Source organism: Euphorbia lathyris, chromosome 5 (genome assembly GCF_963576675.1).
Source record: "Euphorbia lathyris chromosome 5, ddEupLath1.1, whole genome shotgun sequence".
In the NCBI taxonomy this organism is placed as follows: domain Eukaryota; kingdom Viridiplantae; phylum Streptophyta; class Magnoliopsida; order Malpighiales; family Euphorbiaceae; genus Euphorbia; species Euphorbia lathyris.
This window is the reverse complement of record NC_088914.1, coordinates 63,855,786-63,927,874: the sequence shown is the minus strand read 5'-3', so window position 1 is coordinate 63,927,874 and position 72,089 is coordinate 63,855,786. Positions and strand designations below refer to the sequence as shown.

Below are 72,089 nucleotides of genomic sequence, written 5' to 3'. Positions count from 1 at the left end.
TTATAAAGACTAAACTATTAAATATAATAAAAATTAAAGACTAAGGACCTGTTTGGTTCAGCTGTTAGTTGTTTGCAGCTGCAGTAAGCTGTTAGTTGTTTGTTATTAGCTGTTTAATTACTAGTGTTCGGTAAAATTATATTGAACTGTTACTGTTCGGATTTAAAATGTTTAAAATTGACTTGTTTTAAATTAATCAACGATAAAATTATATAAGGGAAAATATGAAAAAATGGCCATAAAATTGTTTTTTGCTGCCAATATTAGATGTATAATTGCACCATTATAGACGTTAATGGTAAAATTGCTCCTAGCTACAAATGTTAGGGTTATTTTTGCACCTTATATATCCTATTATAAAATAAAAAAATATGTTACACAAATTAATAAAAATAATCTAAGAAAAAGTACACAAATAAACCTTGTGGTTACACATGTTTAACAACACCTATGTGGTTTAAAAATAATCAAATATATCATCTTCTCCGTCTCTCTAATTTCTTATTTTTTTGTTCTTCTTTCTCTCTCTTCTCTTTGTTAATTTCTCTCTCTAAAATCAATTGAATTTCTCTCTCTAAAAAAGAAACAATCTCTACAAATCAATATCAAGTCTTCTAAGATTTCAAGCTTGAGTAACATTAACATTTCCTTACAATGGTCCTATGGTGGCAGGTTAATAAGATGGGTGGGGAAATAAAAGTCGTGAAGAAGAATGCTGCAGAACAGCATTGCCAAATAGAATTTGCAAGGCATAATGTGGTGGTGAGTAAAATTAGGAATTTCTGAATCGAATATAGCCCTTCTTAGGAATTAGGAATTAATGCCTCTTTCCAATCTCCAATTTGACAGTTCATCGTAGTAAAAGTAATGCGGATAAACAACAGAAACAGATAGTGGGGGGACAATTGAATGATACCTATTCCGGAAGAGGTGGTGTACAGTGCAGAAACTGGAAAATGGAAATTGAAGAGGAAATCGAAATCGAAATCATTCATCTGCCTTTGAAATAAATAGTCAGTACTGATTTCTTAAGATTCTGACTCCAATTGATTCTGATGTTTGAACAAAACTCCCTTCAGATCAGAGAGTCTAAAATACCAAATGCAGTTACACACTTCATGTTGTCGGAGGATGTAATTGCACTAATTATATTTTCTCCTTAAATGTATACCTACACAGTTTTGATTCAATTGAAATCCTAGCAGACTTGATATTGATTTGTAGAGATTGTTTTTTTAGAGAGAGAAATTCAATTGATTTTAGAGAGAGAAATGTTGGAAAATTTTGAATAAAATTATATATTAATTTATATACCAACAAATATCTCCTTTCATGAACAGTCGTGTCCGTCTAAACAGTCATGTTCGTACGTGAACAGTCGTGTTTGTCCGTGTACAGTCGTGTTAGTTCGTGAAAAGACATATCTTTTAAGTTCTATTTATATAGAATGGATGGTCAAATTCACATACGGTTGGAGAAAATATTCTCTGGAATTCTTCCTGCTCTTTGTCTGTTCACATTGTTTTTGTTTTCCTACTCCGGTAATAACTAGGCTAAACACGGTTTGAGTTCGCTTGCGTAATCTGTTGTATCCTGGGAGATGACCGTCCATAGCGACGACATCTGTCTTAAGGAAACTGCTAATACAGGCCTCAGATTTGTCTAACTATTCTCTTTTAATTTCCAGTTTTACTGTCTGTATATTTTTCTGTATTCGTTTTGTTTTTTGGTTAATCACATCTAACATTTTTAAGACAGACGTAATTGTTTATCTAACAATCTTAAAACAGACATAATCGTTTGTTCAACAATCTTAAGACAGATTATTTTATTTGTTTTGTGATCTCCAAAATTATACAGAAGAAACGGAAGAGAGGAATAAGGTTTGCTCAGGAAATATAACTCTCTGATATATATACGTGATGTTTTAAGGTTGAATACATTTCATGTTGGAAATATATATATTCTCTGCCTTTTAAGTATTGGAATTTGTAATTATTGAATTGCATTCATCGAGTTCTTTCCTGTTTGCACCTTGCTTCCATCACTTTGCTTTGGAATATTTTGGTTTAGGCTAACTGGTTTAATTCAATAGCTTATTATGGAGAATATCTGTTGATACGTGTATTGTCTATTAATGCATGATTATGGTATATTATTGGCCATTTTTCTTTTGTTTATTAATTATGTTGGTTTTGTAAGGCATATTGATAAAAAAATGTTTAGGTTTTTGGTAAGTAGTATATTGAATGGTATATAGAAAAAGCGTACACAGAGTACATGAGGAAATTTTTTGATATTTCTAAAGTTTTTTTTTATTTGTTTCCTTTTGATTTCTGCAACTTTCATAGTTGTTTTGATGAACAGGAATCTTGATGATAGATTATCTTGACAAATATACTATAATTCCAAACGTTTGATTGGAAATTTATATTGGAACAGATTGTAGAACAACTTAATCTATATATATTTATATATAGTTTATATTTTTACGTTAATTATTTGTTATGTATTTGTTTGTTTAAACAGATTATAATTTTCTGATTCTAACTTGGTTTGTTTGGAATTACAGGAAGAAAAGGTTATACTTATTGTCTTGTCTCTGTTTGTTTAAACAGATTAATTGTCTTTCGACATATGTTGGTACATATATTAATCGAAGATGGCTCCGGTTTGAAGAACACGGACACTTCAAAGGTTTTAAATCTACTTGTACCAGTGGCAACGTGTAAGCCACACTAAAAGTCTAGAAAATTCATTGGTATGAATTTTAAAGACTTGGTGATAAAAGAAAATATGTTTTCTTTAGAGATGATGATGATGATATGCGAAATCCATATTTGATATTCTCGCGCATAAGGATTGATTTACATTATAAATGTGAAATATCATAAATTGACAAATCTGAGCAGTGATGTTATCTAGCCGAGTTAGACGTTGGTAGATGAACATTAGTTGACTAGATTTAATTTATGAAAGTTACTAAAAATGTAGAAATCAAATTGCCTTAAAATAAGTACGTCTCAATGATGCAATCGAAGAAAAATATCATATCAGTCGGTGAATATGTGGTATAAAAAGCTTCCGTGTGATTACACCATTAATCAATTGATCTCAACGAGTGTCATCCTTGTTGATTTTGTAGAATCAAAGGATAACACAGCGGATCCGCTAACCTAGAGGTTAAACCAAGATCAAATTGAAAAATCATTAGAGAAGAGGCGTTATGTGAAGGAAAACCCTACCTAGTTGACTGGAGATCCCAAGATCTAGGTTCAAAGGGACAACCTAATTGCATAAACCTTGCGCGTTCACTGTGGGGGTTAAATCCCCATCCATTCCTGGATGTAAACAGTGACACCAACGGAAAAAGGTTAAGCTATATGCTTTTAATGATACATTGTGCGTCAGTATTCTGAGCAAATAAATCACCTATGTTAGAGTGAAGTGGGGTCGCTTCGATGGAGACTAGTGTGGGGCATAGTTATCTTAAACTCTCGCAGAACCAGGTGATGTTCATGACCATAACGAACATAACCATGAGAACCATACCGTGTTATATTGGTATCTGTGTGGGGTATATCATCGTTTACACAAACGGCAGAATAGTTCAAAGACATCGCGTCTACTAGTCAGCCAGTAAAGTAAATATACTTTCACAAGGGAAGGTTCAAGGCACATTAGCTACCTATCCTATGCAGATATCTTCTGTAGAAAGTTATCACCATCTCGTAATCGTCTCGTTTCTAATTTTATTCATGTGGGGGATTGTTGGAAAATTTTGAATAAAATTATATATTAATTTATATACCAACAAATATCTCCTTTCATGAACAGTCGTGTCTGTCTAAACAGTCATGTTCGTACGTGAACAGTCGTGTCTGTCCGTGTACAGTCGTGTTAGTTCGTGAAAAGACATATCCTTTTAAGTTCTATTTATATAGAATGGATTTTCAAATTCACATACGGTTGGAGAAAATATTCTCTGGAATTCTTCCTGCTCTTTGTCTGTTCACATTGTTTTTGTTTTCATACTCCGGTGATAACTAGGCTACACACGGTTTGAGTTCGCTTGCGTAATCTATTGTATCCTGGGAGACGACCGTCCATAGCGACGGCATCTGTCTTAAGGAAACTGCATAATACAGGCCTCAGATTTGTCTAACTCTTCTCTTTTAATTTCCAATTTTACTGTCTGTATATTTTTCTGTATTCGTTTTGTTTTTTGGTTAATCACATCTAACATTTTTAAGACAGACGTAATTGTTTGTCTAACAATCTTAAAACAGAATTACGTTTGTCCAACAAGAAATTAACAAAGAGAAGAGAGAGAGAGAAAGAAAGAAAGAAGAACAAAAAATAAGAAATTAGAGAGACGGAGAAGATGATATATTTGATTTTTAATTTTTATTTTAGGGTTTATGTATGATAATTAGATAATAAGGGGGTTAATTTATAAAATAAATAAATATAAGAACCAAATTAACTATAAGAATCAAATTAACTCTTTTCCATTTGACTTTTAACACCGTTAGTCAATTTGGTATTTGTTTGCTAACGGAATGAAGTACATGATACCATTTTGCAAACTTTTAAAGCACATGAGTGTTGTTCGAAAATAGGTGTAACCACAAGGTCTATTTTTGTACTTTTTCCAATAATCTATATAAAAAATAAAAAATTTATTGAACGAAATAAAATCTTGTTCTTCCGGTAATTATGTTGTAGAAATATAAATAATTTTACGAATAAACATATTTTGTGGAAATAAGAATGATAATTTTGTCAATAACATATAACTACAAACAACGGTTTATGAAAAACTCCAAATATGAGCTTTTTGTGAAATGCTCCAAAATGCTGCAGTTTTCAGAAAAAAATGCTAAACGCTGTGTTTATATAAATCTAACCAAACGCTATATTTTCTGTAGTTTAGAGTGCAACGTTAAATGCTCATCCGAAAAGCTGAAACAAACACCCTTTAAACAATTTATTATTAAACAAAATGTATATGTTAGATAAAAAAAAAATGTATGACTAAATTTTATTATTATCTATATATACTATAAAACAGTAACGATGGAACTGAGGTGTCACTTCCTCCTTTTTTAGTGATAAAAAATTTAATATATTAATTTTAATTTTATTATGTATATTTATCTATAAAAATATTATTTTATCCGTACTATATCTAAGAGTTCTACATAATTTAAATTAATCCCTAAAATCTATATATAATATAAAACAGTAACGATGGAACTGGGGTGTCACTTCCTCCATTTTTAGTGATAAAAAATTTAATATATTAATTTTAATTTTATTATATATATTTATCTATAAAAAGATTATTTTATCCGTACTATATCTAAGAGTTCTACAGAATTTAAATTAATCCCTAAAATCTCTCTAATTCTCTACACATCTATATATATATATAATATAAAACAGTAACGACGGAACTGAGGTGTCACTTCCTCCTTTTTTAGTGATAAAAAATTTAATATATTAATTTTAATTTTATTATGTATATTTATCTATAAAAATATTATTTAAAGTAAATATGAAAATCAAATAATAATATTTAATTTATATAACACATTTATGTCAGTAATTGTAATTATTAGATTGTATTTTTATTAATATTTATATATTAAGATGAATCCGTTCATCGCACGGGCCAAAAACTAGTTATTATTTAAAGTCAGCCAAAGATAAAAACGATGAGTAGGATCCATTATGCCCCTCACCCGTCATCGCCATTTATTTTTATTTTTATTTTGTTAATGGTGGAAAGAAAGATTTAATTGATACGGTAAAATAATTGATTGGCTATAAATTTATTAAGTTAATTTTTTTTTTTAACTTATTTAAAATATCTTATTAGTTTTTCAAATCTATGTTGACAGTACAAGAAAAGATTTATATAAGTTAAAATGCATGCTACTTTAAGCAAAACAGACGAATATATCAATTTAAGCAAATTTATGAGAACAATAACTCATTATAAGTAAATTCAATAGAATGGATTTTCAAATTCACATACGGTTGGAGAAAATATTCTCTGGAATTCTTCCTGCTCTTTGTCTGTTCACATTGTTTTTGTTTTCATACTCCGGTGATAACTAGGCTACACACGGTTTGAGTTCGCTTGCGTAATCTATTGTATCCTGGGAGACGACCGTCCATAGCGACGGCATCTGTCTTAAGGAAACTGCATAATACAGGCCTCAGATTTGTCTAACTCTTCTCTTTTAATTTCCAATTTTACTGTCTGTATATTTTTCTGTATTCGTTTTGTTTTTTGGTTAATCACATCTAACATTTTTAAGACAGACGTAATTGTTTGTCTAACAATCTTAAAACAGAATTACGTTTGTCCAACAAGAAATTAACAAAGAGAAGAGAGAGAGAGAAAGAAAGAAAGAAGAACAAAAAATAAGAAATTAGAGAGACGGAGAAGATGATATATTTGATTTTTAATTTTTATTTTAGGGTTTATGTATGATAATTAGATAATAAGGGGGTTAATTTATAAAATAAATAAATATAAGAACCAAATTAACTATAAGAATCAAATTAACTCTTTTCCATTTGACTTTTAACACCGTTAGTCAATTTGGTATTTGTTTGCTAACGGAATGAAGTACATGATACCATTTTGCAAACTTTTAAAGCACATGAGTGTTGTTCGAAAATAGGTGTAACCACAAGGTCTATTTTTGTACTTTTTCCAATAATCTATATAAAAAATAAAAAATTTATTGAACGAAATAAAATCTTGTTCTTCCGGTAATTATGTTGTAGAAATATAAATAATTTTACGAATAAACATATTTTGTGGAAATAAGAATGATAATTTTGTCAATAACATATAACTACAAACAACGGTTTATGAAAAACTCCAAATATGAGCTTTTTGTGAAATGCTCCAAAATGCTGCAGTTTTCAGAAAAAAATGCTAAACGCTGTGTTTATATAAATCTAACCAAACGCTATATTTTCTGTAGTTTAGAGTGCAACGTTAAATGCTCATCCGAAAAGCTGAAACAAACACCCTTTAAACAATTTATTATTAAACAAAATGTATATGTTAGATAAAAAAAAAATGTATGACTAAATTTTATTATTATCTATATATACTATAAAACAGTAACGATGGAACTGAGGTGTCACTTCCTCCTTTTTTAGTGATAAAAAATTTAATATATTAATTTTAATTTTATTATGTATATTTATCTATAAAAATATTATTTTATCCGTACTATATCTAAGAGTTCTACATAATTTAAATTAATCCCTAAAATCTATATATAATATAAAACAGTAACGATGGAACTGAGGTGTCACTTCCTCCATTTTTAGTGATAAAAAATTTAATATATTAATTTTAATTTTATTATATATATTTATCTATAAAAAGATTATTTTATCCGTACTATATCTAAGAGTTCTACAGAATTTAAATTAATCCCTAAAATCTCTCTAATTCTCTACACATCTATATATATATATAATATAAAACAGTAACGACGGAACTGAGGTGTCACTTCCTCCTTTTTTAGTGATAAAAAATTTAATATATTAATTTTAATTTTATTATGTATATTTATCTATAAAAATATTATTTTATCCGTACTATATCTAAGAGTTCTACATAATTTAAATTAATCCCTAAAATCTATATATAATATAAAACAGTAACGATGGAACTGAGGTGTCACTTCCTCCATTTTTAGTGATAAAAAATTTAATATATTAATTTTAATTTTATTATATATATTTATCTATAAAAAGATTATTTTATCCGTACTATATCTAAGAGTTCTACAGAATTTAAATTAATCCCTAAAATCTCTCTAATTCTCTACACATCTATATATATATATAATATAAAACAGTAACGACGGAACTGAGGTGTCACTTCCTCCTTTTTTAGTGATAAAAAATTTAATATATTAATTTTAATTTTATTATGTATATTTATCTATAAAAATATTATTTTATCCGTACTATATCTAAGAGTTCTACATAATTTAAATTAATCCCTAAAATCTATATATAATATAAAACAGTAACGATGGAACTGAGGTGTCACTTCCTCCATTTTTAGTGATAAAAAATTTAATATATTAATTTTAATTTTATTATATATATTTATCTATAAAAAGATTATTTTATCCGTACTATATCTAAGAGTTCTACAGAATTTAAATTAATCCCTAAAATCTCTCTAATTCTCTACACATCTATATCTATATATAATATAAAACAGTAACGATGGAATTGAGGTGTCACTTCCTCCTTTTTTAGTGATAAAAAATTTAATATATTAATTTTAATTTTATTATGTATATTTATCTATAAAAATATTATTTTATCCGTACTATATCTAAGAGTTCTACATAATTTAAATTAATCCCTAAAATCTATATATAATATAAAACAGTAACGATGGAACTGAGGTGTCACTTCCTCCATTTTTAGTGATAAAAAATTTAATATATTAATTTTAATTTTATTATATATATTTATCTATAAAAAGATTATTTTATCCGTACTATATCTAAGAGTTCTACAGAATTTAAATTAATCCCTAAAATCTCTCTAATTCTCTACACATCTATATCTATATATAATATAAAACAGTAACGATGGAACTGAGGTGTCACTTCCTCCATTTTTAGTGATAAAAAATTTAATATATTAATTTTAATTTTATTATATATATTTATCTATAAAAAGATTATTTTATCCGTACTATATCTAAGAGTTCTACAGAATTTAAATTAATCCCTAAAATCTCTCTAATTCTCTACACATATATATCTATATATACTATAAAACAGTAACGATGGAACTGAGGTGTCACTTCCTCCTTTTTTAGTGATAAAAAATTTAATATATTAATTTTAATTTTATTATATATATTTATCTATAAAAAGATTATTTTATCCATACTATATCTAAGAGTTCTACAGAATTTAAATTAATCCCTAAAATCTCTCTAATTCTCTACACATATATATCTATATATACTATAAAACAGTAACGATGGAACTGATGTGTCACTTCCTCATTTTTTAGTGATAAAAAATTTAATATAATAATTTTAATTTTATTATATATATTTATCTATAAAAAGATTATTTTATCCGTACTATATCTAAGAGTTCTACAGAATTTAAATTAATCCCTAAAATCTCTCTAATTCTCTACACATCTATATATAATATAAAATAGTAACGATGGAACTGAGGTGTCACTTCATCCTTTTTTAGTGATAAAAAATTTAATATATTAATTTTAATTTTATTATGTATATTTATCTATAAAAAGATTATTTTATCCCATATATCTAAGAGTACTACAGAATTTAAATTAATCCCTAAAATCTCTGTAATTCTCTACACATCTATATATAATATAAAACAGTAACGATGGAACTGAGGTGTCACTTCCTCCTTTTTTAGTGATAAAAAATTTAACATATTAATTTTAATTTTATTATATATATTTATCTATAAAAAGATTATTGTATCCGTACTATATCTAAGAGTTCTACAGAATTTAAATTAATCCCTAAAATCTCTCTAATTCTCTACACATCTATATATAATATAAAACAGTAACGATGGAACTGAGGTGTCACTTCCTCCTTTTTTAGTGATAAAAAATTTAATATATTAATTTTAATTTTATTATATATATTTATTTATAAAAAGATTATTGTATCCGTACTATATCTAAGAGTTCTACAGAATTTAAATTAATCCCTAAAATCTCTCTAATTCTCTACACATCTATATATAATATAAAACAGTAACGATGGAACTGAAGTGTCACTTCCTCCTTTTTTAGTGATAAAAAATTTAATATATTAATTTTAATTTTATTATTATATTTATCTATAAAAATATTATTTAAAGTAAATATGAAAATCAAATAATAATATTTAATTTATATAACACATTTATGTCAGTAATTGTAATTATTAGATTGTATTTTTATTAATATTTATATATTAAGATGAATCCGTTCATCGCACGGGCCAAAAACTAGTTATTATTTAAAGTCAGCCAAAGATAAAAACGATGAGTAGGATCCATTATGCCCCTCACCCGTCATCGCCATTTATTTTTATTTTTATTTTGTTAATGGTGGAAAGAAAGATTTAATTGATACGGTAAAATAATTGATTGGCTATAAATTTATTAAGTTAATTTTTTTTTTTAACTTATTTAAAATATCTTATTAGTTTTTCAAATCTATGTTGACAGTACAAGAAAAGATTTATATAAGTTAAAATGCATGCTACTTTAAGCAAAACAGACGAATATATCAATTTAAGCAAATTTATGAGAACAATAACTCATTATAAGTAAATTCAACGAGTTAATAACTTTTAGAGTTTAGAAAACTAATTGATTCTTCTGATCAAATTCCGAGATATGTGATGTATATCAACTTAGAAAGATAGGTAATTGGTTTGATTAATTAAGGACTTTATGAGTTCAAGTCTTAGTATATGTAATTTACTTGTGAAAAAATTAATTTAAAAAATATATAACGAGCCTCAATATTTCGATAAAATTAAGGCTTAATATATCTCAACCCTCTCAAGTTGTTCAAACACTGCTACTGACTTTCTAAACTTCAAAACATTACAACTAACCTCCCAAATTGAAGATCATATACTAAAGGGTAAATAATTTATTAGTCCTCTAGTTTTTACCTAACGCACTGTTTAGTCCCTTTATTTTGAAAAACACATTTTACGGTCCCTATCTTTTGCAAATATTAACCTTGTGGTCCTTTTATTTATTTTTTTAGATTTTTAACTGAACATATTTTAGCTTTTACGACATCCAAAGTACAATACAAGTTGATCATATTACTCTGTTATTTTATATATATCTATTTATTAAGTGTTAATATTGGCAAAAGCTAGAGATCTTATAATGTGTTTTTCAAAATAGAAGGACTAAACAGTATGTTAGGTAAAAAGTAAGGGACTAATAAATTATTTATTATATACTAAATCAATCGTATATAATTTCTGAAAAAGGTAAAGTATTTGTAGAAGAGTCCATATATTCAAATTGTACATCAATACTAGTAGTATCTAGTTGGGAATTGTGGTTAAATTTGGTTGGAGCTCTCGAATTTAACTGTTTTTTTCTTTAATACCTTGTCTGTAATATATGAGAGAAAAAGAGTTAACTATGATTAAATAGTTATCACTACCAAATTTTATCTCGTTAAATTCGAAGATGTTTTAAAAAAAATTGGCTTTCATCTTGCAAAATAGAGAGGAGGGTCTAGAGTCCAATGACGAATTCTTTAACCATAATTTCACATGGTCAGTAATAACTCCATTTGGTTTGTTATTGACCCGTTGAACATTACCGAGATAGCTAAAATAAAAGAACTCTAACATTATATGAAGTGTATGTTGAGTGTCTCAACCTTTATGTAACGAATAAAGAATCATTGATACAGATTAAAATCGATAAAGTGAAGGTTTTAATCGTAAACCAACAAAGATGTTCTTATCTAGCTAAACTAGAAGGAGTAAATCCCAAGATAAAGGTATAAACCTTGAATTCTAAAAAAGAAAGTTTAGAATGGTCAAAAGTTGTTCTTCCTTACAAAGACGAGATTTAAATACTTCTCCTAAAGAAAACTAAAATACATAGTTACCCTTACTAGAGGTGCAAATAAAGAAAGAAAATAAAGGGTAAATTAGGCTAAATTAGGCAGAAGTATATCCTTCCTTGTGAAGGAAAGAAATCTTGTAAAATATGCAGATTATATATCATTCCTTATAAAGGAAGGAAGACTTGTAGAATAGGTAAGATGTATATCATTCCTTGAGGAGAGCTCATTCCTTGGAAAGGAAGTAATCTCTAGGATCCGTCTTGCCCACTTCAGAAGATGATCCGTCGGGATTCAGGGTAGAGTGAGATCCGTCAAACTGGGTCGAAGTAGATACAATGGGTAGATCCGTCGAAGTAGATACAATGACGGAGGTACAACGAATAGACATGCCAAGGTAGATCCACCTAGGTAGATACTGGAAGTAGATACGTCAAGGTATGTAAGTCGAAGTAGATCCGCCCAACTAGATACCTGAAAGAGATGCATCAAAGTAGATATGTCGAGTAGATTCGCCCAGAAGAAAAGATAGACTGCAACTTTTAGGTGTGTCTTTCTCCTCTTCTGATCCACTTCCCCCATATATCTAACAGAATTTGTTACATTACTACTTCCCTAATATCGAATTTGAACTTGCTGAAAAGATGTCATCATCATTCATATTTAAAAAATGACTAGTTTTTTTTTGTCTTCTAACTAGGAAAGAGTCCTAAAGATGAAATGATTCCTCAATATAGAAACTAATCTCACTCATCTAATACTTATAATTAGAACATGACTGAACTATCCTGATTAATGCTCAATGAAGAAATTGTAGAAACTCCTTCAAAACATCAAGTCAGACTCATTGCCTAGATCACACCAAAATATTTTCAAATGTTATAAAAGCTATCATGAACTTCTACACTTCTCGAGAAAAAATTGGAAATTTTTGAGAATGTTTTATCCTATTAACATACAACATGTGTCATGTCACTTATACAGGAATTACGAACTGTTTCCTTTATATATATTTAAGGTATTCGAAAAGAATATACAACTTTAATGAATCGTCTTCTTCCTCTTAGTATTTTTTAAAAATTGAACTTTGTTTGGTTTCTGTAGAAGTCTTGCTCCCCAAAGAAACAGTAAATTTTAACTTTCTTCTTTTTATTTGCTTCGCCTTATTCCTTTTTTTCTAAGTTCAACCAAGCCATTATCCACAAATGCCAAAAAATACCCGCGTTTTTTAGAAATCTGTTGCATTAAAACATCACCCTTTATTCACCAACTTCCAAGGAGTATTAGATGAAATAATGAAAAACTTAACTCAGCCCTCTTCATCTTATGGTTAAAAAGTTCCCGAAAAAGGAAGCCTATGAAGCTTCTACTGAACACCTTCCCACCACTTCTAAAGCTTCCAAGAAAATGGCATATAGGATCGATTATATGTTCTCAACTATCATTGAGGATGATTTACATGCTAAGATTGAAGATTCCCCTTGACTAATAGAATGTAAGTATACAATCTCGCTTCTTGAGGATAGGGTGCAACACCTATGTTTAGGCTACTTCTCTATCTCTATCTTAAAGTTGTATGTCGCATTCATCTATCCATTACCAGATTCTATACTTATAATCTTAAACTACTTTGATGTATGCCCTACCAAAATCCATCCTAATGCTTGGACTGAGTTAGCTTCTCTTTGTTGGATCTTTCAGAATATAGGGATTCTCTTGTAAAAACCGAATTTCATGTAAAACAATTGAACTTTAGATAAATCATTTATTGTTAGACATAATTTACGTAAAATAAGCATTTAGAGTTTCGTTTATGACATTTTCTTTGCCAAACCCAGTACAAATAGTTGTTGTTGCATAAGTCGGTGAAGTCATTGTAATTTCTCAGCTCCATACTTAACGCACCATGATAAATCGTGAAGATTTTTCTATGGCCGAATGTTTTACTCTTTCTCCATGTCTAATTGGTTCTTGCAAAATAAGGGAGATGTTATGTCAACGGAATACTCTTCGATGCCTTAGTCCATATTTTTTCTCAAGAATATATAAACAAAATAAACTGATAAGAATGTGTGTAATATACATTGGATTTCATGAACTCTGAGTTATATAGTCCCTTGTAATCCTAATTAAGGTAGAACTTCACTTGGCATATTTCTATTGAGGAATAATGTCCTTGCCAGGGCCAGCTCTAGTGGGAGTTGCCTTAGACTGACGTTTAGCCCTCACAAATTTGGGAGGCCCCAAATTTCAATCCTGCCATGAAATATATGTACAGGCTTTTGTATATTTTTGTAATAAAAAACCATTTTCAACAAACAAGCTATCTAAACAAAATAAATTTATTGGAGCCTTTCAATAGTATGACTACTAAACTTCACCCATTTAGGATAAATTACATGAATGACCACTCAACTTCACCTATTTTAACATTATGGCTACTGAACTTCAATTCTTAATAGTATGACTACTAAACTTTACACTTTTTTTAACACCGATGACCACTCAATTTTAACTAGGGTAAATTCCAAAAAAAACCCCAGTGGTTTCATGTTATTCCAAAAAAACTCTTGTGGTTTGTTAATACAAAAAAAAAAGGACTGTGGTTTGCGCCGTTACCCGAAAAACGGAAAATGGGTTAACACCGTTAATTTGATGACGTGGCAGAGAGGTAAAATTGGAAAAATCAAATTTTTTTATTTTTTATTTATTTTTTCATTTTTCTTTCTCTCTCTCCCTCCCTCCATTCTTCTTCTTCTTCTTCTCATCAAAAGCAAAGCCTTGTATCAGAGCCAAACAACTCTATCACGCCAAGAAAAGAAAAATCCCAGATCTCCGAACAAATGAAGTTTTACAGTTTAAAATTAGACGAAAATAGGAGGCAGAGCAGTTCAGAAGAAGAACGAATTTATACCTCTGTATCCCCTAGGAGAGCAAAAGCACGAACAAAGAATTCCAAAATTACAAGCTTCTGCTCATCAATTTTTCCAGTTATTTCACGCATAACAGATACTAATTCAGATCTGGTGAACTCTGTCAGGCTCGATTACACTTCCATCAATGACTCCACATCTTTGCATACCAAAATCGATTCAAGAAGTAGTAGAGTTTCATTGCCGAATCTGTAAGAAATTACTAATTGTAATGATTTTGATGATCAGATCGACAGATTTTGAGTGACAAATTGAAGTGAATAAACATAAATTGAAGAATAAGAGAATGAACCTTCGGTTTCTGATTTGAGAGCAAAAGAGGGAAATTGGCTGAGCAGCTTTCGAAATTGACATCTTTAGAAATCATTGGCGGGTAAGCATTTGGGCTGGATGAATTTCCAGAATCTGGAAATTTCCAGTTTTCTGAAGTATTCATTTGGGCTGGATCTTCGGAAATCTGGAAATTTCCAGATTTCTGGGAATTTTCAGAATCTGGAAATTTCCAGTTTTCTGAAGTATCTGAATTTTAAGAAGAAGAAGAAGAAGAAGAAGAAGAGGAGGAGGAGGAGGTGGTGGAGGAGGAGGAGGAGGGAGAAGAAGGAGGAAAGAGAGGGAAAAAAAATAAAAAAATAAAAAAAAAATAGAATTTCCAACCTTACCCCTGTGCCATGTCAGCACTTTAACGGTGTTAAGTCATTTTCCGTTTTTCGGGTAACGACGCAAACCACAGTCCTTTTTTTTTTGTATTAACAAACCACAAGGGTTTTTTTGAAATAACATGAAACCACATGGGGTTTTTTTTGGAATTTACCCTTTTAACTAATTCCTCAAAAAGACTGTTAACGATCTCAAAATGAAAATATTCAAGAAAAGTTGTTCAGAACGACATTTACCATGAAACCACATTTTTTATTTTCCAAAATCATCTTTATTGGAGCTTTCACTCTCTCTCTCCTAACCATACAACACCTAAATGACCTCAAAACGAAAATTTTCAAGAATTAATAAAGTTCCTTAAAATATCATTAACTCTTCGAATTTTTTATTTTGAGGTCGTCAACCGTCGTTTTGAGGCGTTTAGTGCGCACTAGTGTTAAAAAGTGTAAAGTTCAGTGGTCATACCGTTAAGAATTAAAGTTTAGTGGCTACAATGTTGAAATGAGTAAAATTCAGTGGCCATGGATGTAATTTACCCTAAATTTAATACTAAAGTTTTTAAGTAAAATCAATTTTAATCGTACGTTACCAAAAAATTGAAAGCCATAACGTGTGAAATTGTATACATTTAATCCTAACGTTTCTAAGAAAGGTCAATTTTAAACCTATGTTACTAAAAATTTGAAAATGAAACTGTTATTTGATATTCTAAATAAGTTTGTCGATAAATTGCAGGAGGTTAATTTTTCTTGGTTATTTATAAGTATATAAGCAAGACAGTGAACATTGTAGACACTAAAAAATTTATGATTACTTTATATATGACTGAATTAGTTGTTAGTACATGTTTTTTTTTTTTAATTGTATTAGTAATATCTTAAATATTTTAGACATAATTGATGTTTAGAATATCCGATATGATAATTAAATAACAGTCAAACTAGTCTTTTCAAATTTTCAATTGTATTTGGTTAAAATTGATCTTGTTTGGAAACATTAAAATTAAATTTGGACTATTTTATACATTAGATCCAAATTTACACTTCACAAAAAATGTTAGGATCAAATTTGACCTTTATTCCAAAAATAAAAAAAAAAAACAATTGCCTATTTTTTTTTTTTACATTGACAATCATCTATCCAAATCCCATAAAACTTAATAATTTTAATGATTACTATGATTTAATTAGAGATTTTACATATATAAAAGTGAAAATAATAATAATTTTTTTTTAAAATTAGATTATTATTATTTGACTTCATTATTATATCAAGATATAATATTCATGACTAATATATGATTTGATTTGTAGTTAATATCTATTCATTTTGCTATTCATATTTATTATTTTTAAAATAATATTACATTTAAATTTGGAGAGAAAATATAAAAATTATTTAGGACAACTGTATAGTAAGATTTGTTCCATCTAGTGATGAATCGAGATACTTTAATATTCAGATTGAGGCTATTCAATCCAATCTTCAGTCACATCGCGAGCGGATAATATCAATATGTAGAGTTGTAATCGAGCCGAGCCGAGTTGAGCTTTGGTCTGTTTAAGCTCGGCTCGTTATAAAATTAACGAGCTCGAGGTCGAGCCGAGCTTTGGCTTGCTCAACGCTTGAGCTGAGCTTCGAGCTTGTTTCGAGTCCAAAATCATTTTTTGGACTTGGTTCATTAAGAAAATTATCTGATCATAAATTATTTGTGAGTAAATTGTTAATTATATTTGTGAAGTTTGCTCGCAAAAAACTCTTTAATTATGTACATAAACAAGTTCACAAGCAAAATTCGTGAATAAATAAACAAGATGCTTATAAATAATTCGTCTATTACTCATTTATTATGTTTGTGAACGAACTCACTAATAACAAATGAAATAATATTAAGTTTAGATATTTGTGAACTAACACAAAACTATATAATTTTCTACAAAACTAAAATTTGTTTATAAATGTTCTAATTGAGCCTGCTCGCGAGCTTTCGAGCCGAGTTTTGGCCTGCTCAAGCTTGGCTCGTTTACAAACCGAGTGAGTAAATCGTGTTTACGAGCGGCTCGTTTATAAAGTGAACCGAATCGAGACGAGCTTTTATCGAGCCGGTCACCGAACCGCTCTGTTCATTTACAGCCCAATTCATATGTTAGGCATACATAATATTATGTGTATGATTAAAAATTTCTTACATACATCTAATTTCATGAAAAAAGCTTTTCGCGAAAAGCTCCAAAATACTGCAGTGTCTAGAGAAAATGTGAAATGCTGTAGTTATATAAACCTAACCAAACATGCCCTTAGTAAACCTATATATTAATTGATTTATGGAAGAGCCTAATACACTCATATATGATAGATCAAGGGTTCAATGTGTCTAAATGAAAGATCGAAAGCTTAATGCATCAAATGATGAAAGATTATAGGTTCAATGTGTCTAAGTAAAAAATCGTGAGTTTAATGCACCAAACAATGAAAGATCAGGGCCTCGCGTTTCGCATTTTCTTACATAATATTGAGATTTGACTTCAATTTATTTCTATGGTGTAGCGGGCACCTTATTTCTATTGTTGTACATCATAATATGTCATGCTCTAACTATTCCTGTATACATATTACTGTACACAACAAGTGGTCACGTCTGACACAATAACATACTAGGTCCCACTTTTATCAATCAAACTAACTAAAACTAAATCAAAAAAGAAAAAAAAAACGTTTCTTTACAAAATGACTTCAGCTTATCAAGGCACCGATATTGTAACAAATCATATAGCCGAACGTGTGTGAATTGAATTTATTATATAGTTGCCAAACTATATATTATATAGTTCAAAGTTATAATATATAGTCATGACATGTAAAAGAGTCCTAATCCAAAGCTCCCTTGCCTTCTTGCTCATCAAAATTATGCTTATCTAGTCCAATCATTTTTTTCACATGGTATGGATGGGGTTCTTCATTTATTTAAAGGCTCATCACATTTTTATTTATTTATTAATATAATAATCTATTCCCAATTTGGATAAAATCATTCCAATTCAATCATGCTTATGGAATTTTTGAATAGTTATCTTGTAACCTAGCTAACTACCCTTTTTTCCTATCCTCTTTAATAAAATAAAATTATAAGAGAATATTGATTTTATTACTATATTTACATATACAAAAATATCAACTAATATAATAATTTTTTAATATTTTTATTTAAATCATATGAATATTATTATAATAATAACATTATATATTTAAAATACGTAATTGAGCATATTATTTAGGTAAAAGCTATGCTTACTTTGTTTTTTACAAAGTAACCCTTATTTTGTATGTTTTCACCATTGGATTAATTTTATGTTCCATCATTTAATGGTGAAAACACACCAAGTAATGGTACTTTGTCAAAAACAAAGTAACCATTGAAGAACCCTTAAAAATAATTTCACTTTTTGTTTGTTATGTATAAAAATGACAATGACTAAACATGACAACTTAATAAAAAATATAAATATTTATTAGTAACTAAAAAATAACACACTTTAGCTATTTTAGAAAAATTGATACATGCATTGTAATATAATGTTGATTATATTTATGATATTACCATATAGTAATTTATGTAATCCTCATTATTTAAAAATAATAATAAAAGTTGTAACTTAAAAAATAATAATTTTAATAGAATAATCCCAGTACACAAATGTCTATTGAGTTTGCAATGTGTACAATATAAGCTCATCACTCAATGTGTTTTTAATTCCACGGATTAATAAAGTTGTCAAGACTCGAATCCTCAACCGTTGGTCCAAAATATTATGATACCATCATGAAATTGTTTAAACTAAAACTTCAAATGGATAATTAAGGCTGAATCATAAATCATATATCAATATCTAACATATAGACCAAAATACATATGCATGCATAAAAAGCCTTGCATCCAAATTCTACACATCTATGTCCAACTTCTAAGGCTAATCCAAAGCCTTTTTAAGTTAAAAGCTTCATTTTGTGACACAATATAAAAATCTATAATACAACTATATATATTAATATTTTGATGATGTTGATTAAAAACTAGAAAATTTTAATTTATTTTTATCAGTCAAACTATTACTTGAGAGCAGTTTTTATTTTACTTTTCTAAAAGCCTTTACACAAAATCGGATTCATATTCTTTTGGTCAACATTTCAAATAAGCTTGCTTTCATTTAACCTGTGGTGTGAAGACAAACAACATTAGGAGAAAATATGTTCGCAGCCTTACTTACATGAATCTTGGTTGAAAGCCAATTGGTAAAAAAAAAAACATCTAAACAAAAGGAATAAACAAAAGTAAGGGCTTGTTTATCTACTATACGAGCTGTCCAAGTACAATTTCTTCAAACTAAAACAAATGCAATTAGGAATAACAGCAGATAAACATGTAACATCCTCTACAAGGATTAAAATAGAGTTTGGTTTGTCATTGATGCTATTGTTGAGCGAATTGATTACCTGGGCCGAATACCCTTCAAAAATAATCTCTATAAGTCCATAATCAACGTAGAACATGTCTGCTTCTCTCACAACAACATCTTCAATCGTTAGCGGACGCATATTATCTCTACGCTTGATAAGCAAGAATCGTACCAGTATGATCCCCAGACACTATGCATGCACTTCCACTCTTAGATTGAACATTACATCCTCCATCCACGTTAACTTTCACATAACTCAAATAAGGTGAGGACCAAGATTTTTTTTTTTTGTTGATTTTTGATATTCGGTATGATAAGGTTCAATGAGGATACCAAATCAACCCATTCTTGGGCTTGAACTCAAGCTCTCTCAATAAATTATGTATTGCTCCACATTTTCTCGTTGAAAACAAACTCATTCCTTCCCACAGTTGCCATAAGAGAAAACAAACAAAAGGAAGATAATTGTGAGGTATATGTTGTTGACCCTACAAATTTTGCAACAACTTCCAGATTTCCATAATGTTACAATTAACAAGGCATTCTGATCTTAATGAAAATGGATGAGATAACCAAATATTTTGCACTCGATCACAACCAAAAAACAGATGTACAACATCTTCAATACCAGGACACATGGGAGATAGGGCTGATTGAGACTCCTCTTCTTGCCAGGTTTGCATTAGTAGGCAACCTATTCGAAAGTAAACACCAAATGAAATTCTTGATTTTATTTGGAACATTCAGTTTCCAAACTTGCTGCCAAATCTTTACCTCAACCTGAGGCGACCGTATGTTCACTGGAGCACGAATCATAGTGGATGCAGTTTTATATCCAGATTTAGGGTAAATTTCATCCATGGTGTACAACCTTCAATTTGTCTCACTAATATATACGAACTTATAAATGACCTCCCATTTTAGTGTACAACAGGTAAAAATGACCAGTCAACACGCCACATCAGCGGTTTGACTATGGATAAGCGGTCCCATGTTGGTTCCACTCAATTTGACCTAGCTGATATACAAGAGAGAATAACTCTAATTAGACATAGCTGGTATACAAGAGAGAATAACTCTAATTTGAAATTTAAACTTCGCCTTCATAAGCGGTCCCATGTTGGTTCCACTCAATTCTCTAAAGCTTATTCTCATCGTGGTAAACTCCAACATCTCCATCATAATCATTTTCATTCATATGATGATAAAATTCACCATCCTCACATATTTCATCCCCAGAAGCGTTCTCTCTATCTTCCACCCATCCTCGAACTCACTATCATAATAGCCAAGTTCACCGGTTCTCTCTTCCTCCACAATCCATCCTTTCCCATGACCTCTCTTTCCTCCACTTCTCCTTATAGTTCAAGCCGGCTAATCCATTTGTATAGTTTCCCAACTCGAATGACATGTTACATTCCACCATGGTTGAACCACCAACATCTCTCCAATCACCATAGCCATCAATTTCCACATAACAAGTGATTTTGTCATTCTCCTCAAAGAGATTTTCAATCCCAAAGTCACTCTTCCATTCTTCAAGAATAATACCTTCACTTTCCTCAAGCATACAAATGAAGTTATTCCTAAGGGGTATTTTATCAAACACATGGGGAGCACCCTTTTCAATATGAGTTTTCCCAATATCCTCACCTACAAACACTCATTCCTCCTCATCCATACATGAACTCACATTCTCATCCACAATTTCATTATCAATAAACTCATAATGAGAATCTAATTCATAAACAACATCACAAACATCTAACTACTCCCTAGTAATTGGATTACCCATTACTTCATTATGAGAAATTGAAAGTTTAGGATTTACCTCTTCAATATGTAATATAGAAAAGATTGGTGATGATTCTTTAGGAGGAACTTCCATGGTCGGTTGGGAGGCATTTCGGGTTTCTAGCTTGAGACTCTCACAAGATGCTCTCAACTTCCTCATTTGTTCGTGTAGAGCCCGATATTGCTCCCTAAGAGTCTTTCTAAGCCTTCTCATGCTAGTTTCCGTAGCTCTGAGATGCTTATCTATAGGTTCCTTTGCTTCTTGGGGTGAAGCCTTCCTTTGTCTTCTTAATCCGGTTAGGAAATCTTCTCATCTCTTGTTGGCGGATTCTTTGGATTCTTGAGATAAACTTGGTTGAACCATTTTCGAAGAAGTCTCCGTTAGGAAAACAACCGGCTCTAATACCATCTGATACGGATCAATGTTGAACGAGTTGATTTTATTCTTAAACCAACAAAGAGCGTTTTTCTCTAGGTAAACAAGGAGTTAATCTAGGGTTTCACGGACTAAATTCGTAAGAAATGGAAATTTCCCATTATTTAAGGTTAGAAACTTTAACAAAACTTCAAAGAAGAAGACTATATTTCTTATTGATTAAAAGTTCCTCATCCTTAAAAGTAAGGAGGCTTATATACCTTTCCCAAATAAAATGTAAAAGATTATAAGCCATTGATAGGGTTACAACATAATAGAGGGTGATATGGGTAGAATGGGGGAGGGAATGCTCAAATGCTGAAACAGTAAATTTTAGGAAGTGACAGAAACTGACTGCATTGTTTCAGGTTTGTTTGTGTAGGAATTCACCCCACGCGACGTGTGAGTCAATCCACACGGCGTGTGGCTGGTGTTTTGCTTTCGGTGCGCGATCTCGTTCTTCTCAGTTTCCCGTGCCACCTCCATTAGAACCAGAATCCACTCCACACGATGTGTGGGAGGGGGAGAACTCATTTAATTTTTATGTAAAAACAATTAAATTTTAAGCATAATGTTTATCGTCTGTTGCAATTTCTAGTTTTATTAATGAAAGTTGAGTTCTTTTTTTTTTATCAACGGAAGATGATTTTTTTTTTTAATAGAAGAATTTCAAACCTTACCAGGTGATCAAAAGGCTAAAAGTTGGAAGATAATCATAATATGAAATTGCAAGTGAAAAAAAAAACTAATTTTCTGTTAATGAGATTTGAAATTGCACAGTCTAATAAGCATCAAGTTTAAAAATTTTAAACCCTATGCTAAATGTTAAGTTTAATGATTATGTTTAGGAGAGATGAGAAGTCTATTTACATTTTTAGGCCTATTTCTTTCAACTATTATACCAAAAATACACTTACATTTTCAACTTCCTATCTCCCCAACTTCTCAAATCGTTGAGTTCTGCGAGAATGGAGTCGAGTGAAAAGCAAAATACGGCCGACCACGCGAGGAAAAAGGAGAGATATTTGTAAAATCAGTTCTCCCCTTTAATTTTAATGATCATGTAATTTTTTTTTTTCCCGAAATGGTTTAGTACTGTAATTTAATTGAAGTAGGATAAGTAATAGTATCATTTTTCTATCCATATATATTACCAGGTACAAAATTCAAAATTGAGAACAAATAAAAAGAAAAAGGAATACTAAATTTTGATTTCTTTGGGTTCATTCGTTTAAGGTGGGCTGTCATCTAGTAAATCCAGAAAGAGAGGCCCAAGTATGACCCAAATCTCTGCGCTTTAAATAATGAAAATAATTGGCCTAAATAATGAAAAGATGGAGGTGCGGGGAATCGAACCCCGTGCCTCTCGCATGCGAAGCGAGCGCTCTACCATATGAGCTACACCCCCGATGATCACTATGGTTCAATTAAACTATTCAATACCAAAACAACAGCAATTGTAATTTATTTTCAATGGGTACTAGTTTGAATTTCTTTCTGAGTCGTTTCTATACGAACGCTGTTCCGTTTTCTATTATTGCATGAATTTGTATCAAACAATCAAATTTGGTAATTAGTCAAAGTATTTAATTATGTAAAGAATAAATCTTCAAAAGTAAGAGTTTTTGTAGGGGTGTTAATTATTAGGTAGTATCGTGTCCGTCTTATATCAATTATCGAATTAGTATTAAAAGAGTCAACCTAACTTAATTTAAATGGTTTTGGATTATAGTTGTGTTAATTTAATCAGGTTAGTAGCTTTATGTTACTTTTATATTAATAACGACATTTAAAAATATAATAGAATATAGTAATACTTTTAAATATTTTATGTCGTTTTTTTTATTAACAAGTAACCCACGACCATCCAAAAACCTGCTAAAATATCCTGTTTGGTTCGCATAATGGATTTACAAGTCATAATAAAAAATATGGAAAGTTCGAGTTGTGTTTGCAATTCATAATTATGAAGTTGGATTTTATTTACTTAAAGTTGTTATTTTATAAAAAAAATCCATCAACTTTGAGAAAAATCCAACTTCATACAAAACTTTTAAACTTTAAATAAATACTTTACTTTTAGGCATAATTTATGTAAAATTATATTCTTACAAAAAAATTATTAACTTTGGAAAAAAAATAAGTTCTAAGTAAACCTTTGAATTTTATATAAATTTTTTTATTTTAGACATAATAAATGTAAAGCTTTTAATTTACGCTGAAGTTATATTTCTATATTAACCTTTACAAAAGAAAAAGTTTTACATACTTTGAAATTTATATAAATTTTTTATTTTTAAAAATAATTTATGTAAACTTTAAATTAATTTATATTTCAACAAAAAATAACATTAACTTTGAAAGAAAAAAAAATTTAATGCTTGTAATTCTTAACCTTAGAAATGAAGGGATGAAGCGTTATTCCTTTGGAAACTGGTTGAACATAAATATATTCCTATTGAATTAAACCGTTACCCATTACTTTTTTGTCTATTTAAAACAACACTTTTCTATGTTGATTCATCTCCTTTTATTCTCTGCCCGGTTTATATTCTGCTCTTGTTTTTATTTGATTCATCTCCTCTAAAGCAGCTGGGCTCTTTTATTTGAAGATGAATGCTTCACAAGACAAAATTCCTGGCTATGTTGAAGACAATGGAAAAGAAGTTGGCGCTTTTTGGACTCTTTGTCCTTTCTGTTACTACTTGTTTGAGTATGAACTGATTTATATAGACTGTTGTTTGAGGTGTCAAAACTGTAGGAAAGCCTTTCACGGCGTGGCTGTGGCGCCTCCGCCTCCGGATTGTATGGTTGAAGGGAAGGATTCCTATTATTTAGGGTTTGGGTATTTCTCCATGACTTACCATTTCGGCAATGACAAGAAAGGGGGAAATGTGGAGACTAAGACAGGCGCTGATGATGAGATTAGAATGAAGAGAAAGAGGAAGATGAATGTTAAGGTAGTGGTAAGGAACATCAAGAAGAAGATGGGGAGAGGGATTAGCTATACAACCGTAGATGCTGAATTCAAACAAGTTAGAGAAGAATCTCAAGCAGGCAGAATTGAAAGTTAGAGAATCCTTTTATCTACATAATTCTATGATAACATTATTTGTTTCTGCTGTCCATTTAATATAAGCAGAAAAATGCACAGGAATAATTAAGATTTCATAATGTTCATGCAACTGGAATATGATTTATTAAATTTGATATGCAAAGCTTCCTTCCTCATTACATTTTGCATCTTATGAGTCTGATTTGGAAGGCAACATAATGGGATTAATTTCAAGTAATTAACATTTACCTCTCTTGATAGGAGCCAAGTTTATGTTCTTGCAAAACTCCTGAACATTTTTGTAATATTTGTTTACTGTTATTCAATGATTTTACTTTCTTTACAGGTTCATGATACCTATATCAAGTTAAAGAGTCTTGAGGATTTTATGTTAGTGATGGTGTTGTGCAGATGTTATTCTTATTTAGAGCAAGTCTAATGGCTCAAACATCATTCTTACAATCAACTAGATTTTTTTAACATTTTAAGTGTGTTAGCAATTTTGGTCACAAGCATTTCACTCTTTTGCTTGAGAAACAAAATTAAGAATTGACTCAGTGGTATGGCTCACTGTCTGTATCTAGCGCATATAATACACGCATTAGATGTAACATGCCTACAATGATCCAATTAATCGTAGTATTTTGTAACCCTAATTCGTATAGGATATTGTTTAGAAGTTATAATCCAATTAGAAATGTTGACCTATTTAGAACATACATAAGAATAAAATTTCTATTTAACTCTGGATTTCGGTAATGAAAAGTTAAGCAGACGGAATAAAACTTCCTTCTTGAAGTATGACCGAATGTTTGGTCTACTATGACATTTGATCCAATAAAAACCATTGAATCAAAATGAAAAAAAAAAAAATTTCTCAATCCTAGATATAATGGAAAAATTGTATATTTAGCTTTTTTTTTTTTTTTGTTCATTTGTTAATTTGTATGATCAATAAAATGGATACAACTGCTCTGAGGGGAAATTATGTATATTACATAAATTATAAGCTTTCATAATTATTTTCTTTTGAAATTTTATAAAATTTCAAAATGTTGGGATAATTTCTTGATTACCAAATCCTTATTTCAATGAAACATATTATATAAATTCAAAAAAGAAAGAAAATATAAAAAAATTCCTTAGAATAAGATTTAAAACACTATAATCAAATTCTCCCACACACTTCATGAGGGTAATCAGGTAGCTGACTGGATGACAAATTTCGCAGGAAATTTCTTTTTGGGTCATCACAAGTGTGATGAACCTCCTGTAGACCTCCAGACTATTCTTGAGAATGACTGGCTGACCTGTCTACTAGAAGAATATGTATTTTGTAGTTTTCTTTTCTTTCTGGGCCTTTGCCCTCCTAGTTACCAAAAAAAAAAAAAAATACTATAATCAAAGCAAGTTTTAAAATTGTTAGAAATTAAAAAAAAAAAAAACATCATCTCTTCCCTTCAACTTTTTTCTTCACAATCCATTTGATTTGTTTCCATTCCATATATTTTAGCTTTTGGCTTTTAGATTTAGTTGTATACTTAACATATCGATATGATTAGAATTTTTAGATATAGAATATACATGTAATTTTTTAGGAATTTTTAGATATAGAATATACATGTAATTTTTTAGGCTTAATATGTATGAAGCCCAATAAACTTAATATAAAAGAAAAAAAACTGATTAGCACTTTAAATTTATAATGTCTCGTTGGTCTCTATGAACACTAACAGCTTGTTTGGATGGAGGTACTTTAAAGTAAGTGAGGGTTAGTGAGGGTAGGTGAGGTAAAATTTTGCTTATTTTCTTTACACCTCAAATTGGAGGGTAGGGAGGTGACAGATTTCCAAAATTACCCTCTATATTTTATTTTAAAATAAGACATTGCTTGGATATAAAAGTAATTTTGCATATAACTTACCTTACCTTACTTTACCTTACCATCAAACCAAACACAATTACATTATTAAACCATCACCTACCTTACCTTCTATCCAAACACAACAAATTATTTCTTTCACTTCACTTACCTTACCCTACCTTACTTTACTTTAAACTAGCTCCATCCAAACAAGGCCTAAATTGGATTCTTTTAAACCGGACCGTCCAATCATATTTGTGGAAGAGAAGATCCATATGAATGAGAACTAAGCGCACAATTAGAAAGAGACAAGATATGCAACTATGCATATACATTAGACCATGCTGTCCATGGCCAGGTTCATGCCGGCCCTAACGAGCTTTTATATAAAAAATATTCATTCCAAGCCCAGTCCAACTCACTATTAATTTAAAAGGATTCGGACTGGATGGAGTTCAAACTTAAAAATCAAATCTTAAGCTCAATTCATATAAAACCACTTAAAAAATATAAATAATTTTTAATTATAAAAAATAAAATGTATGCTTAAAAATAAATATTTAATTATAAATATATAAATTTCCTAATTAATATTAATAAGACTGGCCGGAATGGGTCGGTGCGGGCTATTTTCATCAGTCTCAAGCACCCCAAAAAATAGGCAAGTTTTAACAGCCAGGGCCAGGCTGGACCTAAAATCAATTTTCATTGTCCAAGGGCGGCTCAAAAGACACGAGTCAAGCAGGTACCAAGCCCGCGGACAGATCTAATATACATTAGTTGAAGAAGACAATAAAAAAGGTTAACTTAGCAAAACCATAAAACATAAAGATTAGCAGAAAATTAACACAGAAAAAATAAATTCAAGTATTCTTATCTAAAATCATGAAGTATCAACATCCCAATCTTCTAGCTAAACCCTGAGTCCTTCTTATTGTTTTGAGTTTTTCTGTCACTTAAAAAGTGTTTCACTGTAATCAAATTGACCCTGCATTATACAGGAATGGAGATTTCAGGTAATAAAATACTTTTAACTATAGCTAAAGAACATAAATCTTGACTTGAAGTGGAATCCTTAATTTCTGACCTAAAGCACAAGAGCAAGGTGGGCACTTGTCCTTCAACCCAAAAGCTGCTTAACAAATCAATTTCAACAGAAGTGGAATATAGGAAACTCTTGGGAGAGGCCAAAGGTTACAACCTATTCAATTGGAATTTGCCAAAACTGTTATTTCTTTCTCCTGTTTCTTTAGGTTTTATCTGTTGTTTAACACCTCATCATATAGTACCGAGTTGTCATCTTTAGAGCAAGACTTATGTTTCAGCTTTTATTTATTGTAAATAGATTTGGTTGTTGTATTTAATAATTGCATATGCAATGTGTTTGAAGCTACTAGAAATGATGTTCTATTCTACCTGTACAAATGAAATGATATCTCTACCTCTGCAACAATAGATTTAGACAATATCTACAACTTAAAAGAGGTTTGTTTGTACCTTCATTTAGTGGCACAGCCAAAACAACACACTCGGGGTCAATGAGACCAAGTATATATTAAAATTTACAGATTTTTTTTGGCACTAAGCATCAGAGACCGATATTTCCATCTATGATACCAAATCAGCCACAGATTATGAATAAAGTCAAATTACCGGCGGAATTACCGACAGAATTTCCTTACGTGAGTCTAATTTTTCTTTCCCCGAATAGCGGGTCATAGACCCTCCATAAAGGACTCTGCCCTGCCCTTCCTGCTAAGAAATTACTCTACTCCTATCCTGGTATGTGATCAAGTGTTTTAGAAAGTAAGCAGGCACCAAATTAGTGACCACCAAAATTCCAACTGGCATTGTCTAAGAGATACATAACAGCAGATTATGGTTTCCTCTATTGAACTGAACTAAAGGTCAGAGAGCATCCATAAAATGAACTAAAATTCATAAGCTTATGCAAACCAATTCTTTTTCCAGAATTGCACAATCAACAGCAGATAATCCACAGAATCAAATGCAGATGATATACAGAGAAACAAGTAAACAAATTTGTATAATTTAACCTCTATATGGTGATTGGTCACATAAATACATATCAATTTTATCCTCACAACACAAAAGAATTAACTCATAACAAAACTTAATCTATCTCCCATCTACAATATCTCCCATTACCCCTTCAATTCGAAACAATTAAAAAATTTAACAAACCTTCAAGTTCATCAGTTGACAGCATCACACCTGTGCCTAATCTCACCTCTCCTTCCAGTCTTGATCCCATGGATACTAAGTTTCTCCATAGCTCTAGCAAAATCCTTAAAGAACTTGTTCTGATCCTTGGCATACATCTCCACAAAAGCCCTTGTCCTTTCATCATAGTACAACCCATGATCCGACTCCAATAGCCCCAATCCTTTAGGCAAATTCTGGAAATACACATTATCAAATTTGTTTGGGGTCATTATATCATTAAAAACTGATAAAGTTGGATCCTTTGGGTAATTTTCACAGGCCTTCTGCAACCCTTGAGCGAATCTGGGGTTGTAATGAGTATCATTATATACATTACTTTTAAATTCATTGCAATGCGAGAAACCTATAGTATGTGCGCCGCTCAGCGCCACCATTTCTTGAAGGTTGAAACCTTGGGAGCTAAAAATTCTAATAATTTCAGACATCGACATCGTCGGCCTCGGTAGATTTCCTTCTACATAGGCGGAGTTAGAGATGCGATAATCTTTCCGGCCGAGGAGAACGTTGTAGAAAGGGCCGCCCATCATGGTGACCAGATCACGAGTGGCGACGGCGAGGATATCGGCGCAAGAGACGGTGTTAGGGCAGGAAAGCTCTAAGGCGGTTTTAGCACGAGTGATGAGATCGAAGGCGTCGCCGGGGAGGGAGAGGTTGATGTCAGCATCACGCTCAGCGGAGTTGAAAGGAGTGGAGGAGACGAGAATGGAGGCGTCACAACCAGTGTGGATGCAATCGTGGAAGAAGAGACGGAGAGTTCCGGCGGCGGTAGTAGGGCTAGAGATTTGCTTGTTGGCGACGGTGTCTTGCATGATTTGGGCGAATCTCGGACAGGATTGATCGTAGTAGTTGTAGGATAGTCTAGATTCGGAGAGGAATGCGAGAGAAGAAAGGGAAATGAGGATGAGGAACAACGATGTCGGACTTTCCATGGTGGTGTGGTGGTGATGTTAATCGCCGGCGAGAGAGAGATAAAGGAGGAGGTTTAAGCTGTAGTGACAGTGAGTGGAGGAAAGTGGAGGTAAGGAGTGTGCTAGCTGGCATGTGGTATCTTCGTAATTTTTTATGACCAATTATGTAATCTTTGGACCTAAATGTTGATGTTTTAGCTGTCATTATCCATTTACACGTTATTAGTCAATTCATTACGGACAGACAGAACTGAAAATACGCAACTGCAGAGTTTTATACTTTTTAACTTGGCTTAATACCTTCCAAGTCCCTCAAACCCCATTTCTCGTGAGAAAAGAAGTTTTGTTCCATTGGATTATCAGAACTTCTCCGTCGCTGAATCTTGACTTAGGACCATTGATTGGAACCCCCATAAACTTAGACCTGTGATAATTAATCTCCTCTCAATTTGTTTATTTGAAACAAATAACCTCTTAAATAGATTATTTCGAGAGTTTTTTTAACCGTTTAATTAATGTATCAGTAGATTAGTTAGATGTAGCAACTGATATTTTGAAATCTTCTCATGTAATATTATGTTGAATGTTTTTTGGGTTTAAGAGTTATTTGTTCTAAGTAAGCAATTTGAAGAGTTATTTGTTCCAATTGAACAATTTGAGGAGTTATTTGTTCCAAATAAGCAAGTTGGAGGGTTAGTTGTCACAAGTCTAAATTCGAAGGGTCAGTTACAGTATTGAGACAACTTGAAGGGATTAGGAAGATATTAAACCTTTAAACTTTTTTTTTAATTCATTTTTTATCCATGTTTGCTCCTTTCCAACCATTTACTTTATTTTTCCTACTTCGATTATACTTTTTTCTATTCCATATTCAATTATAGAATTACTAGAGTAATATTTATCTAATAAGTCTTATTTTGTATGGTTTCACCATTAGATTAATTTTCTAATTCATCATCCAATGGTGAAAACACACAAAGTATTGATACTTTGTCAAAAATAAAGTAACCATAGAAGGCATCATATTTTATTATTATTATATTAATTTTACATACCATTTATTATATTAAATAATATTTTTGTTCTTAAACAATCATTGAACCTTTTAAATAAGCCATTTTGATACTTCATATAGATTATCAAAGTTCATTAAACTTTTGATTGATCTTTTTATTTAGATGCATTAAGCCACATATTATTTATTTTTTGTCTCATTAATCTCTTGATGACCAAAAAAGTAATTTTGAACCTAAATCCAGTTAACATACTGTTATTCATTGCACCTGCATCCGAAATTTGTATTTTTTCACTGTTTGAGAGCAGTTTTGGTTGTATAATTTGGCTATAGGAAAACTGTAAAAAATATTTTTTTAATAATTTCAAATGCAGATGAAGTTAATAACGTATTTTTAACAGAATTAGATATTCACAACTTATTAGTTTGGTCATCAATGGCTTAATGAGATAAAAAAAAGTATTAGGGGCTTAATGTGTCCAAATAAAAGATCAATGGTTTAATAAACCAAAAAATGAAAGTTCAGGGACCTAAGGATGCTTTTTGCCATTATCAAAAGTCTTACTCTAAAAATAGAGTAAGGTTTTAGAGTACCACTGCGAGTATATTTTTACTATGAAAATAGATTATGAAATATGGTTGGAGATGACCTTAAAAAATATATAGAGTGTTTTAGATTCGATTTAAAATTTTATATATGAAAAAAGACAGCTTATTTAATAATAAATAGTAACAACAAATAACACAAGTAAACAACAAATAAACCAACGGACCCTAGGATTTTTACTCTTATTAATTAATTAATTGGTTTATATTTTTAATAATAAACTAAAATTCTAATTAATTAAACGACTTAATAATAAATGTTCACTATAAAAAGGGCGGCCCGGTCGCATTACGCGTCCCCGCTGAGCGAGGGTCCGGGGAGGGGTCCCACCACAAGGGTGTATTGGGGGCAAGCCTTCCCTTGCCAATTTAATTGGCAAGAGGCCGCTCCTAAGACTCGAACCCGTGACCTCAGGTCACACGGCAACAACGTTTTACCGTTGCGCCAAGGCTCGCCCTCTAAATGTTCACTATGTTTCAAAAAAAAAAATGTTCACTAGATTTTAAGTACAATTTTTTTTTTTTTGAGCAGATTTTAAGTACAATTTTAGTTTGGTTAAATAACTTCTCATTAAAAATTATGAAAAATATATTAAAAACTATCAAAATAGGAAAAAAAAAACTATTTTACAAACTTCACTAAAATTTTGATAAAATTAAAAATTAAAACTATGGTAATTTTATATTCATATAAAAAAACAAATAGAGGAACTAAAAAGTTAGTTACGATAAAACTTAAAAGACATTTTAATAATATGATGGACCTATGAACAAGTTCAAGTACAAAATGACAATAGTAAGAAATAAAACCTCAACCGGGTATAGGTTAAAACCTAATACAAAATCCAAGAAAATAACAAGACTACAAAATAAAAAAAGACCATATAAAGTACAACTAAAATAAAAAAGACAACAAATCTCATACTTCTCTTGAATCTAAATCTGCATGCAAGCAACTGCAATTCAATCATCATCATTTAGTTTCTTCCGATCATTCAGATCTGAGTTCTTTCTTTTGGTGCAACCTCAAATCTACTTATAAGATAATACGTTTCGCTCTTGGTAAACCTGAAAAAATGTGTAAATGGAAGAGTTATAGCAAACAAATACAAATCAAACGAAAAAATCCGATGAAAAATATAGATTTTAACTTAAAAGAAAGAAAAATACTGATAAAAGAAACTAAAAAAACAGAGACAGAGCCATATAGATGGGCAGAGGGAGAAGGAAGACAATCTTCTTCTTCCTCCTCTTAGTAGATCTAGTTCATTTTATTCTTGATTAGACTTGAAATCTATAAAAGAGCGAAAGAAAAATGAAGAAGAAGGAAGAATGGAGATGGGCGCCGACGGGTGTGAGATGGGAGGGCTTTTGAAGTTTATCCTTCTTAACACGATGGACTTTTTAGTATATTAGGTAAAAATATTGGAATTTTATACTTGTTTACCCTTTTATTTTTAAGGTGGAGAGAGTAAATTTAGTCTTCACTTAGAAAACATTGCAATTTTAAATTTTAACATTTAACAATTAATTTCTCCAAAAGAAAAATCTAACAATTCCTTTCAAACAAACATTTACCAATTAATATAAATTCTTTTTCTTTTCATTAATAAAAAAACATACAATTTTAAGTTTTTTAAGATTTTTTTGCTGATTAAGTATGAAATTGCATATGCTAATAAACATTAGATTTTATTAGGAAATTTTATTATTTTCTATTCATTCTCTCTTAATAATTATATGACTAATTAAACTTTTTTTTATAATGTAAACGTTTTTTTTATAATGTAAACTCTTAATAATAAAAGTTCACTAGATTTTAAAATAAAGGGTAAATTCCAAAAACAACCCCTGTGGTTTCACGTTGTTCAAAAAAAACCTCTGTGTTTTGGTTTTACCAGAAAAAAGGACTGTGAATTACGCCGTTACAAGAATTACGGAAATGCTGAAAACGTCGTTTAACTTGGTGACGTGGCAAAGGGTAGACTCGTCCGAATTTATTGGAAGACCTATATAAGCTCCAGAAGCTTCTCTTCTTCCCCCAATTTTCTACTTCTTCTCAATTTCTTCCGTCAATCGAAAACCAAAATTCAAGATTCCTTCAAATCACAGTGAGTAATTAGCATAATCGCGATTCTCTTGAAGTTTAGAATGTAAACCCCATAATTTGGTTTTATAATTTAGCCTAATTCGCGTACAATTTACTGAACCCTAAAATCGTGAAGAGATGAGTTCGTCGAATTCGTCCAATTCTCAAATTTCATTGGGTCAATGGCATGAATCAAACTGCTTCTATGGGATTAGAGCTTCAATTCGCCGAGCTTCAACAAAGTTAAATAATGGAAGGAGGTTCGTTGGTTGTTCGAAATATCCTGATCGAACTGCTTGTCGTTATTTTGAGTGGATTGATCCTGATGATTTAGAAGTTTGTCGTGCTCGTGTAGATGAACTCGAAATGGAGTTACGGTCTATTTCTGAGGGTAAGCGAAAGGTGGAGATGGAATTGTTGCAGGTGAAGGAAGAAAATGGAAGACTGAGAAAGGAACTGGTGCAGGAGAACGAAGAAAATAGAAGTTTGAAATCAGAAAATGGGTGTTTAAGGAAGAAATTAATTGTAATTGTGATTGTAGTGATAATTGGGTTGATTGTGATGCTGATTGGCAGTGTAGATAATGATAGTAGGCTAGATGGCAGATTTGGGTTGCCTTAGTAGTAGGCAAACTACAATTTGTAGTTCTCAGTGTATTGCCATTTACCTGTTTGGGTAAATGTTTGTGTGAAAAAAGGTGTATTGAAAAGCAAATGATTGTCTTGTGTTAATTATTAGCCAAGTTCATTGGATTGTAACTTTGTGCAACTTATTGGATATTGTTAATTGTTAGTCAAGTTCTTTGTCCTCTAATGTTGCAAAATTTATTAGCTTGTAATTTTGTGTTAATTGTTGCCTAAGTTCATGTAAAATGACTAGAAATGATGGGTTATTATCCTGCACATACACAAAATGACTATAAATGTTACTTGTGCACACTGAATATACCTAAAAACGTTAACAAGTTTATGTCACACATCTGTGTAAATAGCAAAGAAACTTAATTGCATATAATGCCAAACAAAAGGTCTTACATATCACATTTTGGAAATAACCTTAATTGTCACAAAGGTATTACATATACGGCATTGTAAAGGTACCTATAATGCCAAACAAAAGCTATACCATATAAGGTCATAAGTTTTGATCACCCTACACAAAAAGTAGTGCACCATAAAGGTCACAATTCCCAAAATATACAAAATGGTAACAAAAAGTAGTGATCCAATCTGCCTATTAAACTTCTTAGTAATCTTCAACAGCTCCAGTGAAAAGGCCATGCCTCTTCGCTAAATCAGCAAGGTTTGCAGCTCTTCTTGGTCTTTGTGGGACAGTTGGCTCTGCTTCAGTTGGGTTCACTCTTTTTCTGGATGTAGAAATTGTTGGTGCCATGAAATTTCTGCCCCTGCCCCTACCTCTGCCTCTGCCTCTCACAACTGGTTGGCTTTGTCCTCTTGTTGACGGCTGTGTTGGGGGTGGCTGTGAAGCATTTTCTCTATTAACAGCACCATCAGTTGCTCATTGATGTGTTGGGGGTGGCTGTGAAGCACTTCCACCTACATGTCCTTGCTGCATCAAGCAATAAATAAGTTACCATATTATTCCAAAATCCCAACAAAAACAGCAAAAACCTATATACTCCACCAACTTACACTAGAATGTACAGGGTTGGAAGTGGATGCATTAGTGGATTTTCTAGGCCTGCCTACCTTTCTAGGTGGACTACCCTGCAAAAAAGTAAATACACATTTGAATCAAAGCATTTAAAGGAACAATGGCCATCTAATGTTGATTATACAAACAGTATGGACTTACTTGAACTTGTTTACCACTCCTTTTGTTGGCTAATTTACGCTGCCTTCTTTGCCATGGGGTTTCACCTGTAATTCCAGCCTTGCAGCCCCTAGCATTATGGCCAAACCTTTGACATAAGCCACACTTAACACCACCTCCTATCCTGGAAACCTTATGGGGGTCCCTTGGTTCATCTGCCCTCCTATTCCTTCTCTTCTTTGGTCTTTCAGGCAGTTTAAGTACAACCCCAGCATGAATGTCAGGTAGTGTTGTCCTTTCCCACTCCTCTTGTGATGGCACAGGCTTGAACACATGTTGATATACAGCCAAATACGTTGACTTTAAAAAATAGTCATGCACATATCGCTCTGGTTGTTCTCTCTGATAAATGATGGCAGCCACTGCATGCTTACAAGGAATTCCAGAAATGTCCCACATTCTACAAGTACATGACTTATCCTTGAGATCAACAGCAACATTCTTTCCATAGTAATCAACTTCGTATAATTGATCCCCTGCTCTTGTGCAAAAACAGTTTCGACTCTCCACTTTTATCTTCTCAAACCTATTCTGGTAATTTGGGCACACATCTCCATTATAGTTTTTCATACCACTGAACTTGGTATACTGTCTTGCCATTAAGGCTTTCCTGATCCATTCCAGCAGACTAAGTATAGGCAACTCCCTACAAGGTAATATTTGGTTCTTGGGTTGAAGTGACTCCTTGCCCATGTGTGAGGATCATGTTCCATCACCCATTGATGAGCCGCAGGGTCAAATGATTTGAGTTTCTCCATATGATTCTCCCATAACTTCATAGTACCAGCTGCTGCAGCCTTCCACATATGATCTTTGTATTCAACCCCTTTGAATCTCATCTTCATGTTCTCGTACATGTGCTTGACACAGAAATGATGTTCCACATCCGGCATTAACTCCTTCATAGCTTGCACCAGACCCTATAAATTAAGAACAAACCATTAGTAGACTAATTATGGATTAACACTAATGATAACATTGAGATATTAACCCGAGGACTAAAAGGGATATTCACCTCAAGAACGCCGCGTAGTGATCCCCAAAGGGGAGCTGGCAGGCGGATCTCCACGGATCTGCTCTAAGAGATCCGTTGGCGGACCTATGAGGCGAATCTCTTCATTCACCTGATTCGCCACTATAACGGCTGGCCACCGACTCGGCCATAAAGATCATTAATGAATTATCAATTAGCTAACTGCCAGGTTAAAGATAACTCATAACCACCATTAATGGAGCATTAATGGAGACTTTCTAGTTTCCTGAAGGTTACAACTTCTCAGCTATATATAGCCTGATTCCCTAGGTTATCGAGGTACACATTCTCACAACCTTTGTCAATTCAGTTTGTTTCCTCGATTCATCTTACTGACTTTGGCATCGGAGCTTCCCCCCGTCGAACCCAACGACGCCCCCACAGGGACGGAAGTTGATCAGAATTTCTCTACTCGTTATCAATTGGTGCGGTGAAGGTGGAATCCTTAACCAAACAAAGGGTTTTTCGTTCACACTAAAAAACTATGACAAACGGAGATCAAAATCCCTCCTCATGGATTGAAACACCATTAGTGATGGCCGCACTGATTCAACTGCTCCTGCAACGCACGTCGAAAATAGTATGCCTCCAGATGCTTTCATCAGTATGTGTGCTCAAGCAATTGGAGAACGGTTTGGAACCGAGACAGGGGATCGCCTGCGGTCATTTATGACCCTCCCTCCACATTGGAGCATGGCGTCCACATCGACCGTATCATCTTGGCCTTTGTTAAGCTTTGGACCGGGCGCCCAAAGTTCTTCATTCCTTCAAGCTCACAACACGGATTCTATGATAACCACCATGACGTCGACTGGCGAACGGCAAATCAATCGTGAGTTATTTCCTGATGGCGCTGAAGGAAGTCAAAGAAATAATTCATCCTTACCGGGTGGATCCACGGGACCAGGATTAAATCTAGATGGACCCAATATTTCCAGGCGCCCACGGACGAATCTCCCCCCTGGCGGATCCAAAGGGCGAACACACAAAAAGCATAGAAAGGAGAAAGGCAGGCGGTCCAGGTCACCTTCGCCTCGACGACCGAGATCCTCCCATCATGGTAGATCACCTCCATCTACTGGTCATAGACGGAGTAAAAGGCCAAGAGAGACACCCCATCCAAGTGGGCCACCACCACCACCACCTTCGGGAACTGTTGGACACATCCCGTCAGGAAGCAAGGGAGGGGGAAACGGACCAGCTCCCCCTGGCGGAGGAGGCGGAAGTGGAGGTGGCGGAGGACGAGGTAATGGAGGAGGGGGCGGACGCGGTAACGGAGGAGGGCGTTCGCCATCAGATCCATCGTCTGATTCAAGTTCTTCTTCTTCTCCAAGCAGATCGCCACGAAGAGGTCGTCCCAGGGCGGATCCGAAAAATTTTGATGATAGAGTTAGGGCCCTGGTGCTCCGTATGAATGAAGAAAATGCCAGGCATAACCCGTTCGCCAATAGGGATTCGCCTTTCGCAGCTTGGATCGAAGCAGAGGAAACAGACAGAGCTTTTAAAATTCCCAATCTTGCAATATACACAGGAAGTGACAATCTAGAAGCTCACGTTAGAAAATATCGAATACTGCTTAGGCTCAACCATGCCACCGAGCCCGTGCTCTGCAAAATGTTTGTTACCATGCTGGGGGGCCCGGCCTATTTGTGGTTTCAATCTTTACCTCCAGGTTCGATAAACAGCTTTGATCAATTGAGCAGGGAATTTTGCGCTAAATTTGCCGGCTGTATTCCTCCAGTGGTGAAATCCGGGAAGCTTTTTGAGTTAAAGCAGAAGGCAAATGAATCCCTTCGGGAGTATGTGGACACTTTCAACCAGTTGTGCATACAAATCGTTGATGTGGATATCTCCGTAGCTGTGGAATGTTTCGTAAGAAATACCACCTGTAAGAGTTTGCAGGAAGATCTCATTCGAAAGAAACCCACCTGTATGGCAGAGTTGATGGAGCGTTGTAAAGATTTTATAGAGGTGGATGACATTCGCCGAGGTTCACCATCATCGCCGAAAAGGGACAAGGGCGAATCTCGTCCCCGAGATAGAGACAGAGACAAGCGTCAAGACTCTTCCTCTAGAAACAGGCGAAGAGATTCTAAGAACAAATCAACGTTTGTCACCTCTTTCACACCTCTCAATGCTTCTAAAAGTGAAGTCCTTATGTGGATCGAGAACAGTCAACACAAACGGAGCATTTCATACCCCGAACCGAAGGGAGGGGAGTACACCAATAATGGTAAAAATCCTAAAAACTATTGTAAATATCACAGGAAAAATGGCCACGACACTGACGCATGCTGGGAGTTAGCTCGAGAAATCGAGCGTCTCATAGAGAGGGGCAAATTGGATCGGTTCATCCAAACTGAAGGCAAGAGAGGAGATGGTGATAGACCCAATGAGGACCCAAAGAAGAAAGGAAAGGGTACCATTGATGCGGATTCTGGAGAATCCTCACTAAGGGATAAGTGTACCCCGTCGTTATCAAGTAATAAATTTCTGGTTTAAGTCCAGGTTATCGTCCACAGGATTTATTTCTGCAAGTATCAAGCTACTCGATCTCGGATGTTATCTAGGCTTAGGGGGTTTTGAGTTTGGTTTGTTAATTAATCTACTCCTAGGTTGAATTATGCTAATCCTAGCTAAGTTATCTAATTCTAACTAAATTATTCTAAGCCTAACTAAGTTACTCTACCCCTAATTGATCTTTCATTAATGAAACTATTCGAAGGAACATGGTATGAACGATAATAATAAAGATAGATTATCAAGTCTATTGAATAAAGACCTAATCTAAGTCACTTGTATTCAAGGCGATTAACCCTACTTACCCTCCTGAGGTTCCTAGCGCGTGATTCCCTAAGGCCGAAACTAGGTCTAAGGCTCAGTCTAGGCTCTGACTAGGTCAGATTCAGCTCGTAATATGTGCCTACTAGATTTTGGGGCTTTTGAATGAGTTAAACCAATTGAATAAAGCGTAAGACAAGAATTAGACAATAAACATAGAACAAAACAAGAGCTAAATTATTATTAAAGGCGAAGGTAATTGTCACAAGATACAATAAGTCAAGTTCGGCAACTGTATCAAAGAGTACAAACATGGAAAGATAAAAGGAGATACGAAAATCCCTTTCAGGGAACCTGTTTACTCTGCAGCCGGCGACTTGATCTTAAGGACGGACCTTGATAATTCCTCGGTAGAAAGCTTTGAAGGAGCTTCAATGGAGTTTGAGGAAGGTGGAGAAGATGAAGAGGAATTACAAGGGGAAAGCTAAAATAATTTACAAAAACGAAAGATCCTTAATTTACAATTGAAAATTCCTATTTATAGACGCGTCTCGGGCCTCGTTTTGACCTATTTTCGTGTCCAACTTCACACCTGCACATGCATAAAAACTCCGGAAAACATTAGTCCAAAAGCCAAATTGATCCGTCAACCGCTTATTTTGAGCAAACGCTTCGTTTGGTGCGACTTTTGACGGACCAATTAGCTTCAAAAGATAACGGAATTCTAATACGCATGCTATTTCGGCCGTATTTGCCTAAATTGATTACAAAACGAGCCTAAACGACGAAAAGTAAATAGAATGTTCTCAATTCCTAACTAACTCACACAAAAGCATTTAAATGCGAGAATTGCTCGCTTATTAGCCAAATAACTCTAAAAACCGTCCTAAAACCGTACCCAAAGATAGGGGTTTTTGACCCCTATCAAACCTCCTCGCACTTAAAACTTTACTTGTCCCCAAGTAAACTAAAAAAACTAAACCCGCCATCACAAGCAAGCTAGAAAACTTCCCAGTTTGACTAGGTGCTTGACACAATTTCGAGCATCTGTAATTACATGCATTCGGAAATACAAAGTAGAGACACGATATCCAAAAGCCGCATTTCAATTACAATAGGTCATAGTTTTAAGCAAAAAGGACACATGTTCAATTAAACGAGCTTGAGGAGATCGCTAAGTAAAACACCTCACCATAGGTAGTTCACTAATTCACACAATTTTTGGTGGCTAAGGTGTTTACTCTCGGCTTATGTTCTTGCTTAGGATTACGTTGATTTTGCACGTTCATCCGAGTTCCTCTACTATGCTATATGACTCCGATGATATCAAAAACAACCTCTAATTGGGGTTGTAATGTGGTTAGAGGGTTAAAGGTACAACAAAGGTTAAATGTTCTAGCGCTACAAAAACATAGTTAAAATGGCTTTAGCAAATATGAAGTGACTGAGCTTTTTATTCATCCCTTATTATTATTTTTTTTTTCTTTTTTGGGATGCTTTCTTGAGACGTTTTTTATTTTTAGGAACTGGGGAATGAAGTTTTGTTTCCCTTTTGTTCGTCTCTTTTCTTTTCTCTTTTTTTTCTGTTTTTCTTCCCCCTTTTTTTTCTTTTTGGGATAGTGATGCTCATTCACTTCTTAGCCTTTTGGCTTGCTACTGTAATGCCATAAACAAAGACAAAGCGCTAGAAGAAAACAAAGGCTCAGTTCGAGCTTTGCAAAAACAAAGGTTAAGTGGCGAACCAAATTATGGTTCGCAAAAACGGGTTAGAACGAAAGAAAAATCTACAAACTACAAAAAATGTTGGCTCAAAGGGGCTTCCTAGAGTGGATGAAAAAGAAAAACAAGGTAAAGAAAAGGGTTAATTCTAATGAGGCTGATTCATCGTTTATCATCTCAAATCATTGCATGTAGGTTCAACACAGTATTAGGTGCAAAATCTGTAATCTTCCACAAGTCAAAGCATTCACACAAAAATGTCAAGAAAAAGAGCTTTTTGATGTTCGCTCTTAGGCTCAAATTCAGCTCACAATTCTTTGGGTTTCAATTTTGTGTTTACTAGTTTTCCCCAAACTCAAGTTTAATATCACATGCCTTCAATTCTTAAGTTATCTACCTAAGTAATGATTTTAGCCTTTCATCAAAAGTAGGGTCTAAATGCAAACTGTAGCTCATGCTTTTACAGATATAAGAGTTGTGTCCTACGCCTAAACTAGTTGTCATGCAATTTTAGATTCGGTTCTCAGCCCTCAAAGATAAATAACGAAGTTTAGATTCGAAGGAGGTTCACGGTTTTAGGTCCTAAACATGAAAAAAAACATAAACAAAACCTAAAAACGCTAAACTAAACTAGACACGATGCAACAAAAATTTAAAATTTATACAATTTTTTGTAAGTTTGTCTACCCCTCCTCCTCACACTAAAAATATGCAATAAGTTCCAACATTGCATCATAAATCATGAAGTACGAGTGTAAAAAGTTAGGGTGGAGAAGACAACTTACTGATCAGCCGGGGGGTATGGCCAAGGCATGTTGTAGCGCTCGCAGTAGTCTGCCGCTACGTACTCAAGACCCGAAAGCCTTCGGTCCATGTTCTGCTCAAAGTTGTTGAACCGTTGGTCCATCTGCTGAACAATGTTAAAGGTTCGTAGGTTAAGATCTCGCATTTCTGCCATCATAGTGTTGATGGCTTAGAACTGGGCCTCCGTCCCCGGCGCTTGGTGTTCCCTTTGGTCTCCTGCTGTCGCAGGTTCTTCTTCCTCGGGTTCTTTGTCCCTTTGTTGCGGACCCCGTGCTCTTTTTCTTCCCCCTCCGCTGGAACTTGCTCCTCCAGTTGGGTTCCTGTTTAAGACTTCTTGAAAAGTAGATTTCCCCAAAAACTTGGAGTTAAGCAAAGTAGGGTAAATAGCAATTTCGGGGTTGTCCAAATTTTTAAATTGGCTCTCAAGCAGGTTGGTAACTAAGTGCCCAAGACCTAGGGAACCACGTTTTCTGCTCGTTTGGCTTGAGAAGCCTTCAAATATGGTCTTAACATTATCCACATGTTTGTGGTTGACCACGCACCACAGTATGAGCAATTCCGTCTTTGAGACTTTATTGCTCTCGTTTTTGCCCAATAAGTTGTGGGCCACAAATTTGTGAACAAGATTGAGATGTGGGTCTAGGAGAGCGACTGGGCTAGCAGTCTGGGAGTTAAAGTCTGATATGCCTGTGAGTTGTTCCCAAGCTATATCTTTTGTTATAGGCTTCTCAAAGTCTGAGATCGCCTCTGGGTGGTTATGAACTCCCATTAGGGCTGCTAGTGTGGTAGCATCAAGGCGGTAAGGTTTACTGTTTAGCCTAAAAGAATGCTTCCCACCGCCTAAGGGTAGCTCCTTTTTCCAAGTGGTCAAGAATTCTATAGTAAAGTTGTGATAAACCGGAGTCTGTGTTGTGGCTAGTCTATACCAGCCGTGGAATTTGAGGATTTCATTGAAATCCTTCTTTAAGCCTAGACTCGATAAAAAGGTTTGATCGACAACTACGTGTGTAGCAAGGTTTTGCTTGGAAAACCTATCGTACAAAATTCCCTCACGTTCATCAATAAGACCAAAGGGTGGATCATACTTAGCTTGGAGGCTTTCGTCGAACTCGACCTCAGATTCGGCTTCGTTCTCGACGACGATCTTAGCTTTGCCTTTCCGACCCATATTTCCTGAGGAATAGACCAAAAATGGAAGAGTTAGAAAATATTTACAAGTTTTAACATAAACCCCCAATAAACCATTCATAGGCAACAATCATAGCGTTGGGCACTTAGGGACCCTTTGGTCCCTAAGTCTTTTACCCAAAATTCACAAAATTCATGCAAAATTGAAGATACCCAATGACTAAAACATAAAAAGAATGCAATTCACAACTCTATTGACAAGTTTCTAACTATGATTTGAATAGTTGAACTTTGAGCTAAAATGGGGATTTTGCCCAAATTGAGCAATTTCTCCAAATATTCACAAATTGAGAATAGAAATCACACCCAAACTATAGATTAATCATTATGTTAACATAAATTGCAAGGAAATTAAGAGTTTAAAAGCAAACAAGACATTAATTTGAGAAAAGGAAAAAAAAAACAAAACTTAGGTTTTTCTCAAACCTCAAAAATTATCACCCTAAGCCAAAATCTAAGCCTATGAACATGTTAGAAATCAAAAATAGGTAAAGATTCATACCTTATATTTTGAATTCGGGTTAGAATGAAGAATTTGGGGGGTTAGGTTTTGAAGAAGCAAAAGAGGAAGGAAGAATGAAAGAATGTGATAAAAAAGAAAGAAGAGAGAAGGAAAGAAGAAGGTGAGGAAGGGGATGATGAGTCACCCCCCCCCTTTTTCTTTTCTTATTCTTTTCTTTATTATTTTTTTTTCTTCTTTCTTTCTCTTTTTTTTTTTTTAATAGAATGCGGGGGAACAAAGTTTGGCAGTATAAATAAACAAACGAGATCAAAATTCAATTAACCAAAATAATAAAAGGAAATAGGAGCAAAATAAAAACAAAAAGAAAAGAAAATGCAGAATCAAATTGTTCAAACTTTGGATTAAAAACCGAGGAGAACCCGATTTCTCCCCCTTACTCAATCCTTTCTCAAGATCTTTGGATTCTTCTCCGTTGTGCTCGGAAGAGAACCCTGTGGCCTTTCCTGCCTGTCCCTATTAATCTGAGCCATCTGATTGCTCAAGTCCTTGCAGAAGGCTTCGTTGTTGGCAAGCCTAGCTGAGATCTCCTTCAGAAGAGTGATCACTTCGTCAGATTCCTTAGGGTGTTGCACTGGCCCTTGATTTTTCTATTGGTATGGGGGCATGCCAAGCCCATGCTCTCTATGCTCTTGAACAAATTCGCTAGGAGGTCGGAGCACATTCTGATTTGAATTCCCATAAGAGAGGTTCGGGTGCTGAGGCCTCCTGTAGTTGCCATTGTTGTTGTAGGAGTTGTAGTTGTTGGGGTTACCGTTGTTGTAGTTCTGATTGTATCTCGGCTGCCCCCCAACGTAATTGACCATCTCCACCCCATCTCCAGCGAAAGGGCTACCTGCTTGACAATCCTTTCCATTATGGTCGCCGCCACAGTGCACGCAGGTGGGAGGTCGTCTAAGCGTAGCCAACAGTACATCCATCTTCCTACTCAAATCTGCAACAGCTGGATTTTGTTCCTGTTCTTCCACAGCAAATACCCGCTGCCTAGTGGGGCCGGCGAGCTTCTGTTCTTACCACTGCACACTCTTTCTGGCCAGCTCATTAATCATGTCATATGCCTCTGCTGCTGTCTTTCTAAACAAATCTCCACCCGCTGCGGAGTCGACAATGGCTCTGTTTGTGGGTGTCAGTTCGTGATAGAAGACGCTCACTAACTGATGCTTGGGTATGTCATGATGAGGGCACATGCGCAGCATTTTCCTGAATCGAGTCCAAGATGTGTGGAGCGCCTCATGCTCGGGTTGGTGGAAGGATGTGATCTCACCCCTGAGCATTGCTATCTTCGAGGGAGGAAAGTAGTAGGACAAGAATTCCTTCTCCAACCCTGCCCATGTCGTGATTGAACCGGGCTCCAGTGTTCTCAGCCATTCCAAAGCTTGCCCTGTCAGAGAGAACGGGAACAGTTTCAGTCTAGCAGCATCTTGGGGGACCCCATTGGTCCTTGCAGTGTCTGCGCACATTAGGAAGCGATCCAGATGATCATTCGGGCTCTCGTGTGCTTCTCCTCCAAACAGTCCGTTCTGTTGGATCAAGTGAATTATACCAGACTTGATTTCGTATGTGTTTGTCGGAATGTTTGGAGCAGCAATGCCTGACAGATGCTGATGTCGGTGGGGTGCCAGGATCTCACTCATTAGACGAGTGTCGCTCTCTGGTCCGGTGTTCTCATTGTTCCGTTCATTATCAGTCATCTTGATGGGCTCGATAGGCTCGATGATCTCGTCTTGCTTCAGCTTTCCGATCTGTTTGCTCCTGCGAAGAGTACGTTCAAGTTCAGGGTTAAGAGGGACAACCGGTATTTTCGCTGATCTCGTAGGCATACGCTGAGAAAAGATAAGTACAGAAATAAATGAAAGCTGAAGGGAAATCTTACAAATCATACAGGTTTGTACAAATATAAGAATGGTATAGGTAAACATATACAGACACGTATAGGTGAAGTTGATAGCTACATGTTCGTACAAACGAATACACACAAGCGTAAGTATAAACAAGGATGGTTATCATAAATGAGTATATATAAATAAGTGTATATAAACAAGTATAAACGGTATAAATACGTAATAAAAAGAATCATGATTATAAACAAGTATATATGATATTAACAAGGAATATATTCACAAAGAATGCCTAAACTAACAAGTCGACCTTTGGTTCGATATTGCAGAAGAAATAAATCCCCGGCAACGGCGCCAAAAACTTGATGCGGATTCCGGAGAATGCTCACTAAGGGATAAGTGTACCCCGTCGTTATCAAGTAATAAATTTCTGGTTTAAGTCCAGGTTATCGTCCACAGGATTTATTTCTGCAAGTATCAAGCTACTCGATCTCGGATGTTATCTAGGCTTAGGGGGTTTTGAGTTTGGTTTGTTAATTAATCTACTCCTAGGTTGAATTATGCTAATCCTAGCTAAGTTATCTAATTCTAACTAAATTATTCTAAGCCTAACTAAGTTACTCTACCCCTAATTGATCTTTCATTAATGAAACTATTCGAAGGAACATGGTATGAACGATAATAATAAAGATAGATTATCAAGTCTATTGAATAAAGACCTAATCTAAGTCACTTGTATTCAAGGCGATTAACCCTACTTACCCTCCTGAGGTTCCTAGCGCGTGATTCCCTAAGGCCGAAACTAGGTCTAAGGCTCAGTAAATTGGCGCTTAATCAACTAAGAGGTTGTCAATCTCCTAGGCTCTGACTAGGTCAGATTCAGCTCGCAATATGTGCCTACTAGATTTTGGGGCTTTTGAATGAGTTAAACCAATTGAATAAAGCGTAAGACAAGAATTAGACAATAAACATAGAACAAAACAAGAGCTAAATTATTATTAAAAGCGAAGGTAATTGTCACAAGATACAATAAGTCAAGTTCGGAAACTGTATCAAAGAGTACAAACATGGAAAGATAAAAGGAGATACGAAAATCCCTTTCAGGGAACCTGTTTACTCTGCAGCAGACGACTTGATCTTAAGGACGGACCTTGATAATTCCTCGGTAGAAAGCTTTGAAGGAGCTTCAATGGAGTTTGAGGAAGGTGGAGAAGATGAAGAGGAATTACAAGGGGAAAGCTAAAATAATTTACAAAAACGAAAGATCCTTAATTTACAATTGAAAATTCCTATTTATAGACGCGTCTCGGGCCTCGATTTGACCTATTTTCGTGTCCTAGTTGGTGTAGGAAGACGTGGGGCCGAACGTGGCTTCGTGGGGGCGGAATTGGTCTTTTTGACCAATTCCCGCAGGGCTGCTCGCCGAGCAGGAAAGGCTGCTCGGCGAGCAGGGCTGCTCGCGCCGAGCAGCCCCCTGCTCGCCGAGCAGGCGCCTGGTGGCCTGCTCGGCGAGCAGGCTCCTACTCGCCGAGCAGGCTCCTGCTCGGCGAGCAGGCCTCTGGCGGCCTGCTCGGCGAGCAGGCATAGCCTGCTCGGCGAGCAGGAATAGCCTACTCGGCGAGCAGGCCTCCAGAGGCCTGCTCGGCGAGCAGAAATGGCCCGTGGGGCCCTGCTCGCCGAGCGTTTTCGCCCGAAGCGCGCTCGATCCAAGCTCGATGAGTTTTGCGACCTTTTTCGTCCGACTTCACACCTGCCTATGCATAAAAACTCCGGAAAACATTAGTCCAAAAGCCAAATTGATCCGTCAACCGCTTATTTTGAGCAAACGCTTCGTTTGGTGCGACTTTTGACGGACCAATTAGCTTCAAAAGATAACGGAATTCTAATACGCATGCTATTTCGGCCGTATTTGCCTAAATTGATTACAAAACGAGCCTAAACGACGAAAAGTAAATAGAATGTTCTCAATTCCTAACTAACTCACACAAAAGCATTTAAATGCGAGAATTGCTCGCTTATTAGCCAAATAACTCTAAAAACCGTCCTAAAACCGTACCCAAAGATAGGGGTTTTTGACCCCTATCAACCATCAATGTCATAGCAGGCGGACCTGGATACCAGCCAATGCTAAAAAAGGCAAGGACTGCCGCCCTTGACAAGACGTCATTAAATCGCCCCTTTTCCGATGTAGGTCCTGAAATATCTCCCCATGCGGATGCACTGGTCGTCACTATGATGGTGGAAGGCTGGGAGATGAAAAGAGTAATGATTGATACTGGGAGTTCATGCAATGTCATCACCAGAGGAGCTTTCGCCAAACTCATGATTGATCCTGTCCAGGTAGAGCCAACTATGGTCGATATCTTGGGAGTGACGGGACATACTATCCAAACAAAAGGCCAAGTCACTCTGGATTGTGAGCTTACAGACGATGATCAGGTCTAGAGGGGTGATCTGGAATTTTCTGTCTTGGATGGTCAGTTAGCTTACAATATCATCCTCGGACGGCCCTTTATCTCCGAAGTGGCAGCCCTTATCTCCATACGCCACTTAACACTTTACATCCCCACGGGCAAGGGAGGTGTAATGATCCGAGGTAGCCAAAAGGTGGCCCAGGAGATATATTCGGCATCACTAATGATTCGCCCACAATCTAAGGAGGAAGATGAAGAGGAGCGCGTCACAATGGCCTTGGGCGAGACCGAAATGTACCTTATGGCAGATGAAAAGCAGGTGTGAATGGCTAAAGGGCTCAAAGGTGAAATTAAAAATGCAATCACTAAGGTACTCTGTAAGGCGGAAGATGTCTTCGTATGGAAGGATGAAATTCTTCCCGGAATCAGTCCAGACATGATCACTCACAAGCTCAACATTGATAAAGATGCAGTTCTCGTGGCTCAGAAACGAAGAAACCATGGCCCGGAAAGACAGAAGGTGATAGAAGAAGAGATCACCAAGCTCCAGCGGACGGACGCCATTGAGGAGGTGCTTTACACACAGTGGTTGGCGAATGTCGTTTTGGTGAAAAAAGCGGGCGGATCTTACCGCATGTGCATTGACTTTACGGATCTCAACAAAGCTTGCCCTAAAGACAACTACCCTTTGCCATGTATCGACATGCTCGTAGACGGAACCGCCGGTCACGCCATGTACTCCTTTACTGATGTGAAGTCAAGTTATCATCAGATCCCCATGGAGCCCTCAGATAGAATCAAGACCTCGTTCGTAACACACCAAGCCACTTATTGTTTCAAAGTTATGCCCTTTGGGCTTAAGAACGCGGGTGCAACTTATCAGAGGATGATGAACAAGATATTCGCAGATAGTAAAGGGGATAACTATTCTGTCTATGTAGATGACATGATCATCAAAAGTACGACCATAGAAAAGCATGCGGATGATATAAAGGAGGTACTGGACGTACTCCGACGCCACAACATTAAGCTGAACCCAGAGAAGTGCACTTTTGGTGTGACGTATGGAAAATTCTTAGGGTTCAAGATCAGCGAAAAAGGAGTTAGCCCAAATCCTGACAAGGTTAAGGCTGTCCTAGAAATGCAAGCACCACGGAATATCAGAGAAGTACAACGCCTTAATGGGCGTATCATAACCTTGGGCAGGTTTATCTCTTGTTCAGCTCGCAGATGTCAGCCCTTTTACGAGGTCATTAAGAAGCAAAAGGCATTCGAGTGGAATGAGGATTGTGAAAGGGCCTTCGAAGGAATCAAGCGGTTCCTCACGGAGCCACCCATGATGAGTCGACCTTTGAAGGGAGAGGACCTCTACATGTATGTATCGGTTACAGATAAAGCCGTATGCACGGTCATGATACGAGAGGAGGATGGCCAGCAATTTCCGATTTATTACGTGAGCAAGATTTTGAAAGACGCTGAAACCAGATATTCTAAACTTGATAAAATGGCGCTGGCTGTTGTCACCATGGCAATCCGCCTTAGGCCATATTTTCAGGCGCATACTGTAGTGGTTCGAACGAATATACCAATGAGAAAGGTGTTGCAGAGACCAGACACTTCGGGAAGGTTGATGGAATGGGCAATTCGCCTGGGCGAATTCGATGTAAGATATGAAAGCAGGTCAGCTTTAAAGAGTCAGGTCCTGGCAGACTTCGTGAATGAATTCACTGATGAAGGGATAGATCATCCCAAGCCTCCAATAGAGGAGTGGACAATGTACACCGACGGCGCCTCCTCGGCGGACGGAGCTGGTGTAGGCGTTGTGATCAAGGGCCCCAATACATAAAATTACGGTACGCAGCAAAATTAAATTTCCATGCAACTAATAATGCTGCTGAATATGAAGCTCTGATATTGGGATTACGCCTACTCAAAGAAATCACTCCTGAGCGGATTGTGATCTATAGTGATTCTAAGCTAATGGTCAACCAAGTAATCAAGAATTACGAGGTGAAAGACGAGGTTCTGGCCAAATACGTAGCAGAAGTCAAAAAATTGCTGGATCACCTTGAGACTAAGGAAACTAAATGGGAACTGATTCACGTACCAAGGGAGTCCAACACAGAGGCGGATCATTTGGCCAAAATGGCCTCTTGTGAGGAGAACTGGACAGATCCGGATTGTCCCTTCGAGGTTAAAATAGCTCCAACCTTCGCCTCAGAGGAAGTATCCCTACTCACAACGGTAGAAGATGATTGGAGATCGGTCATCCGCCAATATCTGCTAAATGGAACCTTACCTGAGGACAAAGAAGAGGCACGACGGATAGTTAGGAGAGCGGCCTATTTCTCCATGATCAATGACGGCCTTTACAGAAAATCCTTTAGCCATCCCTGGTTGAAGTGCATTCTGCCGGAAGAGGGACAACAAATCCTCAAAGAGCTACATGAGGGATCATGTGGGGCTCATGAAGCATCCGCCGCCATCTTGAAGAAATCCAGGTTAGCAGGTTTCTATTGGCCCACGGCAGAATTGGATGCCCAAAAATTGGTAGAATCTTGTCACAGTTGCCAGATTCATGCGAATGAATCACATACTGCCAAACATATCCAGAGGCCCATCATAGAAGGACGGCCATTCGCCCTCTGGGGAATAGACATTGTTGGCCCATTTCCTCCGACTCGCCGACAGAGGAGGTACGTAGTAGTGGCAGTGGACCATTTCACCAAGTGGGTAGAAGCCGAAGCTGTGTCCTCCATCACTACAGAACGAATGGTGGAATTTGTCAAAGACAACATCGTGGGAAGATACGGTGTTCCACATACCATCATCACCGATAATGGAACACAGTTCAACTGTGGCGAATTCAAAGCTTTCTGTGAAGGGTTGGGCATCCTGAATAGATTTGCCTCCGTTTATTATCCCCAGTCCAATGGGATGACTGAAGTTACAAATCGGACGATCGTAAAGGGGATAAAGAAGAGATTGGGAGAGCATGATAAGAAGTGGGCGGACCAGCTGACAGGCGTTCTATGGGCTTATCGCACCACCCCAAGGACGGCCACAGGGGAAACACCATTCGCCCTTTCTCATGGAGTCGAAGACGTGATCCCAGTTAAAATACAGGTCCCCAGTGATAGAGTGGCCTTTTATTGTGAAGAGGACAACGGTAAACGGCTAAGGGAGCACCTAGATCGGATAGAAGATCGCAGGGACCAATCCTATGTGCGTATGGCGGCATATAAACAGCGGATCGCAGCTTATCATGATAAAAACGCCAAGCTTGTGGATCTAAATGTGGGTGATCTTGTGCTCCGAAAGGCTGACAAAGTCCAGTCTCGAGAAGGCAAGGGCAAGTTAGGGCTCAACTGGACGGGTCCGTATCAGATAGTGGACAAGATTGGGTTCGCCACATTTAAAATCCAAGATATGGAGGGTAACACACTGCCACGCACATGGAACCTCCAAAATCTCTGCAAATATTTTGTCAGAAAATGAAGTGTACACACGGTCTTGAGTACTCTTTTTCCTTTAATAAGCTTTTTCCCATGTGGTTTTTCTTATTAAAGGTTTTAACGAGGCTCACCTATAAGACCTACTTGCTGTAATAAAGTATTTCTCCCATTAATAAACATCATTTGTTCTGTTATCTATGTTCTTTTTAAAAGTTTGTTGCAGCAATATCAATATTCCAGTCTTAAAAAGAAGGGGGCATCCAACGCTCTCCACATTTACAACGTATCGCTATCTTATAGCTACTTTCTTTTCGCCTTAAAGACGTAAGAGAACCAATCTTATGGGCGGATCTGTCTCTAAGCGGATCCCAATCTCCAATAGAGTTAAAACGATCCTTGGACGCAAGGTCTTTACACTCTCTTATCCTTCCCAGAGAAGGATTCACAAGTCCTACGGGCGGATCACTTCACCTCAAAGATAGGTAACAAATTGATCCCCTGGGCAGCTTTACTTCCTCTAGAAGGAATAGAACAGCTTCTAACCTTCACAAAGGTTCATACAATAGAGTATGGCTGGCCACCTACTCCAACACAAATCCTAGATGCCTATATATTTCCTTACGCAAACGTAAAGGCAAAATAACATAGCTTCTATGAAGGATTAAAACAAATTGTACTTAGAGGCGTTTTTACAATATCACAAATAAAAACAAACTAAGTAACAATGGGAGCATCCTCCTTTGCGCTTTCCTTGCTCACGGCGCTTGCTTGGGGATCTTCCTTCTCCACATCCACAGATACGCCAGCCGGAGATACCTCCTTATCCGCAGAGGATGTGGGACCAAGGAGAAGAGTCTGGTCAGGAATCGGTTCTTCACCCGCCTTAGGGGACACCTCCTCAAGCTCCTCCAATGTAACAGTAGTGGACGGCTTGGTTTCCTCCATGGGCCCCTTCATCCATCTCCGAACATAATCACGGAGGTACTCCTTAGCATCTGACATTTTGTTGAATTTCGCCACATCCTCTGGTTCGGGGACGGCGAATTGCGGATCTGTGAAATTAGTCTCAGGATACGCCAGTGAGAAGTACGCCATGAGCATTTCGCCGTAATAAAAGGCTTGCTCACCCGCCATATATTCAGCTTCTCCAAGGGCGTCCTCGTGGTTTTTGGCATCAGACACGATCTTTGCCTTTAACTTCTCAATTTCTGCGTCCCTAAGAACCAAGGCGGCTGTGGCAGAAGCAAGGTTTGCATTAGCGGAAGTGAGGTTTGCATTAGCAGAAGCGATATTCGCATTGGCTTCCGCTACCTCTTTCTCTAACTTCTCGACGGTTGCCTTATCCGCCACATTTTGAAGGAGCTCTGTTTCCATGGTACGTATGCGAGTATACAACTGTCAAAAACAAACAATTCATTCAAAAAGGAATGAAGGACTAGTATTTTCTGCAAAACGAAATCCTTTCTAAAGGAACTCACCATGAGGAGCTCCGTTTTCCCCTTTTGCGCATGAATGGAACCAGGAATCTGGTTATGGTTCCTCTGCACTTCGCCCACCTGACCTAAGGCCTCATCCAAATCGTTTAGGATAGATTCATTCTCGAAAGAACCTTGGGCTCCAAATTTGGCGGACCAGTATCCACCAATATCGGGTTTCGCCGTCTACACAAACGTTCAAGGGTCAGAACTCAAGTCCAAAACTTGATGAACAAATAAAGATAAAAGGTAACCTACCTGTGCAATCTCCCCAGCAGGCCTGGCGGACCTCATGGCATCCGCCATAAGCTTAGGGCCTCCAGTGGTGGTAGGCTTCCTCCTCTTTAGTGGCGGCTCAACCACCGTTTCCGTAGGACGTTTTCCAGTATTCGTTTGAGGATTCGCCGCTTGATCTTTCTTGCGTGCTTCAGCCTCCAGAAACTTCCTACGCTTCTCTGCAAGAGCGTGATTGGCCTTAGATAAACCCCTGCCAAAGAAAACATTAAAGTAATCAAAGTTCATGAAGAAATGAAAGGTACCTTGGTCAAATTGCGTAATCCTTGAGTAAATGAATTGATCCCCTTCCAGGCGAATCAATGGAATATCACTCATCATGAAAGCTAAGGCATCCACATATGTCCATGCATCCGCCTTGATCTGCTTCATGAGCTCCGCCACCTTCTCATCACTATCCGTTAAAATTCGCATATCGCCCGCCATATGTAACGGCCTGGGATTCCAGACTGAAGGAAAACCCAATGGTTCGCCATCTTTTATCTTCACGTAGAAGAATTTCTCATCCCAGCAATGGACATTGGACATTTTGTCACTAAAGGGCGAATATACTCCGAATTTGGCGAACGTAAGATAGGATTCGGACTTCCGTTTTGATGGTTTGTGAAAGGCTCTAAAGATACGACATGTATATACCATTCCTAAATTTGAGGCGAGGTAGCAGTCTAAAGCGATATCCAACCAGCAGTTGGGATGTAGCTGGCTGACCATGATGTCAAAGTAGGAGAGGATGTCCGCCATCATCTTCGGAAGAGGAAGTCGGAACCCTCTCTCCACATGACTGCAGTATACTGTAAGGAAACCGCTAGGCGGACAGGAAGGACGTTGATGAGATGCGGCAAGCTGAGTCTCATAGTTCTTGATCCAGGGAAAGCGATTCGCCAGATCCGCTAGATCCGCGGCGCTCATACGAGACGGAGTAGACTCCGCTCGGGGATTCTTTTTCTTAGGAGGAATTGAAGAAGAGGCCATTGTCCCCGGAAACCACCTAGATGCACCGGCCGGAGCGGCGCCAGAGACAGAAGTAAAAAGAATCGGGTTCCTAGTGGAACGAGTTTGATAGTGATTACACGCCGAGTCACTAAACCCAGCTAAATCAGAGTTAATCGTGCCTTCGGAAGAAAAAGAGTTCCCTGATGACGAAGTGGTCCAACTAAAATCGACTTCTATTTCGGGAGAAGAGGTTGAATTAAAAAGTTCTGAACTTGATCTAGAAGATGAAGACGAACTTCTAAACATCCAGAGAAAAGTTAAACAAAAGAAAATGAACTTACATGAGAAATCGGAAGCTTGGTGCGAAACTCTGAAAAATTCCCGGAAAAAGCTTCAAGCAATAGAGAAAAAACGAAGAAGTAAAGAAGAAAGAGAAAGCGAAAGAGGAAGAAGAAAGTTTTCTCCTTCCTGGGACAGTGCGTCCACTACACGTGTCATTCATCCATTGGCATTGAACAGTGTGCTCATTAATGCAGGTGTTTATGACGGCGCGCGGAATCTCAAAAGCCCTAAAGGACTTTAAGGGCATTTTGGGGGGCTTCTGATAACATCGAGATATTAACCCGAGGACTAAAAGGGATATTCACCTCAAGAACGCCGTGTAGTGATCCCCAAAGGGGAGCTGGCAGGCGGATCTCCATGGATCTGCTCTGAGAGATCCGCTGGCGGACCTATGAGGCGAATCTCTTCATTCACCTGATTCGCCACTATAACGGCTGGCCGCCGACTCGGCCATAAAGATCATTAATGAATTATTAATTAGCTAACTGCCAGGTTAAAGATAACTCGTAACCACCATTAATGGAGCATTAATGGAGACTTTCTAGTTTCCTGAAGGTTACAACTTCTCAGCTATATATAGCTTGATTCCCTAGGTTATCGAGGTACACATTCTCACAACCTTTGTCAATTCAGTTTGTTTCCTCGATTCATCTTACTGACTTTGGCATCGGAGCTTCCCCCCGTCGAACCCAACGACGCCCCCACAGGGACGGAAGTTGATCATAATTTCTCTACTCGTTATCAACTAACAAACATATAATAACCATAACCCACCTTTTGTTGATCCGACATGAAGACCCATCCAGTTTCTCTAACCGCGCCAAAATCATCTTGCAAAACTTGTAGAAACCATGACCAGGATTCCTTGCACTCAGAGTCAACAACAGCAACATCAATTGGAAATAGGTTCTCGTTGCCATCCCTACCAATTGCAGCCAACAACTGCCCACCCATCATTCCTTTCAAATGACAACCATCAAGGCATATAATTGGCTGTATGCCAGAGAAGTATCCTTGTTTTTGTTCAGCCATCCGAACGTACATGTGTTGAAACAAAACAATCTCCCTAGGAACTCCTAACCCATGGTCTAGCTTCAACTCCATTTTTATTTGGACAACAGTTCATGGATTAGTTACTTTGAGAGTCTCAGCATAATCATACAACCTCTTATATTGATCCCTGATTTGACCAGATATAATTTTCCTCCCCTCACTCTTAGTCCTATAGCATTTTCGAATAGACACCTCATAGCCCAAATCCCTCTTAATCTTATTCTTCAGGTATGACACTTTCAAATCCTTATCATCCCTCATGTCTTCCAAATATTTCTCACAAAGGTATGAAACCTTACAAAATTTCTCATTGTATTGTTTAGGACAAGTATGATTGAGATTACATGTCTTTATTTTGAAAGTTTGAGTGCCCCTAACCATAGATCCTCTAATCCTGAACTCACAACCATCTGCATCACACTTAACATACACGACTGAAGGTCCATTCTTTCTGAAACAAAAAGTGTGCCCTCCCTCTACGGCCCAAGCCCTCAAAGCTTTTCTAAAATCCTTAGCACTCCTAAAGGTCATACCTAATGCCAAATTTTTGGTCATTGCATTGTATTCTACATTTGGGGTTACTCCCTCATCATCTGAGCCTTGCAAGCTCCTTAACTCATCATCCAGGTCAGGAGCAGCCTTATTGAAGACAAATTCTACCTCCATCCTGTTTGAATTGCGATTGAAAACATCACTGTGACCTTCTCTATTAGGGACATAACTAGTACCTTCATTTGGAATTTCATCTTCATTGTCTAATGACACATCTTCACTGTCAGATATATCAAACCCTGAAACCACTTCAAACTCACTATCTTCACTATCATCACCATCTTCTTCCCCATCGGTGTCCTGATTGCCATCACTGTCCTCATCACTATCATCCTCACCATCATTGTCATCGTCACTTTCACCACTCTCCTCAACACTTTCTTCCCTCCTATCCTCTTCCATACAATCACCTCTATCTTCACCACTAACATTACCCACATCTTCCCCCATGTATTCTACCCCATGTTCACCTATATCTTCCCTATTAACATCACCCATACCATTGTTAACAAAACAATCTTCAACTTCTAGTTCATCTATTGCATCCCAATCCATACCTATATCAAACCCTACTTCTTCTTCAAGTATGTTTCCTCCATCAACACCAACCCCAGCTACTTCTTCTCTACCTTCTATACCAACCCTATCTACTTCTTCTCTACCTTCCCTATCTACTTCTTCTCTACCTTCTATACCATCCCTATCTACTTCTTCTCTACCTTCTATACCATCCCTATCTACTTCTTCTCTACCTTCTTTACCATCCCTATCTACTTCTTCTCTACCTTCTATACCATCCCCAACTACTTCCTCTCTAGCTTCTTTACCAATCCCAATAACTTCTTCCCTAGCTTCTTTACCATTAGCCACATACACACCATCCAATGGATCTACTCCTTGCACTATTGCTTCATCAACTAGACCTCCTCCACCCTCACTATCTAATGACACATCCTCACTATCTATGCTATCAAATCCTGAAACAAATTCAAAGTCAATATCATCACTGTCCTCATTATTATCACCTCCATCCACACCTATATTCACATTTTCAACTTGTTCATCTCCACCCACAGGTACATTCACATCCTCACCTTGTTCATCTCCCTCCACACACACTTCCTCAGCTAGTTGTACTCCAACCCCATCATCAACTAGAGTTAAATCCTCTATCTCCCCTACCATCACTAGCTCAAGACCACCAACTGTAGAGTGTAAGCTATTATCTGAGTTGGATGCATTTGACTCTACGGGTGAATGTTCATCACCATCATCCAGATTGACAAATACATCATCCCTAATCATTGACACAGGTTTAGGTAGAGCTTCATAATAAACATCCCATATATCCCACTTGCTATTCACATCTGCCACACTAAGACATGATTTATCATCTACTATCTCCCAATAACTCCATTCACCTCTAAGACCTATCACATGCATCCACATCCTACACCCACCTGTATACTTTAGCTGCCTATAAAATTCCAACAACCTATAATAGCCTAAATAATCCTTGTCTAATGTAATCTCAGCTTCATCTCCCCTTAAATATTTCATAGAATCATCAAATGAGGACCATTTGCCTCCGTGGTGAAATACCAGAGTCACATATCCAGCCATCTGCATCCATTCATTCAACAAACCGGTAAAAACAAACAAAACAATAGTAAATAACTATATAATGACCAACAAAACCATACTCAACTTATATATCAAACCAAAAAAAGCTAACAGACAACACTAATCGATCACACGAAACAAAGAGATGCAAAAAAAAAGACTCCTCGAAAATCCTAACACAAATTGATCACACTAAATCACTGTTACATGCAATATAACAGTTTATGATAATACCCAACAAAAAACAAACCACAAATTCCGATTATTCATCGTAAAAACAGAAAACCCTAACTTAATCAAACAAAATCCGAACCAGGAAAACATCGACCATAAGAAAGAAATCAAAATTTCCATGGATATTGTGCCCTTACCTTGGCTGACACGTAACCCCTTACAAAACCTTGAACTGTAGTTGCCCTACCCACTTCGAACAAGCGATTCCAACGTCTATCTAGCTTCGTCGCTTCAGAAAACACACACCTTCAGTAGTAGGAACTATGATCGAAGTGGTTATGGGTGAGTTCTTGGTTGGATGACACTTCGTATTCCGATTTTGGAAAGCGATCAATGCAACTGAAATATGGAAAGTCACTAAAGATGTAAAGACGCTGGTATAGAAACTTCTGGAGCTTATATAGGTCTCCCAATAAATTCGGACGAGTCTACCCTTTGCCACGTCACCAAGTTAAACGGTGTTTCCAGCATTTCCGTAATTCTTATAACGGCGTAAGTCACAGTCCTTTTTTCTGGTAAAACCAAACCACAGGGGTTTTTTTTGAACAACGTGAAACCACAGGGGTTGTTTTTGGAATTTACCCTAAAATAAATGATAGGATTTTTTTAAATGATAGGAAATTTAAACTTTATAATAATGAAAAACTTAAACTAGGCGAGAGTGGAGCAATGGTAGCTCATCTATTATCGTGAATAGCGTGAGCTTGAATAATGGTAGCATCCTCCGTTGGAGTAAAAGGTCGATGTTGAACCTCCGGCGAGAGCTGGTTACACCACCGTAACCGGTATAAATTTTGGTTTTGGCACTTTGAGGACTATAATAAGTAAAGATGCATGAAGTTTAACCGGATCAAATTGTTCAACCGACATTGGATCAACCGGTTCGTGGTTCATTTGGATGGTTTGAGTGGTTCTAGCCGATTTTCAAAGATTAAAAACTGAACCATCTCCAATCCGAAATTGTAGGATATGGACTAATTAGATCCCAAATACTGATAAATTAAACAGAAAAGTATATATATAAAAAAAACAAACCAAATTTTATTTCAATTGAGGGAGTGATTCAATGAGTAATTTTAATATATATTTTAAGACCTAACAAAAAAACATGGAGGTGCAGGGAATCGAACCCCATGCCTCTCGCATGCGAAGCGAGCGCTCTACCATATGAGCTACACCCCCAACATTTAATGCATTTCAAGTTTCTTTTTATATTAAAATTATCTGTTATAATTTCTTTTCAATGGATAGTTGCTTGTTAGAACTTTGAGGACTGTGGTAAGTAAAGATGCATTGTTCAACCGATGTTGGTGCATGGTTCATTTAGATGGTTTGAGCAGTTCTGGCTGATTTTCAAAAATTAAAAAACTGAAGCAACTTCAATCCAAAATTGAAACAAAAAAATGTGGAGGTGCGGGGAATCGAACCCCGTGCCTCTCGCATGCGAAGCGAGCGCTCTACCATATGAGCTACACCCCCAACATTTAATGCATTTCAAGTTTCTTTTTATATTAAATTTAAGTATCTGTTATAATTTCCTTTTCAATAGATAGTTGCTTGTTGGAACTTAATTGTTTCGAAATGAAAAACACTGTTTTTATTTTACTTGTCAAATAGGGATTTTGCCCCAAAGTGGGGTTTATAATGAAAAATTAACCATATAAAGGGCCCGATTAAACTTTATACCTACTGTGGGGCTGGTTTAACTGGGAGCGAAACCGGAAGCCAACCTTTCGGTTTCGTTTTGCAAAGAAACTGGAAGGCAAACTTCCGGTTTCTCATTTTTATTTATTTATTTTTTTTAAATAAAAAATAAAAACTGGAAGCCAGGCTTCCGATTTCTATTTTTTAATTTAAAAAAATAGAGACCGGAAGCTAGGCTTCCGGTCTCTTAGCCCTTTGGGCAGAGTGTGGATAAGACCACACTCTGCCCTTATTCCACCGAATATATTCGGTGGAATAAGTTAGTAAAATCTCACTGCTCCTATCATGGGAGCAGTGAGACTATACATTCACGGTTTGCCGTAAATGTATAGAGCAAAATATTTTTTTCTCCCCCATTCCCTCATCTTTCACCCCCCCCCCCCCCCCCCCCCTTATTTAAATTTAATTATTTCACTCTCATCTCTCATTATTCACCCCTTTATCCCTTCAACCCCTCATTTTCATTTATTTTTCTTATTTCTCACACTTCTTCAATCTTCTCTTCTTATTTTCTTATTCTATTCCTTTTCTTCTTATTATTTTTTTTTCTACTCCACTAACCCCCTTAAATATTTTATTTTCTCTCTTAATCTCTCACAATTCACAAGATTAATCTTTCACCCTATTTGAAGAGTTCAAAAAAATTAAAGGTATGTTTAAGCAATGTAATTTTTTTTATATATGTAATTAGTATTAATACATTGGTTATTTTCTATATATTTACTTAACTTTATTTTTTTCCATGTTGGTGCATAATAGAAGAAATCTACTAAAGAACAAAAGTATGTAATTATTTATTTATTTCATATGTATTAAATATGTTAATATTGGAAATTAAATTAATTAAATGAAAAAACTATAAATATGTTAGAGAAATGTGTAAAAAAAATTATGTTAAATATTAGATATATATGTTATAAATATGTTAAATGTTTGAAATAGGTTAGAAATATGATAAAATGTTAAAATTATGTTAGATGTGTTATATGAGGGTAAATTACATACGTGGTGTACAACCTTTACCCGTAATCACACTTTGGTGTACAACCAAAATTTTGTCCCACTAAACTGAACAACCTTTTAATGACCTCTCACTAAAGTGTACAGCAGGTAAAAATGACCGGTCAATACTCAGTCAACGCGCCACCTCAGCTTTGACCGGTCAAAAAGTTAAAAAAATTCATCCACTTAATATAAAATTACTTCTATACCCCTATCTCTCCATATCTTCATCTTCTTCATTCTACTTCTTTCTCTCTCTTCAAATTTCTTTCTCTCTTTAACCTCTCTCTTTGAATTTCTTTATCTCTCTAATCTCTCTCACTAAAATCAATACCATCAAATCTTTGTAGGAAACTTCAAATTTTTTTTTCTCTCTAACCTCTCTCTCTTCAAATTTCTCTCTCTAACCCCTCTCTCTTCATAATGGCAGATTCAGAACTCAACCAAAAACATAACTATCAAAATGAAAATAGACTTCAAGCAAATCAATAAATAAAAAAATTGAAGATGATGGTTAATAAGGAACTATGGTGCGATTGTAATTTGAAACTGCCAAAATTTTGATTTGAATAAATTGGTCTTTCAATTATTTTGTAATTGTTGGTCATGAAATGGTGAAGGAACATAATATGTGGAGGAAACCACATCATTTCTCTCTTTCTTTTAAAAAATAATCAAATTACTGAAATATCATTGCTAATCATAGTTTTATATGCAGACTTTTATTTACAAAACTAGCACAAGAGGGTTGCATTACAGAATAGATTTGTATATGAAATTATCATGTGCTGGACTAGTTTGGCAGGAATCTACGAGCTTTGTCATCTGATTTTTTCTTACGCAATTGGTCATTTCTTCATTTGCCGACTGCCATTTCACCTGTTGAAACTGGAAAGTGCTGCTTTAAATCCTTTTGATGAAGACAACATGAATACGATAACAACAATAAAGCCTTAGTCTCGAAATGATTCAGGTCGACTAACATGAACCATCATATAAAACCGTGAAATGAAGACAACATGAAATGCTTGAAAACATAACTATCAAACAGAACTCAACCTGCCATTATGGAGAGAGAGGGGTTAGAAAGAGAGAAATTTGAAGAGAGAGAGGTTAGAGAGAGAAAGAAATTTGAAGTTTCCTACAAAGATTTGATGGTATTGATTTTAGTGAGAGAGGTTAGAGAGATAAAGAAATTCAAAGAGAGAGGTTAGAGAGAGAGAAATTTGAAGAGAGGGAAAGAAATAGAAGGAAGAAGATGAAGATATGGAGAGATAGGGGTATAGAAGTAATTTTATATTAAGTGGTTGAATTTTTTTGACTTTTTGACCGGTCAAAGCTGAGGTGGCGCGTTGACTGAGTATTGACCGGTCATTTTTACCTGCTGTACACTTTAGTGGGAGGTCATTAAAAGGTTGTACAGTTTAGTGAGACAAAATTTTGATTGTACACCAAAGTGTGATTACGGGTAAAGGTTGTACACCACGTATGTAATTTACCCTGTTATATGATAGAAATGTATGATTTATGATAAATGTTTGAATTATTTTAAATTTTAGAAATGTTTAAAATAATTTTTTTATTATTTTTTATCTAAATATTTTTTTATATGTAATTAGTATTAATACATTGGTTATTTTCTATATATTTACTTAATAATACTATCTTTATTTTTTTTCCATGGTGGTGCATAATAGAAGAAATCTTCTATAGAAAAAAAAAAGGTATGTAATTATTTATTTATTTGAAGTGATATGTATTAAATATGTTAATATTGGAGATTAAAATAATCAAATGAAAATACTATAAATATGTTAGAGAAATGTGTAAAAAACTATATTAAATATTAGATATATATGTTAGATGTTATAAATATGTTAAATGTTTGAAAAAGGTTAGAAATATGAAAATATATTAGAATTATGTTAAATGTGTTATATAATAGAAATATTTGATTTATGATAAATGTTAAAAATGTTTGAATTATTTTTGATGAAAATGTTTATAACTTCATTAGAAACGTTTGACATGTCCGGAAATCTATGAATTTGTTTAAATGCTAAAATTATGTTAAATTTTAGAAATGTTAGAAATATTAGTAATACGTTAGAAATATGTTAAATGTTAGAAATATTTTAAAATGTTAGAATAATGCATAATATGTTATATGTTAGAAATGTAAAAAATATTAGCAATATGTTTTGATGTTAGAAATATTGAGATAACATTTATGTACTTGTATAATATGTAGGATAACGTGGAACAAATGACTTACCAAAACAGACCTCAACAATTAATAAATCCAGGACCGATAATTGATGAGTTATTGACACAACAGAAAATACATTGTTCCCAAGGCGTTTGGTTGGAGGAGGTAATATTATCGTTTTCTCAATAGTGATCAATTTTCTGACAATAATATAAAGGGAAAAGTACAAAAATAAACCTTGTGGTTACACCTGTTTTCGAACAACACCCATGTGGTTTAGAAGTTTGCAAAATGGTACAATGTACTTCATTCCGTTAGCAAACACATACCAAATTGACTAACGGTGTTAAAAGTCAAAGGAAAAAGAGTTAATTTGGTCCTTATATTTATTTATTTTATAAATTAACCTCCCTTATTATCTAATTATCACAAATAAACCCCAAAATAAAAATTCAAATTCAAATACATCATCTTCTCCATCCCATTAATTTCTTATTTTTGTTTTTCTTTCTCTCTCTTCTCTCTCTCCTCTTTGTTAATTTCTCTCTAAAATCAATTGAATTTCTCTCTCTAAAAAAGAAACAATCTCTCCAAATCAACATCATTAACTAAAGGGTAAATTAACTAATAATTGAAAATCATTCAACATTTGTAACAGCAGTTCAAACTTCATTTCTCATATCAAAATACCATAAATTAACATCAAATACCTCAACATCAGAATAATCGTGATGAATATATTCATCATAAACAGCTCTCTTTATTGGATCCGAAAGAGTATGTAAGCTTCCTTAATCTTAATAAACATCCGACTATACTCCTCAACCTCATCCGGTGGCAGTGGTGAAAGGTATGAGTTATATTTCCTGGCCAATTTCTTATAGGCCTGTTTAATTTCAGTCAAGGAACCGGATTCCGGTATACCCAGAATCTCGTAGAAGCTTAAATTGGCCACAATTGTGTCACGATCGGTAGACTTAGTTTTGAATGAAGAATTTGGAAAGTGGGTAAAGGGCTTGAAATGGAGAATTGAGTCGGGTCTGGATGTTATGGGAGGAGGGGTGGAGAATATAGTTGTGGAATGCTGGAAGAGAGAAGCGTCGCTCCCCGGAAAGGTTAAACCATACCCGTTTCGTGGTGTATAAGGTAGTAGCTATTCAAATGGAGTTTATTAGGAGTCTAATATTTGGTAGCAGTTGTGTTGATAAGAAGGTTCTCCTCCGATCAGTGACTGCGAAGAGCATTGAGGTGGATTCATAGGAGTTTCCTTGTTCATGTGCTACCGAAGAAGATGGTGATGAACAATATCAATTAGAACAATTAGGTGAACAACAGAATCAAGAGGAAGTTTGGCAGATTATTTTCTCCAGATCAAACAAACAATCTAAATGGGTATGGAATTTCATAATTAATATGTTTTTTTTCTGATGACGATTATTTTAAATTTGATATGGTGTTTTTTTTTTTGTCAGTTTGATGAAGTTCTAACCTATTGATTTGGGGATATTGTTTCTTGTTAGAGTGAGAAATTTAATTGATTTTAGAGAGAGAAATTAACAAAGAGAAGAGAGAGAAAGAAGAACAAAAATAAGAAATTAAAGAGATTGAGAAGATAGTGTATTTGATTTTTAATTTTTATTTTGGGGTTTATTTGTGATAATTAGATAATAAGGGAGGTTAATTTATAAAATAAATAAATATAAGGACCAAATTAAATCTTTTTCCTTTGACTTTTAACACCGTTAGTCAATTTGGTATGTGTTTGCTAACGGAATGAAGTACATGGTACCATTTTGCAAACTTTTAAACCACATAGGTGTTGTTCGAAAATGGACGTAACCACATGGTTTATTTTTGTACTTTTCCCTAATATAAATTTTAGAAACACTTGAAGTGACTTTTTGCACATGTGTTTGAAAAATATGTAGGACAATTACAAAGTACTGAAGCCTTCCAAAGCAGTGAAACCTGAAGTTTTTGAAAATATAAATCCAAGAGTTTTGGAAAAGTAGCAAATTGCAGGCTTTGGAACAATTATTGATATGTGGCTTATTAATATAGACCACGCATTGATAACAGCGCTAGTTGAAAGATGGCGGCCGGAAACACACACATTTCACCTCCCTGTTGGAGAAGCAACAATGACATTGTAGGATGTGGAGGTCTTGACTGGAATTCGTGTGGACAGTGAAGCCGTCACATTTGGAAAGATAGGAATTGACTGGTGTACGATATGCCACCGGTTATTAGGTTTTCGGCCAAGAAAGGGTCATGATATTACCGGGGTTGAGTTGAAGATGTCGTGGTTGACTGAGAAGAGCACAACCTCAAATTGATGCACCTGAGTACCTAATCGAGTGTCGTGCACGGGCATTGATACTGCGTATATGCGGTGGCTTTTTGTTTCCTATTAAGAGTGGCAATAAGGTACAGTTGATGGTCCTACCTTTGTTGGAAGATTTCAATGTGACAGGAACATATGCGTGGGGTGCCGCAATGTTAGCAAATTTGTATAGAGAAATGTGCAAAGCGATAGAGCCTACGTGTAAGCAAATAGGTGGGTGTGCACAATTTTTGCAATATTGGGCATACGAGAGACTTGTACCAATTGCCCCTAACAGTGGACATGTTGTTGATATTGCTGGTGGAAAACCATATGCTATGAGGTAAAAAAAACATACACAATTTCATTATTATCTATGCTTAAAAATATTACTTTAACCTTATTATCCATTACTAAAATATTTGTAGGTGGAAATCAGTGGAGATTAATAACCCCCGTGATCCAACGCATAAGCTCAATTTCATTAGGGAGGCATTGGACTGTCAGAAAGAAGAGGAGGTAATTATGGTGGATGTTTTTCAAATATTTAATTAATGTTAGTCACAATTAGTAAGTGACCCAATGTAATTAATATTTGACAGATGATATGGGAGCCATACAAAGAACTCATACCGGTTATGCATACAATGTATCGGCGAGGACAAAATGTGTGGCGTTCTGTAGTGCCACTTATATATGTGCATATTATGGAATAACATCACCCGAATAGATGCATGCGGTAATTTGGGTTTGAGCAACACATTCCTGCAAAACCTAATGTTATTGACTCGCTCCATTCTATTGATCTGCGTGTCCATCAAGATATGGTATGGTTTGTTCAACATGATCAATATCTTGATGCATGGAATCAACATAGACATAGTTGGTTAGCGACAACACAACCAGCAACGCGAAACTTGTGTTCGCAGTCGCAGTACATGCAGTGGTACTTGACACGTACAAGAAGATGGATCTCTCAAAGAAGTGCCGGGAGGGAGGCATGTGTAAGTAACATAGCAACAATTTATATTTGATAGCTATTAATATTTAGTATGGCGTTTAAAATATTTATGTGTTGCAGGCGGATGGTGTTGAACGACTGTATCACATGCAACCCGAGGAAGGTGCATGGCAAAGCGTGAGAGATATAACTGACAGTGTGCTTGGAGGCATCGATCATAATCAACGTATGGCTAGTACGTATCCCATTCAAAGTGCTCCAACTGCACCGATAATACCGTATATTCACGAGCCACCCGTGGAAACGAGAAGGAGGATAAGGACTCTAGCATCCCACCGAGATGAAATTAAATATCCTCCTCCTCCGCAAGGCCAAAACCAAATTCCTCCTCCATTAATGCACTTTAATTTATTTCCACAATACTATCCACAACAGAATGTGGAGGTTTTTCCACAGTATGGTCCCCAACCAACATAGTTAAATGTGTTGTCATCTTTTTGCTTTGATGTATCCTCTATGCCTAAAGCGTCACACCAACAACAACAACACATCACGACCATCGCAGAATTGATGACAGGTTTCCAGACCGGTGAACCATCTGGTAGTGCATTCACTCCACAAGTAACAATGTTGCCCTCATTTGGAGTAAAAAATTATGATTCAAGCGGTGCAACAATGTTTCAATATAATCCTAATCTGCCGGAAACAAATATGAACATGGTGCACCAAAACCAATGGTATGAACAAGGTGGATCATCAAATACAGTGACTCGTACTTTATGTCACAATGCTTGGGCTGATCCTTCGCCTACGCCTATGGTTCCACAACCTAGTGTGAGTGAAGTTGGGTTTGTAGAAGATCCGCTGCTCATGACGGATGTGGGTGAAAATCCCCATATAGACTTGAACATGCCATTTGGTGAATGGGAAGAAGTTGTTGAAGAAGATAGATCGGAGGTCGGAGGTCAAGAAAGAAAGAAAAAACCAAGGATCTAGGAGCGAATCTTCAAGAAAGAGCAATCAGAGGTATGAAAAGTATAAACTCCATCACAATCATGGACTCCATTAAACACATCTAAGAAAGAATATTTTTTCTATATAGAAAAGAGCAACGCAAAATGGGATATCAAATATCCAATATAGAAGCTAGTTTAAAGCTATTGTAGAAACCCTAAAAACGGAAAATATTTTTTTTAGTAATCTTAGGAAGGCTAAACGCCTAGAGACCAAGAAAAAAATAGAGATACGAACAAACAACTATACTAAACATTGATCCTTTACAGTCATCTGCAAGGGATCTCCTTAAAGACGGAAAATATTAGATAAGGAGAAAATCACCTTTTTAACATAAAATTTGATTAATAAAGTGATATTTATTTTATATGTATTTTTAAATTGCATTTTAAACAATTTAAAAGTAGGTTTTTTTATATGTGCTTTATTTAGTGTAAATTACACTCCTGACCTAATTTTACTTTTACTTTCATTCCAGACTTAAAACTTTAAAATTGGATATTATGACCCTTGAAATATACATTTTCTTAATGACTCATTTTACCGTTGATCAATATGACCATTCTAATATCAGGTAACCCTACAGTAGAGTTAGCAACTTTAGGTTCCATTTGTTTGCCGAAAAATAATTCAAAAAACAGTCTCATATCGTGGAACACACGAAAGCAACCCATGAATATTGCTCGGTCATTGCCTGAAAGTAAATATACATTAGTTACTAATGCCACTATAGAGCTTATTTAGCATCGATCCCTCATTGGTTATCTCCGCTTTCGATACTGCGACCTGTTCAACTATGGCGTGACAATGTTGGTACAATATACCTCACAATCAATCTTGTTTTCTATGCTCGAACTAAGGACATTGAGCTTGCCTATTACTTTGTTTGTGAACAAGTTCTCTCTAGTTTCCTAAATGTTCGATGTATTTACACTGAAGATCAAGTTGTAAATACTCAAACGAAGCCTTTAACTAGTGTTCGATTTCAGCTTCTTCGACCTCGTCTCAAAGTTCAATCCCGCCATCAGCTTGAAGAAGTGGGTGTTAGAGATAATTCTCCAATATAAGTATCTATTTATTAGCTTGATAATTATATTTTATTTAATTATTGTTCATTCTTATCTCATACTTGTACATTTGATAATCGAAAGATTGAGAAAATGTAAGCTTCGTGTTTTATTAAAGAAGATACCAGCAGCTTATATAGAACTGTTACAAGGGTAAGATGGAAAAAGAACAATTACAGCTGTTGACAGCTGTGTAACAAACTAACAGACTAACATTTAACTAGTTGTTGACTAGTCAATTACAAAGCTAATTACTTCTTACAAATACATTCGTGAATATAGTTCAACATCCCCTCCTCACGAATGCAATACTCGTTATGACTGTGTGTTCTTCTCTTCTTTTACCTCTGTCTTGAGTTTGTGAAATACCACCATTCTTCTTTTACCTCTGTCTTGAGTTTGTGAAATATACCACCATTCCCATTTTTTCAATTGCAGGCAACATTTGTTTGTATGTGAGTGGTTTAGTAAGTATATCAGCGAACTGATTCTTTGAACTCACAAAAGGGGTGCTTAGTAAACCACTATGTAAATGTTCTCTTACAATGTGACAATCTATATCCAGGTGTTTAGTTCTCTCATAGAACACCGGATTTTCGCCAATATGGATTGCAGCTTTATTGTCACAATACAATGGTATGGGTTTTATCACATCCAATTGTAACTCTTTCATTGGGAAAGTAATCCATTTTACTTCACAGGATGCTGTTGCCATAGCTCTATATTCTGCCTCTGCAGAGGACTTGCTTACAGTAGGCTGTTTTTTTGCCTTCCAGGAAATCAATGAATTTGCCAGGAAAACACAAAACCCACCAACAGATCTCCTGATTTCCTTGCATCTGGCCCAATCAGCATCACTAAAAAGTTGATAACCTCATCTCATCTCTTTTGAGTTGATCATCAAAATCGTTTTTGCAAAAAACTCTTAAAGCCAAACTAGATTGCTTAGGATATAACAATCCCATCCCTGAGGTCCCTTTTAGATACCTCAACATATGAATAGCCGCATCAAAATGCACTTTGGTAGGATTTTGCAAGAACTGGCTCAGCTGTTGGGTAGTGTAGCTTATATCTGGTCTTGTAAATCCCAGATAAAGCAATTTCCCAATTATTCTTCTATGTTGATCACAATTAGTGATCAAAGGGCTTTCAGTTGTTAACTCTATTCCAGCAGGTAGTGGACCAGATGCTTCTTCTGCATCTTGTAAACCTGCATCATTTAACATGTCGGTGATATATTTGTGTTGTGATATCACAAAACCTTTTTCTGATCTGCTTAACTCTACACCCAAGAAGTATCTTGCCACTCCCAAGTCTTTGATTGTGAAAGCCTCATCCAGTGCCTTCTTCACTTCTTCTATTTGCTTAAGAGAGGTTCCTGTGAGTAAGATGTCATCTACATAGACCACAAGGATTATCAAGTCATTCTCCACTCTTTTGGTGAACATACAATAATCATGCACAAACCTATTGAATCCCATGTTCATTAATGTATTAGTGAGCATTTTGTTCTATTGCCTTCCAGCTTGCTTCAGACCATAGATGGATTTGTTGAGTTTGCATACTTCTCCTGGTTTGACATTGTACCCTTCAGGTGGCTCCATATACAATTCTTCTTCAATGTAACCATGCAAATATGCATTGTTAACATCAATTTGATAGATTTCCCACTGGAAATGAGTAGCTAAAGCTATGATCATTCTTACTGTCACAACTTTTACCACTGGTGCAAAGCTGTCATGATAGTCAATTCCCCACTTCTGGTTGTATCCCTTGGCTACCAACCTTGCTTTATACTTGTCTAATGATCCATCAGCTTTATACTTCACCTTCAACACCCACATAGAAGAAATAGCCCTTTTTCCCTTTGGCAATTGACACATTGTCCAAGTTTCATTCTTTTCCAATGCGTCTAATTCCGCCTTCATTGCCTGCACCCAATTGGGATCTTTGCTAGCCACAGTATATGATTTTGGTTCAGGTATCTTAGATATACTAAGCATGAAAGCAGCATGATCACTTGTGAAAGGGGGCATTTTCATTTTTTCTGCATATGTTACATTAGTAACGAAATCCGAAGTCCAAACTGGAGGTTTGGTACTTCTGCTCGATCTTCTTAAAACTAGCTCATTTGATGTGACTTTAGGTATCCCCTCTTCTGCAATGTCTGCTGCTGAATTCTCAGGAGTTGCAGAATTTGTATTGATAGGTTCAGGAACTAAACTATCTTCTGTGTTGCTGATATCCTCCAAGTCACATGCACTAAGATTATCATTAACAATTGCATTCTCTGCATTTGAAATGACTGTGAACTCAGAAATAGGAGATGCATCATCAAATGTACATTCAGTTCCTGCTGTATATCCTCCATTATCTTGAGGAGCTGTCAAAACAGAAGATTTATTAGAGAAAATAAAGTCTGTTTCAATGAAATATACATCTCTTGATACACATATTTTATGTGTTTTCAAGTTGTACAATTTCCACCCTTTCTGACCTGGTGATTCTCCCAGGTAAATGCATCGAAATGCTCTATCATCAAACTTCCCTTTCTTATCATCTGTATTCAATGCATATGCAGTACAACCAAATACCTTCAATCTGTTGTATTTGGGTTTCTTCTGATACAGAATCTCATAGGGGGTTTTCCAATCTAATACTTTAGATGGATATAGGTTGATCAAGGTGGCTGCATGAAGCATCGCTTCTCCCCAAAATTTCTGTGGTAGATTGCTTTGCTTCATCAAAGCACTTGCTACAGTTGTCAGGCTCCTGTGCCTCCTCTCAACTGTGCCATTTTGCTGTGGAGTATGCACACAAGATCTTTGGTGTATAATCCCCAAATTTCTGAAAATCAACCGAGTTCTTTGACCGGTGAATTCAGTTCCATTATCAGTTCTTATAACCTTGATGGACGTTTCAAACTGATTTTTCACTAGTTTTGTAAAACTGTCAATCAAAGTTGGTACTTCATCCTTAGCTTTGAACAAAACAATCCACAAAGCTCTAGAAAAATCATCCACAATGGTTAATATGAATCTATCACCTGTTAAAGAGACTTTCTTGTAAGGTCCCCAAACATCCATGTGAACCAATTCAAACAACTTTATTGATTTAGTAGAGCTTTTACAAAATGATTGTCTCACTGTTTTGCTTCTCAAGCATACATCACAATGCTCAAAATCTAAAGATTTACTCAACATATTTTCCTGTATAGAACTCACATGCTTCATACTACTACTTGACAAATGTCCTAGCCTTTGATGCCAAACATTTACATCCAAGTCGTGCTCCTTAGCAATCAAACTACAATCTATATCTTTAGTTTGACTACAATAAGCCTTTATTATAGCTATATTAAAAGATCTTCTAGTGAGTAAGTATAATCCTTGCTCCATAAAACCCACAGCCAACACCTTCTTACTTGCTTGGTCCTGCAAAACACAGTATTTAGCAAAGAATTTGATGCTAATATCCTGGTCTTGTAATAGCCTACCCACAGAAAGTAAGTTGTAATTGAATTCTGGTATATACAACACATTTCTTAACGCAAAACTTTTCCCTATTTCAACATCTCCTTTTCTGGTTACCATTTGAGAAGCACCTGTTGGCAGGAAAACTTTTCTGTGTTGTGTTGGCAACTTAGACACATTATGCATAAACTCTATATTGTATGACATGTGAGTTGTTGCACCAGAATCTATAATCCACACATCATTTTCATTTTCTAAGGAAGATTTGAGTTTAAGGCTTTTACCTGCAGAACTCATGCCAACAAATGCAGAGAATTCATGACTTTTGCCATCAGAATGACTTTTCCCTTTGTTCTTCAATGCTTTCTGAACTTCTCTGACTATGTTCTGTATTGAATCTGTCTCATCACTATCTGAATCAGACTCAATCAAATGAGTTGACTCTTCTTTAGTCATGTGAGCCTGCTGTTTGTAGTTGTTTCCCTTCTCCTTTTTCCCTTTATACCATTCTGGATATCCCACAATTTGGAAGCAATCTGCTTTCTCATGTCCA

The 72,089-nt window shown here is 35.6% G+C and overlaps 1 protein-coding gene and 3 non-coding genes across 4 annotated transcripts; all 4 read right to left on the bottom strand.

Moving 5' to 3' along the window:
- Positions 1-23,243: 23,243 nt before the first annotated feature.
- On the bottom strand, positions 23,244-23,316 carry TRNAA-CGC (transfer RNA alanine (anticodon CGC)). Its single transcript has one exon. It is a non-coding gene; the product is annotated as a tRNA-Ala (tRNA).
- Positions 23,317-28,855: 5,539 nt separating this feature from the next.
- On the bottom strand, positions 28,856-30,137 carry LOC136231029 (peroxidase 31-like). The gene has a single exon (XM_066020257.1). It carries the CDS (start codon positions 30,001-30,003, stop codon positions 29,044-29,046), a length of 960 nt encoding a protein of 319 aa, XP_065876329.1. The 5' UTR covers positions 30,004-30,137; the 3' UTR covers positions 28,856-29,043.
- Positions 30,138-58,892: 28,755 nt separating this feature from the next.
- Positions 58,893-58,965, bottom strand: TRNAA-CGC (transfer RNA alanine (anticodon CGC)). The gene has a single exon. It is a non-coding gene; the product is annotated as a tRNA-Ala (tRNA).
- Positions 58,966-59,189: 224 nt separating this feature from the next.
- Positions 59,190-59,262, bottom strand: TRNAA-CGC (transfer RNA alanine (anticodon CGC)). The gene has a single exon. It is a non-coding gene; the product is annotated as a tRNA-Ala (tRNA).
- Between the last annotated feature and the right edge of the window lie 12,827 nt (positions 59,263-72,089).

Excerpts from the sequence above, each read along its gene's own strand:
- LOC136231029 (XM_066020257.1), bottom strand. The coding sequence starts at position 30,003 with ATGGAAAGTCCGACATCGTTGTTCCTCATCCTCATTTCCCTTTCTTCT.